Below are 70,211 nucleotides of genomic sequence, written 5' to 3' on the forward strand. Positions count from 1 at the left end.
TCTCTGGGTCAGTCCAGGACAGAGACCGTTATAGAGCATGTTAGCATGTTATAGAGCATGTTATAGAGCATGTCAGCATGTTATAGAGCATGTTAGCATGTTAGCATGTTATAGAGCATGTTAGCATGTTAAAAAGTTAGCCCGTTCCTAAACGTTAATTCAACAAAATAAAGTCGCCCTTGACACAAGACGAGTTTTGGCCCAGTGTTTGCTGGGTAATTTCCTACTGTGACGTCATAATTTACAAACAGGAAGTGAAATTATTAATCCTAAAAAATGTGCTCTTCTGGGAAAAATTTACATTTTTTACCAAAATTCTAAATATGTTTATCTCTTTAGTTCAAGGTCCGGCCTGTAGGGGGCGCTTTAAGGTCCGGCCTGTAGGGGGCGCTTTAAGGTCCGGCCTGTAGGGGGCGCTTTAAGGTCCGGCCTGTAGGGGGAGCTTTAAGGTCCGGCCTGTAGGGGGAGCTTTAAGGTCCGGCCTGTAGGGGGCGCTTTAAGGTCCCGCCTGTAGGGGGAGCTTTAAGGTCCCGCCTGTAGGGGGCGCTTTAAGGTCCGGCCTGGAGGGGGCGCTTTAAGGTCCGGCCTGGAGGGGGCGCTTTAAGGTCCAGCCTGTAGGGGGCGCTTTAAGGTCCGGCCTGTAGGGGGAGGTTTAAAGGTCCGGCCTGTAGGGGGAGCTTTAAGGTCCGGCCTGTAGGGGGAGCTTTAAGGTCCGGCCTGTAGGGGGCGCTTTAAGGTCCGGCCTGTAGGGGACGCTTTAAGGTCCCGCCTGTAGGGGGAGCTTTAAGGTCCGGCCTGTAGGGGGAGCTTTAAGGTCCCGCCTGTAGGGGGCGCTTTAAGGTCCGGCCTGTAGGGGGAGCTTTAAGGTCCGGCCTGTAGGGGGCGCTTTAAGGTCCGGCCTGTAGGGGGAGCTTTAAGGTCCGGCCTGTAGGGGGCGCTTTAAGGTCCGGCCTGTAGGGGGCGCTTTAAGGTCCCGCCTGTAGGGGGAGCTTTAAGGTCCGGCCTGTAGGGGGAGCTTTAAGGTCCCGCCTGTAGGGGGCGCTTTAAGGTCCGGCCTGTAGGGGGAGCTTTAAGGTCCGGCCTGTAGGGGGCGCTTTAAGGTCCCGCCTGTAGGGGGAGCTTTAAGGTCCGGCCTGTAGGGGGAGCTTTAAGGTCCGGCCTGTAGGGGGAGCTTTAAGGTCCGGCCTGTAGGGGGAGCTTTAAGGTCCGGCCTGTAGGGGGCGCTTTAAGGTCCGGCCTGTAGGGGGCGCTTTAAGGTCCGGCCTGTAGGGGGCGCTTTAAGGTCCCGCCTGTAGGGGGAGCTTTAAGGTCCCGCCTGTTTTTTTGATTGATTCCCGCAGTGTTTGGCTATAGTACAGACTATCTCCTTTCCTCCAATCTCCAAACTAACGGGAGGTGGGGCAAGACCGCGTCATCATCCCCCCTCACCCCCCCTCTCCACCCCCCTCCCCTTCCCCCCGGCTCCGCGCTGCGCTGCTGCAGGCTGTGTCTCCCTTCAAGCCCATTCCGGAGTTTTTCTGCTTCGATTTACGAGGAAACACGGTTCAAAGAGGCCCAAAACTTCATGAATGATATCGCACTCTTTAGTATTATCACAATGGTGAAGGTTTATGTGGCAGTTGATGCAGCAACTGGGAAAATAAACGGAGAGAAGTTCTATCTGATACCGAGAAACCAGGAAATAAGAGCGCGATGGACATAAGACTTATATATATATATATAAATATATAAAAGTCTTATGTCCATGTATATATCTGTTCTGCGCACGCTGTAGAATCAACACGTTTTGATTCAGTCTTAAAGTAGACTCTTTCTCACTCACTCCGCGCTGCTCCGCGGAGCAGACAGCTGTGGGGCACACACTACGTCACGGGTTGGGCGGGGGAGCCAGATGGCTCTTCACAAGGGTGGGGGCGAATATCAAACCAAGCCGTTTGCATTTCCGGGTTGGTGAGAGGGTCCAAGGTCTGGGTGATATTTCTGAACTATTATGTTAAGGGTGTTGCACAACACTTATTATTATCAATTATACACTTAGGATAGACTACGAAACGTGACAAAAAGCATGTTATGGCACCTTTAAGGTTAAATATCACTTTTCTGTCAAATATAGGCTATTGAATCTATTACTTAATTCATTTTACGTCATATTTATTAAGGACACAAGTGCAGAAAGATGCCTGAGGGCAAAAAAGGAAAAAAAAAATATATATTTTTTAATATTACTTGTACAAGCTTGGCGGGCCGGATTGAAAGGCCCTACGGGCCGGATGTGGCCCGCGGGCCGTAGTTTGCCCACCCCTGTTCTAACCTAAGAGAAGTACATTTGATTCATAGCTAAACTAAAGTGATCTATTCAGTTTTCTTGACCTTTGACCTCGTGACACATGTATTCATTTTAAAGGACATAAAAGACACAAACGACTCGAGCGTTTAAAACACACAATTTTATTCAGAATAGAGCGTTTCTCGGGCGCGAGCGGACGACGGCGTGAAACGGAGGACGGACGGCGAATCGACCAATCAGAACGGTGCCGTCGCCAGGCCCAGCGTTTGGCACGGTCACATGACCCGGTCACATGACCCAATCCACAACAAATACTCCAAACGTCCTCCAAACACACACAAAATGGTGGTCGCAGACATATTTACAAGGGGCCACGCTCAGTTTTCCCTGAGATCACCCAGAGTCCAGTTATAGACCGGGTTTAGTCCTGGTTGAGGTCTATCCCGGTCCTCATCGAGTGGAGAGACAAAAGAATGAGAAAATACTGACTTCTGCTCAACAAACGCACTCATTCTGTCGGACAGGAAGTAGCACCACTACTTCCTGTCCGAACAGGTTTTTGGCCTAAACATCGGGCAGTGGACGGCGAGCTGCGGGTGAACGTCACGGGCGACATGTGACACATTAACCGCGTCTAGAAAAGGAGGCATTTGTGTGTCAATGCTAACGCTAATGCTAATTTTGAGACGTGATGAACATTGAAAGGAAATAAATTAGAGACCGTAAGCTACACGTACAAACTGTGAGACGCCTTCACGTAAACGTTTGATCCGTCGTTCATTGTATAATCTACGTTTTGATAAAAGTTACCGTTAGCTGTGCGTCGCCGAGCTAGCTAGCGCGCTGGGCTATCTCTCTCTTGTAAACGTTTGTTAAAATACTGGCATCAACAACCGATTTGAGTCCAGTGTTCCCCAGGTCTTGGTCCAACAGTGAACCCGGCGATGCACTTGTGCTTAGAACCGGACTAGAACCGGACCAGAACCGGACTAGAACCGGACCAGAACCGGACTAGAACCGGACCAGAACCGGACAAGAACCGGACCAGAACCGGACTAGAACCGGACTAGAACCGGACCGGATCTGTGTGAAATGTGTGTAAATGTAAACCGTCGCGGTGCTAAACGACACGTAGTTCAGACTTTCAGACACATCGGGCCTGACGCTTCACATCGTAAAAGTCGTTAAAATAAAGAACACATTTGGAAAAACATTCAACTTGAAAATGTTAAACATAAATAAAAGGAAAAATTGAAATGAGGCAACAACAAAGAGCTGCTAGCACGGAGCTGGTTAGCCAATAGTTGTCAAAAGTATTGTCAATCAAACGTTAAATCGATACCGAAACTACAGTAGTATTGATACACGACGGTGCTGCAACACGTTATTATTCTGCTGAATGTCCCTCTTCTCTCTTTAACCCCGCTCTCGCTCTGTTCCTCGTCACAAAGTGGAGCACGTTTAGCTTCATTCAGTTTGATAAAGTCTTCTCCCCTCCGAGCCTCAGAAACACTCATCACGATCAGTACAACTGCGTCCTGAGACCAGGAAGCGAGCGTCCTGAGGACAGGAAGCGAGCGTCCTGAGGACAGGAAGCGAGCGCCCTGACAGGAAGTGAACGTCCTGAGACCAGGAAGCGAGCGTCCTGAGGCCAGGAAACGAGCGTCCTGAGACCAGGAAGCGAAAGTCCTGAGACCAGGGAGCGAAAGTCCTGAGACCAGGAAGCGAGCGTCCTGAGACCAGGAAGAGAGCGTCCTGAGGCCAGGAAGCGAGCGTCCTGAGGCCAGGAAGCGAGCGCCCTGAGACCAGGAAGCGAGCGTCCTGAGACCAGGAAGCGAACGTCCTGAGACCAGGAAGCGAGCGTCCTGAGACCAGGAAGCGAGCGCCCTGAGACCAGGAAGCGAGCGCCCTGAGACCAGGAAGCGAACGTCCTGAGACCAGGAAGAGAGCGTCCTGAGACCAGGAAGAGAGCGTCCTGAGACCAGGAAGAGAGCGTCCTGAGACCAGGAAGCGAGCGTCCTGAGGCCAGGAAGCGAGCGTCCTGAGACCAGGAAGCGAGCGCCCTGAGACCAGGAAGCGAGCGCCCTGACAGGAAGCGAGCGTCCTGAGGCCAGGAAACGAGCGTCCTGAGGCCAGGAAACGAGCGTCCTGAGACCAGGAAACGAGCGTCCTGAGACCAGGAAGCGAAAGTCCTGAGACCAGGAAGCGAAAGTCCTGAGACCAGGAAGCGAGCGTCCCGAGACCAGGAAGCGAGCGTCCCGAGACCAGGAAGCGAGCGTCCCGAGACCAGGAAGAGAGCGTCCCGAGGCCAGGAAGCGAGCGTCCTGAGACCAGGAAGCGAACGTCCTGAGACCAGGAAGCGAGTGTCCTGAGACCAGGAAGCGAGCGTCCTGAGACCAGGAAGCGAGCGTCCTGAGACAAAGAAGAGGGCGTCCTGAGGCCAGGAAGCGAAAGTCCTGAGACCAGGAAGCGAAAGTCCTGAGACCAGGAAGCGAGCGTCCTGAGACCAGGAAGAGAGCGTCCTGAGGCCAGGAAGCGAGCGTCCTGAGACCAGGAAGCGAGCGTCCTGAGGCCAGGAAGCGTGCGTCCTGAGACCAGGAAGCGAGCGTCCTGAGACCAGGAAGCGAGCGTCCTGAGACCAGGAAGCGAGCGTCCTGAGACCAGGAAGTGAACGTCCTGAGACCAGGAAGCGAGCGTCCTGAGGCCAGGAAACGAGCGTCCTGAGGCCAGGAAATGAGCGTCCTGAGACCAGGAAGCGAGCGTCCTGAGACCAAGAAGCGTGCGCCCTGAGACCAGGAAGCGAGCGTCCTGAGACCAGGAAGCGTGCGCCCTGACAGGAAGTGAACGTCCTGAGACCAGGAAGCGAGCGTCCTGAGACCAGGAAGCGAGCGTCCTGAGACCAGGAAGCGAGCGTCCTGAGACCAGGAAGCGTGCGCCCTGACAGGAAGTGAACGTCCTGAGACCAGGAAGCGAGCGGCCTGAGACCAGGAAGCGAGCGGCCTGAGACCAGGAAGCGAGCGGCCGGCTCCAGTCGCTTCAATTAAAACCATTTAGAGATCCAAATGTCGTTATGTTTTTAGTTCTAAATCACGAGATGCCAAAGTAAAAGGCACTCGAGCACGTTTAAAGATGTTTAAAGACGTTTAAAGACGTTTAAAGACGTTTAAAGACGTTTAAAGACGTTTAAAGACGTTTAAAGACATTTAAAGATGTTTAAAGATGTTTAAAGACGTTTAAAGACGTTTAAAGACGTTTAAAGACGTTTAAAGACGTTTAAAGACGTTTAAAGACGTTTAAAGACGTTTAAAGACGTTTAAAGACGTTTAAAGATGTTTAAAGACGTTTAAAGACGTTTAAAGACGTTTAAAGACGTTTAAAGACGTTTAAAGACGTTTAAAGACGTTTAAAGACGTTTAAAGACGTTTAAAGATGTTTAAAGACGTTTAAAGACGTTTAAAGACGTTTAAAGACGTTTAAAGACTGATGCAACACAAATAATTCATAATGTTTGTCATTTAAAGGTTGTTTCCACCTTCGCTTCTCGACCTCGACTGTTTGCCGAATGTCTCTTCCCTCTCCCTCCCCGTGTCACGCTACAGCTGTCCTGAGAAAAATCATAAAAAACTGAACAAAATAGTAACGAAACAAGTTACTAATTTGAACAAATATCGATCAAACAAATAAACGGTTTCTAGAATGATCTGGAGATGACAGAATGTATTCACCGCAATTTAAAACCTAATCGTTCTATTCTCAACTTTACTCATTCGTCGGTAAGAAAATCGATATCGCCCGTAAAAACACGACGAAAGAACGATTACTTTGTGTCGAAATGAAAGTCTTTAGAATTAAAAAACGCCATCGGCCAATCAGCACGTCCGAGCGATCCGGCTTATCCTGACCGTCTTTGACCTTTGACCTCCAAGCACCCACACAATGACATCATCAGGTGGTAATCCGTGACACTCGTCTTTTAAAGCCCGTGCGGCGTCAAGACTCGTGAGAACTTCTCTCACGCGCCGACGACCCCGAGTCCAAGGCGGAAGAGTCGTGTAAAACTCCTCGTGTAAAACTCGTCCCGGGACCTCGGCGTCTCGGCTCGGGCGGCAGTGGTGCTGGTTCCGATCCCCGTTCCCCCCGCCCGCTCGCCTCTCGGGCCCTTCACACGGCGAGCTTGGGCGTGCGCAGCTTCCACCGCCGCGAGCGCACTCTGAAGAAGAAGAAGAGCAGCATGAGGAAGAGGCAGGAGCCCACGTACAGCAGCAGACACAGGCTCATGTCCACGCTGTTGAAGCCCAGCGCCAGGGTTCGATTCCCCTGCTGCTCCCCGCTCGACGACAGCCTCTCCTCCTTCGAGTCCTTCACCTCCTTCTCCTCGCCATGACCCTCCAGTTTAGCCACAAAGTCCTTGCTAGCGTCCTCGTTCTCCTCTTTATCTCCTCGCTTCTTCGTTCGCTCCTCCTCCTTGTCCCCTACCTTCTTCTTCTCCTCGTTTCCTTCCTCCTCCTTCTTCTCCTCGTCCCCTTCCTTCTTCTTCTCGTCCCCTTCCTTCTTCTTCTCGTCCCCTTCCTTCTCGTCTCCTCGCTCCTTCTCTTTTGCCTTCTTCTTCTCGCTCTCGGCGGGCTCCAGAGCGTACTTCCTGGACAGATTGGCCTCTCCGAAGTGCTGGAGCAGGAACGTGAGCACCTCCTGCTGGTTGAAGGCGTGCAGGCCGCGGTTCTCCTCGTGGCAGGCGGCGCACAGGGTCGGGGGAGGCCACGCCCCTTTGGGAAACAGCGGGTCGTCGCTCAGAGAGCCTGGAACACAAGATCCACGGCGAGGTTAAGGCGCCACTGTGAGGAGGGTCCGCCCCTCCGAGCATCACAGACCCGCCCCCCCGACCATCACAGACCCGCCCCCGAGCGTTATAGACCCGCCCCCAGAGCGTTACAGACCCGCCCGCCCGAGCGTTACAGACCCGGTCCCCCCCGAGCGTTACAGACCCGGTCCCCCCCGACCGTCACAGACCCGGTCCCCCCCGACCGTCACAGACCCGCCCCCCCGACCGTCACAGACCCGCCCCCCCGACCGTCACAGACCCGCCCCCCGAGCGTTACAGACCCGCCCCCCGAGCGTTACAGACCCGCCCCCCGACCGTCACAGACCTGCCCCCCCGACCGTCACAGACCCGCCCCCCAAGCGTTACAGACCCGCCCCCCCGACCGTTACAGACCCGCCCCGAGCGTTACAGACCCGCCCCCTCCGAGCGTTACAGACCCGCCCCCCCGAGCGTTACAGACCCGCCCCCGAGCGTTACAGACCCGCCCCCGAGCGTTACAGACCCGCCCCCGAGCGTTACAGACCCGCCCCCGAGCGTTACAGACCCGCCCCCGAGCGTTACCTGTCAGCCTGTAGTTGACCTCGTTGTGCTGGTTCCAGAGCCACATCACTTCCTCGTCCGGGCTCTTGATTCCGGCCGCGCCCTCGGACAACGCGGCCTTCTCGAAGTTCTTGCCGCACTCCTCGCAGCCGAAGAACGTCCTGATGTAGCGGCGCATCACGTCCAGCACGGGCGCCGGCTCCGCCTCCAGCGCCGTGTGCCGCAGCGCCGAGGGAGCAGCACGTCTGTGCACCGACAGCACGTGGAACAGGGTCCAGAGGGCGCACGGGTACCCACGGAACCCGGGGGCACTGCCCTGGCAGCCCACCCAGCGCAACTCTGAGCCCAGGAACACGCCCGAGATCTGAGGGAGGGTAGAACCATCAAAAGTGTAGAACCATCAAAGAACCAACAAGAAAGAGGGTAGAACCATCAAAGAACCATTAAGAGAGAGAGAGGAGAACCATCAAGAGAGTGTAGAACCATCGAAGAACCATCAAGAAAGAGAGAGGGTAGAACAGGCTGCGAAATAGACGGGGGCCTCCTCGAAAAAAATCAAGATTTAACTAGTAATTTGTCCATATTTGGGGCATTTTCATCGCTTAAGTTTAGTATTGACAGACACGCCCACTTGGCACATCTTCTCGCTTCTCATTGGCCGAGCGGTCTCCGTGAGGTAATATCGATGAAAGCGGGCATCTGATTGGCCGCTGCGTTCGTGTCGCGTTCACGTGTCCTCGGAAATGCCCGGTCTAATTTTCGGGGCAATGTATATATGTTATAGTTTATTTTGTAGGCTGTGATTTTATATATTCCACAAGATCTCATTGTGTCAAATGCTGTAAACTGAATTTATTTTACATCTAAGAAACATGATTATATTAAATTAAACAGTTTTAAAGATCATGATCTCTGGTTTATATGATCAGTATTTGTGCTCTTCATATCAAATAACAGATAAAAGTACTTTAAATTGTTTTACATGATAATAACCAGCTTTAAAACAACACATTTATCTTGTTCTTATGACGCCGTGATGCTGCGCGCGCTTGTGGGCCCCTAACTTTGAAAATCTATTTCTCAGCCTGTAGAACCATATAAGAACCATCGAGAGGGTAGAACCATATAAGAACCATCAAGAGAGTGTAAAACCATCAAAGAACCATTAAGAGAGAGAGAGTAGAACCATCAAAGAACCATCAAGAAAGAGGGTAGAACCATCAAAGAACCATCAAGAGAGGGTAGAACCATCAAAGAACCATCAAGAGAGCTTTTACCTTCATCTTGTTGTCCACCAGGTCTAAAACGGCCTGGTACGGGATTTTCTCAAGAGGCAGACTCAGCAGCCAATCAGAGAGCGTCTCCATGAGCTTGACCACAGCGCCCCCTCCTGGATAAAGCTGCACAACATGAACCATGTCACGTTCAAGGACACATTTGACAGTATTTCTAGTTCTGGTCCTTTAAACTTCTTTTGACGTTCAGGATTTGGGTTAGCGCTCCACCTACTGGCAGCAGAGGGAACTACTATGGGGAAATAAAAGCTAGCTTGCCCCGACATGCTAATATAATTACGCTAAGGCTACAGCTAACCATTATTTTGCTTATCAATTAGTCCAGTAATTATGTAAGTCGGGGTTTACCCTTCATGTGAGTCGGGGTTTACCCTTCGTGAGAGTCGGGGTTTACCCTTCGTGAGAGTCGGGGTTTACCCTTCGTGAGAGTCGGGGTTTACCCTTCGTGAGAGTCGGGGTTTACTCTTCGTGTGAGTCTGGGTTTACTCTTCGTGCGAGTCGGGGTTTACCCTTCGTGTGAGTCGGGGTTTACTCTTCGTGAGAGTCGGGGTTTACCCTTCGTGAGAGTCGGGGTTTACTCTTCGTGTGAGTCTGGGTTTACTCTTCGTGCGAGTCGGGGTTTACCCTTCGTGTGAGTCGGGGTTTACTCTTCGTGAGAGTCGGGGTTTACTCTTCGTGTGAGTCTGGGTTTACCCTTCGTGTGAGTCGGGGTTTACCCTTCGTGTGAGTCGGGGTTTACCCTTCGTGAGAGTCGGGGTTTACTCTTCGTGCGAGTCGGGGTTTACCCTTCGTGTGAGTCGGGGTTTACCCTTCGTGAGAGTCGGGGTTTACTCTTCGTGCGAGTCGGGGTTTACCCTTCGTGTGAGTCGGCGTTTACTCTTCGTGCGAGTCGGGGTTTACTCTTCGTGCGAGTCGGGGTTTACTCTTCGTGCGAGTCGGGGTTTACCCTTCGTGTGAGTCGGGGTTTACCCTTCGTGTGAGTCGGGGTTTACTCTTCGTGCGAGTCGGGGTTTACCCTTCGTGTGAGTCGGGGTTTACCCTTCGTGTGAGTCGGGGTTTACCCTTCGTGTGAGTCGGGGTTTACTCTTCGTGCGAGTCGGGGTTTACCTTGGCGAGCAGAGTGACCAGGTCTTTGAAGGTGCGCAGCTCGTCTCCCTCCAGAGAGCTGTGTGAGGCCAGTTCCACCCTCAACAGGTAATGAAGAGCTGACTCCAGGTCAGCCGCGTACACCTGAGACCTGAGGACCAAGACCAGGACCAGGACCAGGACCAGGACCAGGACCAGGACCAGGACCAGGACCAGGACCAGGACCAGGACCGGGTTAGTCCAAAACTCAACATTTTGCTAAATAACTTGGGCAAATGCCACAAGATCAAATATTAACTTTTCACTTAATTAAAAATAAAACTAAATGTATTTATCTATGATATAAAATAATTTGATTCATTCTAGTTCCTGATCATAAAGTCTGTGGACAGAGTTCACACAGGACGGTTGCCATAGCGATTCACATGTTAAACACCTCTTCTGTAACAGGTTCTCAGTGTCTGGACAGTGGCACTGACCGGTTGAAGTCCCTCCAGGGCTGTGTGTGCAGTGAGGACAGCGCCCCCTTCTGTGGGTTCAGGACACTGCTGTTGGTGAGGCTCTTCCTCTGGACCCCGGGTAACGTCCTGAGGAGCGACGTGAAGAAGAACCGCAGCCTCTTCTCCCTGAGACGCCACAGCAAACCTTTACTCCAGATGCCCTTCCTCCAAACAGACACTGACCAAACATTCTACATTCTACACTGCCACCTGGAGGACAAAAGCGGCATGTTCACTGTGGGCTGTTTCCTCGTCTGCCACGCCCCCAAAGACCCCGTTTGTTCACAAATGTGTGACTGTGGTCAGGAGGGACCGGTGCACTAAGAAGATCACTCCAAGCCGTTTGTTTCAGGCCGTTAGCAGCTAATGCTAATGCTAGTGGCTATGCTAGTAAACGTTAGCCTACTGCGGACAGTTTTAAGATAAGATAAGAGATAAGATATTCCTTTATATTCCCACATGGGGAAATTTCATTGTTGCAACGCAACAAAGGAAAAGAACAGATCACTTATAGGAAGTTTGAAAAACACTTTCAGTAGAAGATCTACTATAAACAAAACCTCCCATTTCCCAACAAGGGATGGAGGGGAAAATAAATACATAAATAAATACCATTGCATGTGATCACGACAGTAATTGCACATGAATATGTGTCACGACGGCACATGGATTGCACATGTTCAGGACTAACAGTGTTTGTTATAAAGTCCGACAGCAGCAGAAGGAAAGACTGTGAAACGTCTCCTTCACACAGCGAGGGTGGATCAGTCTCTGAAGCTGCTCTCCAGAGTGGACAGAGTGTCCTGCAGAGGACAGATTGTGTCCTGCAGGGGACAGAGTGAGTGTCCTGCAGGGGACAGAGTGTCCTGCAGGGGGCGACACTCATGGTCAAGTATGGATGTGAATCTAGCCAGGACCCTTCTGTCCCCCACCTCCTGCACCGAGTCCAGAGGACAGCCCAGGACGGAGCTTTGTCCAGGTCCTTGTATGAGTCACTCTCTCAATGTCCCGTCCCTGGATGTTCACTGGTGAGGGGGGCGTGGCCTGTCCCGTCCCTGGATGTTCACTGGTGAGGGGGGCGTGGCCTCTGTGGAAGTCCACCACCATCTCCTTGGTCTTCCCCGCGTTGATGAGGAGGAGGTTCCACAAAGTCCTGCGCCAGTCCTCTGTCCTCCACATCATCGTCGTCCGTGATGAGTCCGATGATGGCAGAGTGGTCAGAGAACTTCTGCAGGACACAGCTGTCCGTGTCATGTCTGAAGTCTGCAGTGTAAAGGGTGAAGAGAAAGGGCGCGAGGACAGTGCCCTGGGGCGCCCCCACACTGCAGGGCCCCCACACTGCAGGGCCCCCACACTGCAGGTCCCTCACACTGCAGGTCCCTCACACTGCAGTTCCTCCACACTGCAGGGCCCCCACACTGCAGGGCCCCCACACTGCAGGTCCCCCACACTGCAGGGCCCCCACACTGCAGGTCCCTCACACTGCAGTTCCTCCACACTGCAGGGCCCCCACACTGCAGGGCCCCCACACTGCAGGTCCCCCACACTGCAGGGCCCCCACACTGCAGGTCCCCCACACTGCAGGGCCCCCACACTGCAGGGCCCCCACACTGCAGGGCCCCCACACTGCAGGGCCCCCACACTGCAGGGCCCCCACACTGCAGGTCCGAGTGTCAGACACACAGTCCTGTGCTCTCACAAACTGGGGTCGGTCAGTGAGGTCGTCCAGGATCCACTCTGCAGGTCATACTCCACACCAGCCGTCTCCAGCTTGTCCCTCAGGAGCTGATGGTGTTGAAGGCGCTGGAAAGATGAAAGAACAGGATCCTCACAGAGCTGCCAGGCTTCTCCAGGTGAGAGAGAGAGCGGTGCAGCAGGAGATGACGGCGTCCTCCACTCCGATGCCAGGACGTATGCAAACTGCAGCGGGTCCATGGCTGAGCTCAGGGTGGAGCGGAGGTGGTCCAGGACCAGCTCCAGTGTCTTCATCAGGACGTGAGAGCCACCGGCCTGAAGCTGTTGAGGTCTTTGGGGCGCGGTGTCTTAGGCACAGGTACCAGACAGGAGGTCTTCAGACCTGTGGTACCAGACAGGAGGTCTTCAGACCTGTGGTACCAGACAGGAGGTCTTCAGACCTGTGGTACCAGACAGGAGGTCTTCAGACCTGTGGTACCAGACAGGAGGTCTTCAGACCTGTGGTACCAGACAGGAGGTCTTCAGACCTGTGGTACCACCCTGAGCTTCAGGCTCATGTTGCTCCATAACTCCACACAGTTCATCTGCAGGACTTAAGGAGCCTGGGGTCAGACACAAAGTCCGTGCTCTTGAAACTAAGCTTTGAGGGCGTGTGTCTGTGGGAGGAGCCTCAGACCGGGCTGTGGGAGGAGCCTCGGGTCCAGTCATCGCCGTGGGTAACTCACGTGTGCAGCGTGCGGTGGGAGCCGTCGGGCTGCAGCAGGTGGACCGCGGGCAGCTCCGTGATGCCCAGCGTGTCCAGCAGGGGGCGATCTGAACTCACAGCTCTGTGCACCACCAGACCAGAGTACGGCAGGAGGTCCAGCATCACCTGAGACACAAGCAGGGGTCAGTGAGCAGGGGTCAACCACGCTCAGAGGGTCTAAAGCAGGACTAAAGCAGAACTAAAGCAGAACTAAAGCAGAACTAAAGCAGGAGTAAAGCAGAACTAAAGCAGGAGTAAAGCAGAACTAAAGCAGGACTAAAGCAGGACTAAAGCTGGACTAAAGCAGGACTAAAGCCGGACTAAAGCAGGTCTAAAGCAGGACTAAAGCAGGTCTAAAGCAGGACTAAAGCTGGACTAAAGCCGGACTAAAGCAGGCCTAAAGCAGAACTAAAGCAGGACTAAAGCAGAACTAAAGCAGAACTAAAGCAGAACTAAAGCTGGACTAAAGCAGGACTAAAGCAGGACTAAACCAGGATTAAAGCAGGACTAAAGCTGGACTAAAGCAGGACTAAAGCAGGACTAAACCAGGATTAAAGCAGGACTAAACCAGGATTAAAGCAGGCCTAAAGCAGGTCTAAAGCAGGTCTAAAGCAGGTCTAAAGCAGGACTAAAGCAGGACTAAACCAGGATTAAAGCAGGACTAAAGCAGGTATAAAGCAGGACTAAAGCAGGTCTAAAGCAGGTCTAAAGCAGGTCTAAAGCAGGTCTAAAGCAGGCCTAAAGCAGAACTAAAGCAGGACTAAACCAGGATTAAAGCAGGACTAAAGCAGGTCTAAAGCAGGTCTAAAGCAGGACTAAAGCAGGACTAAACCAGGATTAAAGCAGGACTAAACCAGGATTAAAGCAGGACTAAAGCAGGTCTAAAGCAGGACTAAAGCTGGACTAAACCAGGATTAAAGCAGGACTAAACCAGGATTAAAGCAGGACTAAAGCAGGTCTAAAGCAGGACTAAAGCTGGACTAAAGCAGGACTAAAGCAGGACTAAACCAGGATTAAAGCAGGACTAAAGCAGGTCTAAAGCAGGACTAAAGCTGGACTAAAGCAGGACTAAAGCAGGACTAAAGCCGGACTAAAGCCGGACTGACTTCTCGGCCGGTGTAGGACTGAGGGTCTTCGATGATGAGGGCAGTGTAGTGGTCAGACTTCTTTCCCAGCAACGGGAGCAGCTCCACAGAACTAAGCAAAAACATGAAGAAAAAAAAAGGTTTATTCAGAACGATACAGTCTTAGAACGTAAGAGCCCGTTAAGAGCCCGTTAAGAGCCCGTTTAGGCCCCGTTTAGGCCCCGTTTAGGCCTTGTTAGTACCTGTAGGGCCGGAGTTCTGGGCACTGGTCAGGGCGCTCGGTTCTGGTGTGGTTCTGCAGGATGTTCACCATGAGCTGCCTCACTGACGGGATCTCTCTGTCGCCCCCTACAGGACAAACACTGTCAGAACCTTTTCTAGAACTTTATTGTTATAAAATATTTACAAATGCAGAAGTATTTGGACATTGAGCAAAGTTTTGTTCATTAATCTGTGTTTTAAAAGCATGTTTATTCATAACCAATCAGACAAAGGTTTCAGGAGTTACACGTCTTTAAAATGAAGCTCTTCTGTAACAAACAGAGGCTAAAAAAAACAATCATAAATCTGCCAAAAGCGTCTGGATTGAGATTTAAGACTTGGTTTGTCACTTTGGAGCTCCTGAAATGAAGCGGTTCATCCTCAGACCCCCCTCAGACCCTCACCTCTGTAGATGGTCCCGCGCTCGGCCGCTCCCCCGTGAGCTTTGAAATACTGTGGACAGAAACATGACACGTGTTAAACTAACGCCCGCGATGTGGATGTGGCTGTGATTATCAGAGATCTGAAATCTCTTCACACAATAATGTTATTAAAACAAACACGTTCAAGTCTTTGAGCACGAGTCACAATAAACGTCAGATTAAATCAAGGTTAAATTTAGACTGAAAAGGGAAAATCAGGAATAAAAATCTGACTTTTTCCATTTTGAGGTTTTAGACCTGGGCCGAGACACAGACACAGATTTCTGCTGCTGACAATAACTAATGATATTTATCTTCTATAATCCATAACGAGGGCCACAGGTTAAGTTTCACAAATCAACCTTTCACTTCTTCATAAACATCATAATTAACAGAAATTGAGGATTAGCGCAGAATATTCCTACTTGGTTTTATTGCGGTACTTTTGCGATACATTGTGAAAGTAGAAAATATTCACTGTAAAAATGCATTTAAAGTCCATGAAAAGTTTCTGTTGTTTTTATAATTCTGACTTAGTTTAATGGAGTAGAACCTGTGGTCAACGTTTATCACAGTTTTACTTCTGTTTAGTGTCAGTTTGTGAAGAAATCTTTGAGAAAAAAAACAAATGTTTAAAAAGACAGGAAGTGGAGCTGAATCCTTCTGTGATGTCATCAGTGTGCGACACAGAGACAGTTTAAACCATGGTTGGACTAAATAAATGTGTTTTATGGTCTTATTGTGTCAGATCAGAACTGTTGTGTCATTTATGTGGAGTTTGGCTCTTGTTTACAGTCTGGTTGCTATGGTAACAGCTGTGGAATCACCTCTGTGTCATATCTGTGCTCACGTCCAACCAGGAAGTACAATTATAAACTTTACAACGGTTCGAATTGGGACAAACTGGGAAAATGTTGAGTCAAATCTGAAATAGAATTGTGTTTGAGTCAAATGTGTCGTTTGACCCGTGTCTGACGTTTCACCTTGAATGTCGGGTAGAACTTGATGCCATATTCCCTGCAGAGGTCAAAGTTCTCCTCCAGCGCGCAGTCGAACACGGCCACGGCGATCGCCCCCTGCCAGTCTGAGGAACACCAGGAAACACCATGTGAGCGCCGCTTCACAAAGCCACGCCCACTCAGAACCATCGTTTAGACCTGATGTCGTTACACTTCATGTTCATGATTAAAACGTCCAATAAATGTAGATGAATGTTGTGTTTTTCCCCCTCACAGCGACGGGTGGAGCGCTCCCACGGAATTAAAGATAAGAGTGATAAAGAGTGATATAACGGGACCAGATTTAGAACAGGATTTTCCACTGCAACATCCCGTGGTCGTGTTAAACGTGTTTTTCTCGACTTTGTTCCCGGTTCAGTTCCAGTTCAGATCTGGTTTGATATTCAGTCGATAAACGTGTTATTGAGGTGTAATTATCACTTTATAGTATCGTTTTGGCCCAAGTTTAGTCCCGTTTTGGCCCAAGTTTAGTCCCGTTTTGGCCCAAGTTTAGTCCCGTTTTGGCCCAAGTTTAGTCCCATTTTGGCCCAAGTTTAGTCCCGTTTTGGCCCAAGTTTAGTCCCGTTTTGGCCCAAGTTTAGTCCCGTTTTGGCCCAAGTTTAGTCCCGTTTTGGCCCAAGTTTAGTCCCGTTTTGGCCCAAGTATAGTCCCGTTTTGGCCCAAGTTTAGTCCCGTTTTGGCCCAAGTTTAGTCCCGTTTTGGCCCAAGTTTAGTCCCGTATTGGCCCAAGTTTAGTCTAGTTTCGGCTTCACTTTGGCCCAAGTTTAGTCCCGTTTTGGCCCAAGTTTAGTCCCGTATTGGCCCAAGTTTAGTCCCGTTTTGGCCCAAGTTTAGTCCCGTTTTGGCCCAAGTTTAGTCCCGTTTCGACCTCATTTTGGCCCAAGTTTAGTCCCGTATTGGCCCAAGTTTAGTCCAGTTTCGGCTTCACTTTGGCCCAAGTTTAGTCCAGTTTCGGCTTCACTTTGGCCCAAGTTTAGTCCCGTTTCGGCCTCACTCTGGCCCAAGTTTAGTCCTGATCCTGATGAAGTCTAGACTCTTTGTTGTTGCTTTTTTGTAGTTTTTGATTAATATTCAGGCAAAGAGAAAAGGCTCTGGGACCATCTGCCAGGGGACTCCACCACCTGCTGCCCCCATCCCCGACACCCGAGACAAGGACCGACGGCCCCCCGACCCCCGACCCTGTCCAAGACCCTGGCCCAAACCCTATTTGTTACTTCTTGCGATTATATTGTGACCTGAATAATTATGATTCCTGAGTAAACTAATAATCGTGACGTGCCAAGGGCGTTCATACATAACTTTTACTGTAAAGTGTTCAATAAATACACCTTTTTAAATTTAATTGACACAAATATATCATAGTAAACAACAATGACACACATTAGGGGAAGAAGTTGTTGTTGTTGTTGTTGTTGTTGTTGTTGTTGTTGTTGTTGTTGTTGTTGTTGTTGTTGTTGTTGTTGTTGTTGTTGTTGTTGTTGTTGTTGTTGCTTCACTGCTTTATTAGAACATGCTAACATATTTCCATAAAAGCTAAATCAATGACAATAAAACAACAAAAACTACAAATACGTGAAAACATCCAGCGTTCAACAAAATAAAGTGTTTTAATCGCTCGCTGCTCACGTGACTGTGGCTCTTGTTGCCTGGAGACACGAGCTAACAGTTAGCATTTTAGCTCGAGGCGGCTAACAGATGCTAACTCGAGACTTTTATCACGTTTTATGACTTTTTACACAGTCTGCTCGCGGACACTGACGCCGAAATGACCGTGACCACGTCCCCGGTCAGAGAAATCACTCACGGCGACGAAACGAACGCGTTGAATCGACATAAACAGTAACAGCTGTTTGCACGTATCAAAATATCAAACACGACCCGAACAAAACAGCTTTAACTTCTGGTTTATAGCCTGTGTGGACAAATAAATACACGAAATGAAACGACGAATTGAAGAAGTCGTCAACAGGAAGTAAATACATTTGTCTTTATGTCGCTTCAACAACTATTTTGAAAACTACATGGGTTCAAAGTTAAAATTCACTATATTTTCAAGGGAGTCTGGCAAAGCTCAGGTGTTTGTGTCGCGTGTGGGAAAATGGAACTTAATCCTTAAACAAAGATTTGAATTATCTCATTGATTCTGTTGAATAAATCAGTTAAAAAAACACAAGTTTCCATAGCTCAGAATACAAAAGAAAAATCAGAATAGGAGATAAATCAGTTTTTTATAACATTAATTTAACTTTTTTTTTTTGCTGCTTTTACCTTAAGATTTTGTATTTATTTAACCATTCACTAATTTTGAATAATTGTTCTTGTTTCATATTTTTGTGACACGTCAGTATGTTATTGAACCTTTTATTCTTTCTATTGACAATTTCGCGAATAATAATAAAAATAATAAAACGTCACCAAAAAAGTTGACATTTAATTAAACTATTTATTCTCGTTTTCAAGCCCAAATTAAGCTCGGTTCCCCCGCGGCCCCGGCAGAGTCCCGACCTCCCTCCGGTGCTCGCCCCGGTGCTCCCCCCGGTGTTCCCCCCGGTGTCTCCCCGGTGTTCCCCCCGGTGTTCCCCGCGGTGCCCACCTCTCACGTCCCGGGCCAGCGCCTTCCACGTGCCGGAGTACTGGATGCAGTGTCCGCACCAGGACGAGTAGAACTGGACGAGCCACGCGCCGGGCGAGTCGGTGAGCGTGGCCCGGAGCGTGTCCCGGCTCAGCAGCACCAGCGGATCCTGCTCCGTGTAGAGGCGGGCGGCGGCGCACTCGCAGCGGGGCAGGAGGAGCAGGAGCGCCGCGGAGTGGAGCCAGAGCCACCGCCACGAGCACCGCGCCGGCATCACTCGCGCTGCTGCCATCCGCGCACAGGCGAACACAAGGCGGCTGTGAGAGGCGGCGAGCTCCGGGGGCTCCGCCAGAGCTCCGGTGGCGGCGAGAGGCGGGGCGGGAGGAGGCGAGAGGGACCGCGGAGTGCGCTTCCGTACGGTCACGGCGGCGGCCATCTTGGAACTGTATGCTATAAACGAGGCTAATCTAACGAGGCTAACCTAATGAGGCTAACCTAACGAGGCTAACTAACGAGGCTAACCTAACGAGGCTAACTAACGAGGCTAACTAACGAGGCTAACCTAATGAGGCTAACCTAACGAGGCTAACTAACGAGGCTAACCTAACGAGGCTAACCTAACGAGGCTAACTAACGAGGCTAACCTAATGAGGCTAACCTAACGAGGCTAACTAACGAGGCTAACCTAACGAGGCTAACCTAACGTGGCTAACTATGAAGGTTATTTTATGATTTTATTACGATTTTTTTTTTGACATCGATTTTCTTTTTTTTGACATCAAATCTAGTAAAAACATTCATTGTAAATTATAAATACGATTACATTAAAAAAAAAAAAAAAATCAATGTAAAAAAAAAACATACACTGTCAAAAAATATGAAATTTGATGTCAAAAAACATTCAACGTCAAAACAAAAAAATCGTAATAAAAACACAAAATAACCTTCATACTAACAGGTGAACAAGCTAACAGGCTAACCCACAGGAAACAGACCAGAAGAAACACAATATTCACTGATTAAAATGTCATGGTATATTTTTACTCTTAATATTAGAAATAATATTAACCCTATATTATGTTAAAAAAAAAATAAAGCATAGTTGTATTTTGTAAGTATATAGATTCAAAAACACAAATACATGTTTTAATAAGAAAGACAGCAGCAGTATAATTAAATCAAAATGTGCAAAAACAATAAAGTGTAAAAGTATTTTTTCATTAATAAAACAATTTATTGGCATGTTTTTATTTGCTTAAAAACATGTATTTGGAAAGTATCAGTTTAAAATATGAATAATTGTTTGTCAAAAACAGTTAATCGCTGAATAAATGAATAATCGTTAGTTTCACCCTTCAGCAGGAGAATGCACCCGGTATGAAAGTGCAATGTACGGCCTTATTATTACTATAGATATTATTATTATAGATTTAATTATGTTTCCGAGTCAAGAAACAGCCACGGATAATGATTCAGAGTTATTAAGTATCTCTGTATAAATATATTTGTTTCATTATTAACGCATAAAACATTAAACACAGAAACAATGTAAAGTGCTGTAAACAAAGACAACAATGAACATAAGTTGATGTTTTTCATGACACTAAAATAACACATTTCATTTGTTGTGTTTTATTGATGTTTCTGTGTGAAATGAGTTGATTTAAATGATATAAATGTGTGACTGACTCAAGAGGCAGAAGGGGGCGTGTCTAGTGTTCTCTTAACGGTGACGTCAGCGTTAGACAGAGATCGGGGTGAGAACAGACCGCTCACTCCGCTGGAAACTAAAAGTAACAGTTTTGTGTTTTTTATGTGTATCTAACGTGCCAAAGTGTAGTAATATATGTAGTGATAGAATATAAGAGTCAATCTGTTTCCATAGTAACGATGACGTCAGGGGTGTGTTGAGTGACGTGGACTAGCGGCCGCTCCTGGTACTGCGCGGTACCAGGAGCTCGTGGACGTGACGAGCCGCACGAGCCGCACGAGCCGCACGCGACACGTAAGTTCTGTTTATGTCGTTTTCACACGTCATTCACTGTGACGTATAAACTAGAATAAATATGAAGCATAAAACTGAAGCTGTGTCACGCCTGGACGTGGTCTGCGCCGTTGCCATGACGATGAGATCAAACAGCACCGACATTCCACGACTCGAAAGATACAGAATAAAACACGACAAAATATATAAAGCTGCTTGGTAGCCGTGCGTCTACGAGTGGCAGCTCGTAGACGCACGGCGTAGACTTTTTAACACCAAAGCAATGGAAGGAGTACTTTTACGGACTACGACAGAGTCTGAGGACAAAGCACTGGAAGTCAAAGCACTGGAAGAAGAACTTTTAGGACTACGACAAAGTCTAAGGAATAAAGTCTGGCGGTAATGCAACACTCGGATGTCAACCGCCATAAAACAACAACAACAACAACAACAATATAATATCTACAACATGAAGTTTGAAAGAGGAAAAGACACACGTGTGTGAAAGTTATGATGATGAAGTTATGATGAAGAGTTATGATGATAAAGTTATGATGATGAAGTTATGATGAAGAGTTATCATGATGAGGAATAAAGTCTGGCGGTAATGCAACACTTGGATGCCAACCGCCATAAAACAACAACAACAACAACAACAACATGATGAAGTTATGATGAAAAAGTTGTGATGAAAAAGTTATGATGATGAAGTTATGATGGAAAAATTGTGATGATGAAGTTATGATGGAAAAATTGTGATGATGAAGTTATGATGAAGAGTTATGATGAAGAGTTATCATGATGAAGTTATGATGATGAAGTTATGATGATGAAGTTATGATGAAGAGTTATGATGAAGAGTTATCATGATGAAGTTATGATGAAGAGTTATCATGATGAAGTTATCATGATGAAGTTATGATGATGAAGTTATGATGATGAAGTTATGATGATGAAGTTATGATGATGAAGTTATGATGAAGAGTTATGATGAAGAGTTATCATGATGAAGTTATGATGATGAAGTTATGATGATGAAGTTATGATGAAGAGTTATGATGAAGAGTTATCATGATAAAGTTATGATGAAGAGTTATCATGATGAAGTTATCATGATGAAGTTATGATGAAAAAGTTGTGATGAAAAAGTTATGATGAAGAGTTATGATGATGAAGTTATGATGGAAAAATTGTGATGATGAAGTTATGATGAAGAGTTATGATGAAGAGTTATCATGATGAAGTTATGATGATGAAGTTATGATGATGAAGTTATGATGAAGAGTTATGATGAAGAGTTATCATGATGAAGTTATGATGAAGAGTTATCATGATGAAGTTATCATGATGAAGTTATGATGATGAAGTTATGATGATGAAGTTATGATGAAGAGTTATGATGAAGAGTTATCATGATAAAGTTATGATGAAGAGTTATCATGATGAAGTTATCATGATGAAGTTATGATGAAAAAGTTGTGATGAAAAAGTTATGATGAAGAGTTATGATGATGAAGTTATGATGAAAAAGTTGTGATGATGAAGTTATGATGGAAAAATTGTGATGATGAAGTTATGATGAAGAGTTATGATGATGAAGTTATGATGAAGAGTTATGATGAAGAGTTATCATGATGAAGTTATGATGAAAAAGTTGTGATGAAAAAGTTATGATGAAGAGTTATGATGATGAAGTTATGTCGGTGTAATCCCTCATTCGTCCAGGCGTGTTCCATAGTAGAAAAAGCTTCAGTTGTTTCATCTGGACTCAGTTAGAAAAAATAGACGTTTCGACTCTCATCCAAGAGTCATTGTCAATAACAGAATTTAGGTCGGGAACTCCGATATTAATACTGTTCTGTGGTAAGACCCGCCCATTGGGAGGAGCCTTCCTGAAGTAGAAAGAGTTGTTTGTTTCAACAGAAACTCCCCCTTGTATCTACCGAGCCTATTCAGAATCTTAATGGGCTATTAGAATCCTCTTTGTCTTTGTGAGACCCTGGCTCAACCACCCTGAGGACCTGATTAGCATCTAAATGTCCTGGTCCTGGTCCTCTACTTCTCCAGGGGTTCAGTAACCCATTATAAATAACAGGAAGATTAAACCTTAGCCCTCCATTTCTGTTCACCTGCATCCCGACCTCTGATGCAGTAGCAGCAGTGAGGATCAGACTGCAGGAAGACACCACCCTACAGGACAGGACCAAACTGACACCTGAACACATATGTAAACTGTTGGACATCTGTCTGAACACCACTTACTTTCAATTCCGGGGACAATTTTACAGACAGATTCATGGCTGTGCCATGGGCTCGCCCGTCTCTCCCATAGTGGCCAACCTGTACATGGAGCACTTTGAGAAGAAGGCACTGGCCTCATTCTCAGGCATAGCCCCAAAACTGTGGCTTCGCTATGTCGATGATACTTTTGTAACAATCAAGAAACAAGAGCTGGAAACCTTCTCTGATCACATCAATGCTGTGGACCCACATATCAGGTTTACAAGAGAAGACGCTAAGGAGAACCGCTTGGCCTTTCTTGATTGTTCCACGATCAGAGGAGAGGACGGGAAACTCCAAATAGAAGTATATAGGAAACCTACACACACGGACCAGTATCTGCTCTTTGGTTCCAACCACCCACTACAGCACAAGCTGGGGGTGATCAGAACCTTACAACACAGAGCTCAAGGTGTGCCCACCAGCTCAGAGGGCAAGAAGAAAGAGGAAAAACATGTCCGAAATGCCCTCTCAGCCTGTGGTTACCCCGCTTGGGCCCTCAACAGAGTGAAGAGAACCAAGAAGCAGGACAAAAGGGAAACTGAACAGAGAAGGAAGGGTGTCTCTATTCCTTATGTGTCTGGCCTGTCGGAAAAACTGCAAAGAATTTTTAGACAACACGAAGTCCCTGTTTATTTTAAACCAGGAAACACTTTAAGACAAAAACTGGTTCACCCTAAGGACAAGTTGCCGACTCAAAAACAGAGCAATGTAGTTTATTCGATCCAATGCAGTGAAGAAAGCTGTAAAGAACGTTACATAGGTGAGACGAAACAGCCTCTACACAAGAGGCTTTATCAGCACAGAAGAAATACAAGTTCAGGACCACAGAGTGCCGTGCATCTCCATCTTGAAGCCTCTAATCACTCGTTTGAAGACGGTGAGGTGAAGGTTTTAAGCAGGAGAAAAGATGGTTTGAAAGAGGAGTCAAGGAAGCTATTTTTGTTAAAAAAGAAAGACCTTCTTTAAACAGAAATGGAGGGCTCAGAGTTAATCTTCCTGTTATCTATAATGGGTTACTGAACCCCTGGAAAGGTAAAGGACATTCAGATGTTAATCAGGTCCTCAGGGTGGTTGAGCCAGGGTCTCACAAAGACAAAGAGGTTTCTAATAGCCCATTAAGATTCTGAATAGGCTCGGTAGATACAAGGGGGAGTTTCTGTTGAAACAAACAACTCTTTCTACTTCAGGAAGGCTCCGCCCAATGGGCGGGTCTTACCACAGAACAGTATTAATATCGGAGTTCTCGACCTAAATTCTGTTATTGACAATGACTCTTGGATGAAGTCGAAACGTCTATTTTTTTCTAACTGAGTCCAGATGAAACAACTGAAGCTTTTTCTACTATGATGAAGTTATGATGATGAAGTTATGATGATGAAGTTATGATGATGAAGTTATGATGATAAGTTATGATTATTACAGTCACTTCATCAACATGACACAGTGACATGAGCTAAAGTGACACAAATGAAGAATATTCCATGATTTGACCAGAGGAAACTAGAGAAAGTCGTGTTTTTATGACGTGCAAAACAATGAAAATAATGAAATAGAATCTGTCACTTATATAAATGTAAAGGTTTCAAATTGTCTTAAGGTTTATTCCATCACAATGTAATAAATAAGTTTTATTTTGTGTTGAAATTGTCAATAAATTATTTCAAACCTTCAGGAGTTTGAACATTCTGCTCCTGAAGATGTCGTTTGTCATTTAATCAAGTCTTTTCAATCCTGAGCTCAGATGAAATGTGTTTGTATAGTTGCCGTAGCAACCTCAGCTCTGTCTAATGATCATTTGTCTAATGATGATTTCATATGAATTAAATCACTAGAAGCTGCAACGGCACGAAACAAACACTATTTATAATGATGTTTATTTAATTGAAGGTAAAACACATCAGTACAAGCCCAGTGCAGCTTTTCACCTGCAACACAACAACAACAACAACAAACAACACCAACACAACACCACCAACACAACAACAACAACAACTCAACAACAACAACAACAACAACTCAACAACAACAACAACAACTCAACAACAACAACAACAACAACTCAACAACAACAACAACAACAAACAACACCAACACAACACCACCAACACAACAACAACAACTCAACACCACCAACACAACAACAACAACAACTCAACAACAACTCAACAACAACAACAACAACAAACAACACCAACACAACACCACCAACACAACAACAACAACAACAAACAACACCAACACAACACCACCAACACAACAACAACAACAACAACAACTCAACAACAACAACAACAACAACTCAACAACAACAACAACAACAAACAACACCAACACAACACCACCAACACAACAACAACAACTCAACACCACCAACACAACAACAACAACAACAACAACTCAACAACAACAACTCAACAACAACAACAACAACAAACAACACCAACACAACACCACCAACACAACAACAACAACAACAAACAACAACAACACAACACCACCACCAACACAACAACAACAACAACTCAACAACAACAACAACAACAACAACAACTCAACAACAACAACAACAACTCAACAACTACACCACAACAACTACACCACAACAACAACACCACAACAACACCACCAACACAACAACAACACCACAACAACACCACCAACACAACAACAACAACGCAACACAACAACAACAACACCACCACCAACACCACCAACACAACAACAACAACACAACAACAACACCACAACAACACCACCAACACAAAAAAACACCAACACAACAACAACAACAACACCACAACAACAACAACACCAACAGAACAACAACACAACAACACCAACACTCTTCTTCTACGTTTCATGGTTCACCTCCAGGCGTTACATCAGCGCCCCCTGCTGGACTTGTGATTCTTGGAGTTACTTTCGTTGTCGTTGAAACGATCTCTTGCTTAGCAACCATAACCGTGACGTCATAAAAGCAAAGATTCTAGAACGTTCTCATCTGAAGTCCTCGTCCATGAGACGGTCACTCTGAGGACTACGACAAAGTCTGAGGAATAAAGTCTGGCGGTAATGCAACACTTGGATGCCAACCGCCATAAAACAACAACAACAACAACAACAACTCTGTAGACACAACCGCCGAGAGACGCCAAAGAAGAAGAAGAAGAAGAAGAAGAAGAAGAAGAAGAAGAAGAAGAAGAAGAAGAAGAAGAAGAAGAAGAAGAAGAAGAAGAAGAAGAAGAAGAAGAAGAAGAAGAAGAAGAAGAAGAAGAAGAAGAAGAAGAAGAAGAAGAAGAAGAAGAAGAAGAAGAAGAAGAAGAAGAAGAAGAAGAAGAAGAAGAAGAAGAAGAAGAAGAAGAAGAAGAAGAAGAAGAAGAAGAAGAAGAGTCCAGCTCACACATCTGGGTCTTTGCTGACCGATCGGGTGAGAAGCTCTTTCCTCTGGACACTCGGGACACTCTGGACACACACTCTGGACACACACTCTGGACACTCACTCGGGACTCTCTGGACACACTGGACACTCGGGACACACTCTGGACACTCTGGACACACACTCAGGACACTCTGGACACACACTCAGGACACTCGCGACACTCTGGACACTCTGGACACACACTCAGGACACTCGGGACACTGGACACACACTCAGGACACTCTGGACACACACTCTGGACACTCGGGACACACACTCAGGACACTCTGGACACACACTCAGGACACTCTGGACACACACTCAGGACACTCGCGACACTCTGGACACTCTGGACACACACTCAGGACACTCGGGACACTGGACACACACTCAGGACACTCTGGACACACACTCTGGACACTCGGGACACACACTCAGGACACTCTGGACACACACTCAGGACACTCTGGACACACACTCAGGACACTCGCGACACTCTGGACACACACTCAGGACACTCGGGACACTGGACACACACTCAGGACACTCTGGACACACACTCAGGACACTCGGGACACACACTCAGGACACTCTGGACACTCTGGACACACACTCAGGACACTCGGGACACTGGACACACACTCAGGACACTCTGGACACACACTCAGGACACTCGGGACACTGGACACACACTCTGGACACTCTGGACACACACTCAGGACACTCTGGACACACACTCAGGACACTCTGGACACTCGGGACACTCTGGACACACACTCAGGACACACACTCAGGACACTCGGGACACTCTGGACACACACTCAGGACACTCTGGACACTCGGGACACTCTGGACACACACTCAGGACACTCTGGACACACACTCTGGACACACACTCAGGACACTCGGGACACTCTGGACACACACTCAGGACACTCGCGACACTCTGGACACTCTGGACACACACTCAGGACACTCGGGACACTGGACACACACTCAGGACACTCTGGACACACACTCTGGACACTCGGGACACACACTCAGGACACTCTGGACACACACTCAGGACACTCTGGACACACACTCAGGACACTCGCGACACTCTGGACACTCTGGACACACACTCAGGACACTCGGGACACTGGACACACACTCAGGACACTCTGGACACACACTCTGGACACTCGGGACACACACTCAGGACACTCTGGACACACACTCAGGACACTCTGGACACACACTCAGGACACTCGCGACACTCTGGACACTCTGGACACACACTCAGGACACTCGGGACACTGGACACACACTCAGGACACTCTGGACACACACTCAGGACACTCGGGACACTGGACACACACTCAGGACACTCTGGACACACACTCAGGACACTCGGGACACTGGACACACACTCTGGACACTCTGGACACACACTCAGGACACTCTGGACACACACTCAGGACACTCTGGACACTCGGGACACTCTGGACACACACTCAGGACACACACTCAGGACACTCGGGACACTCTGGACACACACTCAGGACACTCTGGACACTCGGGACACTCTGGACACACACTCAGGACACTCTGGACACACACTCTGGACACACACTCAGGACACTCGGGACACTCTGGACACACACTCGGGACACTCTGGACACACACTCAGGACACTCTGGACACACACTCTGGACACACACTCAGGACACTCGGGACACTCTGGACACACACTCAGGACACTCTGGACACACACTCAGGACACTCTGGACACACACTCTGGACACACACTCAGGACACTCTGGACACACACTCAGGACACACACTCAGTACACTCGGGACACTGTGGACACACACTCAGGACATTCTGGACACACACTCTGGACACCCGGGACACTCAGGACACTCTGGACACACACTCAGGACACTCTGGACACACACTCTGGACACCCGGGACACAAACTTCACCGATTGGATCAGCTGTTGTCACCTCTCTCCGCCCACAGGTCACATCAGGCCCGTTGCCATGACGTCGTCTCCGCGGGTGGGCGTGTTCCGAGACACCATGCAGATCAATACTTGCATCGCCAAGGTGAGACTCCGCCCACAACATCACCAATGTATAGTCAAGTCTCCTGCCTCCTTGTGTCCTTGCCTCCTTGTCCCCTCGGCATCTTGTATCCTTGGCCTCTTGTCTCCTTTGTCCTTACCTCCTTGTCTTCTCTCTCTTTACCTCCTTGTCTTCTCTCTCCTTGCCTTGTTGCCTCCTCGTTGCCCCGGTGACAGGTTCTTGTAGGAAAGCCCAGAACCAGAGGCTTCTCGGTTCCAGCACCGGACTTCACCTTTGGCGTGTGCAGCGGCGTGATGGAGGGAGGCGTGGCCCAGGGTAAGACAAATGGACTTTACGCAGTAAAATGTGACGTGAAAGTAGCTTCTGTTGTTGCTGCAACTGTGCTAGCTTAGCTTTAGTTTGTATGTGTCATGGAATTAGACATACACCGATGCTATTCCGTAACACATAGAGAACACATTTCAACCTAGAATATGAAACGACACAGAAACATCAGACATTTGTGTGGCATGCATGGGAGAAAACGCGGGGACTGTGTCAGCCAGGCCGTTGTAAGGAGCCTGGCTGACCCTCCTGCGTCTCACACCGTTTTTTCCCATGCTGGTTGGTTTTATTAGATATTCTGGAATAGGCGGGTCACATTTCTCATTGGTCAGCTTCACATCAAGGCACTTGGTATTTTTCCGTAGAGATAAAGCCTGCAAGGGGGGTGCAACTCCCCCCCCCCCCCCCCGGGGCAACATTCTTTGGCCCATCTTTATGATACCTTCACAAACAAATGCAGTTTGTCACACACCCGTTCTTCTCTTAGACTAATGATGCAGATAAAATATCACTATTATGCAGATAAAATACATCACAGAAATATACTCATATATTCACATTTTATCACAGTATGCTAGCTACAGGGGGAGATAAAGGACACTTCAACTCAACACAGCAATACATTCAGTTTATCTGTGACGACTGTAGCGTGACGGACGTGAGCGTGACGACTGTAGCGGCTCGTTCTCGTGTGTGTTTAACGCTCTCACTGTGATGTCCTCTGTAGAGACAAAGGGACACGTGTCCAGATGGACTGATGATGTCGTTTTACGTCCGGGAAGTGTCAGTTTGTGAAGACATTTTTTTTAAAAAGGTGTTTTATGGTCTTATTGTGTGTCAGATCAGAACTGTTGTGTCATTTATGTGGAGTGTGGCTCTTGTTTACAGTCTGGTTGCTATGGTAACACATCTGCTGCTCATGTCCAACCAGGAAGTGACATCATGAATTCCATCAAAAGTGTCAAACTGGGGGAAATAGGCAAAATAGTAAAAAGTGAAATCTTAAATACAGTTGTGTTCAGTGGGTTTAGTGAGTCGTGGGTCAGACCCGTCACGTGCCCTTTAAAGAGGTTCTGTTTGACCCGGTTCTGTTTGACCCGGTTCTGTTTGACCCGGTTCTGGTTGACCGGGTTCTGTCTGACCGGGTTCTGTCTGCCCCGGTTCTGTTTGACCCGGTTCTGTTTTACCCGGTTCTGTTTGACCCGGTTCTGTCTGACCGGGTTCTGTCTGCCCCGGTTCTGTTTGACCCGGTTCTGTCTGACCGGGTTCTGTCTGACCCGGTTCTGTTTGACCCGGTTCTGTTTGACCCGGTTCTGTTTGACCCGGTTCTGGTTGACCGGGTTCTGTCTGACCGGGTTCTGTCTGCCCCGGTTCTGTTTGACCCGGTTCTGTTTGACCCGGTTCTGTTTGACCCGGTTCTGTCTGACCGGGTTCTGTCTGCCCCGGTTCTGTTTGACCCGGTTCTGTCTGACCGGGTTCTGTCTGCCCCGGTTCTGTTTGACCCGGTTCTGTTTGACCGGGTTCTGTCTGACCCGCTTCTGTCTGACCCGGTTCTGTTTGACCCGCTTCTGTCTGACCCGTCAGTGCTGTCCGAGTGGAACGTGGCCCCTCAGCGCGTGCACTCGGCCTTCGGCCCGCCCCCGGTGGACTACGTGACCCTGAACCGAGAGGCGGTGAAGTCCGGGATCGTCACGGCCAAAGAACTGAACCGGTACCGAGCCCAGACCCCGATCCGGGTCCAGCCAAACACGGGGAAGAAGACCCAGCGCCAGCCGGTCGGGGGGCAGGGGAGGCGGCTCCCGGTGCCGGACATCATCCACGGCGTCGTGAGCAAGTGAGAAGGAACTGGAAATATGAATAATTTATTCACAAAAACACCTCGTTTACTCATCGTCACATGATCAAACAATGAACATATTTGGAACGTTTCAGACCCGGAACGTCCAGAAATGACCAGAAGCACTTATTTTGTAATTACTGTACGAGTCAAATAAAACACAAACACAAAGAAAGAAAAGCTTCTAAATAATCAGCTAAAACAAAGTGTCTGAAACATTCCGTGGTTTGATGGTTCTGTTCCAGAGAAGACTCGGCCCTGGACCGGGTCCTGGCCCACGAGTTCGGCCATCGCTGGGTCCAAGACCAACTGAAGAAGGACAAACTCGAGAAGCAGAGACGGTGCACAGCACGGGTCAGAACCAGGACCGGACCAGGACCAGGACCAGGACCAGGACCAGGACCAAGACCAAGACCAAGACCAGGACCAGGACCAGGACCAGGACCAGGACCAAGACCAGGACCAGGACCAGGACCAGGACTGACCCAGGTCTGTGTGTTCCAGGTCAAACTCCGGACCATCGCTGACACCAGGACCAGTCTCCTGCGGAAGACCCAGAGCCTCCCTCAGCTCCAGACCCAGGACTTACCCAGGACCAGCAGATACAGCCAGGTACCGCCCACCACACGCTATCCACCAATCAGAGCACACTGTCACCACCCACGCACCAATCACAGAGAGATCACTATATGTAGTAAAGTTCTGAGAATTCTAGACGCAGAACTTTGTAGAAGGTTCAGACTTCCAAACAACCTCTTATTCTAATGATCAAACGTTTTATCTTCTCAACCTGGTAAGACGAGAGCCACTGTGAGCCACGAGAGCCACTGTGAGCCACTGTGAGCCACTGTGAGCCACGAGAGCCACTGTGAGCCACTGTGAGCCACTGTGAGCCACGAGAGCCACTGTGAGCCACGAGAGCCACTGTGAGCCACTGTGAGCCACTGTGAGCCACTGTGAGCCACGAGAGCCACTGTGAGCCACTGTGAGCCACGAAAGCCACTGTGAGCCACGAGAGCCACTGTGAGCCACGAGAGCCACTGTGAGCCACGAGAGCCACTGTGAGCCACTGTGAGCCACGAGAGCCACTGTGAGCCACTGTGAGCCACTGTGAGCCACGAGAGCCACTGTGAGCCACTGTGAGCCACTGTGAGCCACGAGAGCCACTGTGAGCCACTGTGAGCCACTGTGAGCCACTGTGAGCCACGAGAGCCACTGTGAGCCACTGTGAGCCACGAGAGCCACGTGAGCCACTGTGAGCCACGAGAGCCACTGTGAGCCACTGTGAGCCACTGTGAGCCACGAGAGCCACTGTGAGCCACTGTGAGCCACTGTGAGCCACGAGAGCCACTGTGAGCCACGAGAGCCACTGTGAGCCACGAGAGCCACTGTGAGCCACGAGAGCCACTGTGAGCCACTGTGAGCCACTGTGAGCCACTGTGAGCCACGAGAGCCACTGTGAGCCACTGTGAGCCACTGTGAGCCACGAGAGCCACTGTGAGCCACTGTGAGCCACTGTGAGCCACGAGAGCCACTGTGAGCCACTGTGAGCCACTGTGAGCCACGAAAGCCACTGTGAGCCACGAGAGCCACTGTGAGCCACGAGAGCCACTGTGAGCCACTGTGAGCCACTGTGAGCCACTGTAGCCACTGTGAGCCACTGTAGCCACTGTGAGCCACGAGAGCCACTGTGAGCCACTGTGAGCCACGAGAGCCACTGTGAGCCACGAGAGCCACTGTGAGCCACTGTGAGCCACGAGAGCCACTGTGAGCCACGAGAGCCACGAGAGCCACTGTGAGCCACGAGAGCCACGAGAGCCACTGTGAGCCACGAGAGCTGTGCGAGGCAGAAGGTCTTTGAACCTGGTCTGACGCTGTGGTCCTCTTCTGCAGGTGGGACCGTCCCTGGAGACGTTCCGAGACCCTGAGTCCAGGACCCGGGCCATGATGGCCCTGGAGAGAGAGGCCGCCTCCCGGAGAGGGCGGGGCCAGGGGGTCTACAACCTGGACTAAACCTGGATCAAAACCAAAATAAAGTCATGAGTCCAGAGCCCGTGTTTTAGATCGGTTTGTATCGCCTGAAGGAACGTCTGAGATCCACTCCAGATCCACTCCAGATCCACTCCAGATCCACTCCAGATCCACACCAGATCCACTCCAGATCCACTCCAGATCCACTCCAGATCCACACCAGATCCACTCCAGATCCACACCAGATCCACACCAGATCCACTCCAGATCCACACCAGATCCACACCAGTTCTTGGACACTCTGGACACACTCGGGACACTCTGGACGGACACACACTCGGGACACACACACTCGGGACACACACTCGGGACACACACTCGGGACACACACACTCGGGATACACACACTCGGGACACACACACTCGGGACACACACTCGGGACACACACTTGGGACACACACACTCTGGACACACACTTGGGACACACACACTCTGGACACACACTTAGGACACACACTTGGGACACACACACTCTGGACACACTTGGGACACACACACTCTGGACACACTTGGGACACACACACTCTGGACACACTTGGGACACACACTCCGGACACACTTGGGACACACACACTCCGGACACACTTGGGACACACACACTCTGGACACACTTGGGACACACACACTCTGGACACACACTTGGGACACACACTTGGGACACACACACTCGGGACACACACACTCGGGACACACACTCGGGACACACACTTGGGACACACACTTGGGACACACACACTCTGGACACACACTTGGGACACACACACTCTGGACACACACTCTGGACACACTTGGGACACACACACTCTGGACACACTTGGGACACACACACTCTGGACACACTTGGGACACACACACTCCGGACACACTTGGGACACACACTTGGGACACACACACTCTGGACACACTTGGGACACACACACTCTGGACACACTTGGGACACACACACTCCGGACACACTTGGGACACACACACTCCGGACACACTTGGGACACACACTTGGGACACACACACTCTGGACACACTTGGGACACACACTCCGGACACACTTGGGACACACACACTCCGGACACACTTGGGACACACACACTCCGGACACACTTGGGACACACACTTGGGACACACACACTCTGGACACACTTGGGACACACACTGGGGACACCGATGATGAACAGGTCAGATCTGGTGTCAGAGGGAGAACATGCAACATCACAGGCTTCAAATACTTTCCTCACTGTTTATTAGTTTATGTCATTAGAACAAAAGAACACGTTACATTGAGATGGACTTTGTAAAAAAACACAAAAAATACCAGAATATTTTTCACGTCAACAAAAATATTTATTTTAAAAAGCCATTTACAGTATTTTTCAGACTCTTTTCCACACAAATTATTCACTAATTCCTTAAATTAATGGATTGATCAGAACTAGTCAAGGTCTAAACCAAGTCAGGTCTGGTCTTGAGTCTTGGACAGGTTCTTCTTGGTCTTGGGCTGAAGTCCTGAGGAGAACTCTGACCGGAGCAGGTCTGAGTCTCTGTGTCCAGTCCATCTGAAAACAACACGCACAGGCCTTACATTAAAGTATACAGGAGGGGTGGGGTCTGGGCCAGGAGGGGCGGGGTCTGGGCCAGGGCCAGGAGGGGCGGGGTCTCTCACCTCTTCTTGGCTCCCTGCTCCTTGTTCTTCTTGTCCGGCCTTTTCTTCCCGCCCTTTGCGTTGCCGAGCCCCCGGGGCGCGTCCCTCAGCCCGAAGCTCTTGGCGGTGTGTCCCAGGTGCAGGTGACGGATGTGGAAGATGTGCTTGAGGTGTGAAGGGTACGAGGTGTAGGCCCGGAGGAAGGACTGCAGCGCTGCGGGACGTCCACACTCTCAATATATGCAGTGTTTTCATAGCTCTATACTTCTGTTAGCATTAGCATTAGCGTTAGCGGTACCTCTCTTGGCGGCGCTGAGCCTCTCTGGGTCCGAGTGGACAAAGTTCTCGAAGTCGGTCTGTAGGACAGTGGCTCGCTCCTTGATCTCCTGCTCACGAGCTTTGTCTGAACTCTGAGAAGGAAAACACGAGTCAGAACACGACCCAAGACGAGGACGAAGAAGAAGACGAAGAAGTACTCGAGTCACGTTTGGACCAGAGCGGATCAGTCTAGAGCGCTTTGGCCCGAATATGGTAATAGTAGCAGTAGCGGTAGCAGCTGGTGGTACCGGCCCCGCCCTCGGCACCGCTTCTCCTGCAGTAGTAGTAGCAGTAGCATACCTGGCTGTGGTAGCGGCCCCGCCCCTCCTGCAGTAGTAGTAGCAGTAGCATACCTGGCTGTGGTAGCGGCCCCGTCCCTCCTGCAGTAGTAGTAGCAGTAGCATACCTGGCTGTGGTAGCGGCCCCGCCCCTCCTGCAGTAGTAGTAGCAGTAGCATACCTGGCTGTGGTAGCGGCCCCGCCCCTCCTGCAGTAGTAGTAGCAGTAGCATACCTGGCTGTGGTAGCGGCCCCGCCCCTCCTGCAGTAGTAGTAGCAGTAGCATACCTGGCTGTGGTAGCGGCCCCGCCCCTCCTGCAGTAGTAGTAGCAGTAGCATACCTGGCTGTGGTAGCGGCCCCGCCCCTCCTGCAGTAGTAGTAGCAGTAGCATACCTGGCTGTGGTAGCGGCCCCGCCCCTCCTGCAGTAGTAGTAGCAGTAGCATACCTGGCTGTGGTAGCGGCCCCGCCCCTCCTGCAGCAGTAGTAGCAGTAGCATACCTGGCTGTGGTAGCGGCCCCGCCCCTCCTGCAGCAGTAGTAGCAGTAGCATACCTGGCTGTGGTAGCGGCCCCGCCCCTCCTGCAGTAGTAGTAGCAGTAGCATACCTGGCTGTGGTAGCGGCCCCGCCCCTCCTGCAGCAGTAGTAGCAGTAGCATACCTGGCTGTGGTAGCGGCCCCGCCCCTCCTGCAGCAGTAGTAGCAGTAGCATACCTGGCTGTGGTAGCGGCCCCGCCCTCGGCACCGCTCCTCCTGCAGCAGCACCGACAGCAGCTCTGTGAGTTGGAGCGGCTCCAGGTCCAAGCGGTGCTTGTTGAGTTCTGAGATGAAGCCGGTCTCGTGGGGCCCCAGCAGCAGCAGACTGTTCCCGCTGTGCCCGGCCCGCGCCGTCCGACCCGCTCTGTGCACGTACTCCGCCACCGAGACCGGGGGCGTGAACTGTGGGCGGGACCTCCACATTATTAAACACGTTCAGCTCTCATTATGATTATTTATGACTTTATCCCTTGAAATGTGGTTTTAATGCATTTTCCCTGTTGTGTTTGGATACTTTATGTGCAAATTAAGCTCTACAAATAAACTTGCCTTGTCGAAAATGTCTTTTGCACTTACCCCCTAGCCCCGCCCACAACCCTTGTATTGTGGAAGTTTGAATAAGCAGACAAAAAGGTACGTTTTAGTCTCTTCTTTATTCATCAATCAACCTGTGCAACAAGAATCAATTTAAATACCTTCACCCCTCCTACTTCCTTCACCCTTTCACAATAAAATACGTTGTGTGTGAGACATACAGGTTCGCCATAGACGTGGAGACACGGGCTTATCACTGTGAAGAGGCGGGGCTTATCACAGTGAAGAGGCGGGGCTTATCACAGTGAAGAGGCGGGGCTTATCACTTCTGGAATTTTGAGTGGATGGAGCCGTTTCTCAGCCGTTTTAGATCAATATTGTGTTTTATAACGAACAAACTGTAAAATGATGATTTAGTTCAACACCGAGCACCAGAAAAAGCACAAAATGTCTTTAATTAAACATGTTGGACCCTGACGGACAAGTGAAGATGCTCAGAATGTGTTTGCACCTGAACGATCCACGACACCTGAGGCAGGTCGAGCCCTCGCGCCGCTACGTCCTGAAACACAAGAAACGTGAGCGTCACCAGCAGCAGCAGGAAGTGCAGACAATGGATCCAGGTCAAGTGAACACCAAACAGGAAGTGCAGACAATGGATCCAGGTCAAGTGAACACCAAACAGGAAGTGCAGACAATGGCCATGAATCGGGTCAAAGTACATCACTGTGAACGTCAAACAATGAGTTCAGTTCAATCTCAAAGAAAAGGCCTTTTTTTCTGACATCGATACATTTTGACCCAGAAAGTTTGACGTAATAAAGCTGGAAAAGGTGAAAGAAAGAAAGAAAATAAAGGATTTCAAAAGATTGTAGTGGACAATCGTGAAGTTTATCAGTGGCTTTTTAGAGGAACCGCTGTATTTTAAAACGACTCGTTCAACCTTTAACCTTTTCTCTTGCATTTTTGCCCTCGCCACACGAGTCCGCCCCGTCCCGCTCCAATTCGCTCACAAAAACCTACTCGTTTACGTGAGATTTACATGAAGCTCGGAGGAAGATCAGATTCCCGTGTGAACCAGGTCAGTGCGAGCAGAGGGCGTGGCTTACCGTGCACAGCAGAACTCCAGAGCGAGCCGAGGAGAAGCGTCCAAACACCTCCACGCGCTCCTGCAACGCAAAGCGCACTAATGATACACAGCACAGGAAGTAGCACCAGAAGAAGCCACGGGCGTAATTTTGCCTCTTTTTCTTGTTTTTTCCACATGTCTCAAGAGCATCGGTGCCAGATTTAAGAAACAAACATAAAAAATATCACAAGAAAGTTGCACCAGAAAAAGCGCTAAGACGTGCGTAATTTTGCCTCTTTTTACCGTATTTTCCAGACTATAAGTCGCACTAGCCAAAAAAATGCATAATAGAGAAGAAAAAACATGTATAAGTCGCACTGGAGAATGAAATGCAGTTTCAAGTGTGAAAATAACAAATAATATCACATATAAGTCGCTCCGGAGTATAAGTAAATAAGTATAAATATAAATATAAGTCGCACCCCGGCCAAAACTATGAAAAAAGGGGCGACTTCGGAAAATACGGTATTGTTTATGGCTCAAGAGCGTTGGTGCCTGATTTAAGAGACAAAAATAGAAAAAAAAAATATAAATAGCACAAGAAAGTTGCACCAGAAGAAGTGCTAAGACGTGCGTAATTTTGCCTCTTTTTCTTGTTTTTTGTGCAGTGCAGGACCAGAGAAAATACAAAAAAAGAGGATACATTTGAAAACAAAATAAGAGAAATAAGGCCTCCTGGGAAAAGAAAAGTTAAAGCCGCACAAGAGTCCCATTAAGTCCAGATTTGTTCAGATTTGTCCCTGTCCAAGCCGAGTGCGTGTGTGATGTGTTTGTCAGTTACGGTGTCGTTCAGTCGTCGCTGTTTGTGTCATCCATTTCTTTCCAGCCGACACTAGTACGTTCCAAATGTATCCATCTGTGTCCACGGCAGGAGTCTCCAGGCCCAAATACATAGTTCTGAAGTCGAGCAGGACGCCGGTGTAAGATGTGCCTATTTTTGTATCACATATCGAACACATCGCCTAAAATTTGACGAAAACTTCCCACAAACAAAGGCAAATGCCCAAACCGCAATGACGAAGCAGAGGCTCTGATTGGCCAGGAGGCTTCAGGCGAAGCAGAGGCTCTGATTGGCCAGGAGGCGTCAGATTTGGTCCAGACGAGTTTAACGAGATTGTCAGTTTTACACGGCTCGCTGAGAGGTCGAGGAGAACGAACCTTAAGAAGGAGGAGGAGAAGAAGGAGAAGGAGGAGAAAATTGTCCCCTTGACTCGCTGAGAGGTCGAGGTCAGAGAGAACGAGCCTCAACAAGGATTTAAGTATCGATTAAACTCGCAATTCTTTTTTAGTTGAATGGATTGGTCATTAGCTTGCTACAGATGAAGTTCGCTGTGATTGGCCTGTTCTGGAGTCTGTATTGTCCAGATAATAATGATTCATTATTCAAATCAGATCATGTCAAAAATCCATTATTTGTTGCGATGAACTGCAACACGTTTCCACCAGATGAAGCGCGAGCTGAAAGAGCTGAAAGAGCGGACGTGGAAATTGGTTAGCGGCGGGGTAACGGGGCGGCCGCGCACCTCCTGCTTCATGTTGCCGTGGAGACGCAGGAAACTCAGCGTCTGATTGGCCGACGGCTTGTTCAGGACGAAGGTCAGGAGCCGGTGGAGGAACTCGACCACCTCGCAGCTGGACACGAACACCACCATCTTACCGCCGCTCGCCTGGAGAAAAGCACGCCACACGAGTCACACGGGGCCGTCACGCCGCGGCGCCACGCCCCCGTGTGTCTCTCCCGCGTCGTCGCACCTGACACTTGTCCAGGATGAGCGCGGCGAGGCAGACGAGCCGCACTTTGCTGGGGACGATCACGGCGAACTGCTTCAGCCCCTCGGGGACGCTGAAGCTCTCCGGTGGGACGGCCGCACCCGACGGGCTCTGCGGCCGGGCCGGGGCGTCGGGCGGGGCGGGGCCGGCGTCGGACACCTGGACCGTGACGGGATCGTTCAGGCAGACGTCGGCCAAACGCGTGACTCCTGCGGGAGAGACACAGAAGGTGAAGGACCCAAGTGATGGCAAGAACAGTCCGTTAACAGTTAATTCATGTTTTAAAGACATTATTCATGTTAAATATGCAATAAAAACATGCTCAATCTCATTAGCGCTCGTTCAACACCGACACACAATGTTTGTCTACCGTATTTTCCGGAGTATAAGTCGCACCAGCCAAAAGATTTATAACAGAGAAGAAAAAAACATACATAAGTCGCACTGGAGTATGAAATGCAGTTGCAAGTGTGAAAATAACAAATATAAATATGAGTATAAGTCGCACCCCGGCCAAAACTATGAAAAAAGGTGCAACTTGTAGTTCGGGAAATACGGTAATTGCCACTTGTTTTGGGCTTTTCTCCAAAGACTTGTCATTTATTGCGCTCTGAAAATCTGGCAACCCTCTTTTTCTAACTCCAGTGTCTTGCTCAAGGGCATAACAGCGATATGGGACTCCAGTCTGTTTCCTAGAGCTTTGACACTTTACCTAATGTGGTGGTTTGTCTAAAAATCTGTTCTAAAACGTTACTGAATTGTACTTTTTACTCTTGAAGTCGATCTGAGCGAGTTACAAAAAGACATTTAGTAATTCCAGTGTGTGTGAGGGGCGTGGCTAAAGCTAGTGTGTGTGTGAGGGGCGTGGCTAAAGCTAGTGTGTGTGTGAGGGGCGTGGCTAAAGCTAGTGTGTGTGTGAGGGGCGTGGCTAAAGCTAGCGTGCACAGGAACAGTTTTGCCTCATTTCTTTGACTTCTCTCAAAGCCTCCACGTTTGAACCTCTCTTTATGTCATGCTAATGCTAATGCTAATGCTAACGTAAGACGCATTATGACCTGGAAATATCAGATTGTGGCTCAAAGCGAGTGTCGTGCAGCGATAGAACTAGAAGCAACAAAAACGTGACAAAAAGCGACAAAAAACGTGACAAAAGTGGGACTAGTAGCAACAAAATATGACTAAATGAAAAGATTTGACAGAAACGAGACTGTAATATTTTGGGTCATGTCAGACGCATTATGAGCTGGAAATATCAGATTGTGGCTCTTGACAAAGCGAGTGCTGTGCGGCCATAAACAGGAAACGGCTGTTGCTAACGCGCTTTGCTAGCTTTGTGTTGCTAAGGCTCCACATAGTCGTTAGCATCAGTGGAAACACGGCGCTTTAGCACAAGATCAAGTCAAGAGTTATGAGACAAACGGTTCTTTTGCGTTCTCTCTGGTCCAATCATCTGGCAGTGATGAAGAGCTTGGGTGACCAGACGTCCCCTTTTCCCCGGACATGTCCTCCTCGCTCTGCTCACATCTGACTCACTTTTCTTTTACAACAGAAGATGCCACTAACCGGATTCTTCTTCTTCTTCTTCTTCTTATATTCAGAAAAGTAAAGAGGTTTACTGATTTACTCGAGTATAAACCCAGGCGCGCTCGTTGTACCTTGGGAGATCGTGGCCGAGAGGAGGACGTTCTGTCGCTTGGATCCAGATGAGTTTAAAGAGTTCAGGACCACGGTCAGGTCCTTCTCGAACCCCAGGTCCAGCGTGCTGCAGCAAAACAACAATCAACACCGACAACAACACGTGAAAGTAAAGACCCTAAAGGAGAAAGTAAAGACCCTAAAGGTGAAAGTAAAGACCCTAAAGGAGAAAGTAAAGACCCTAAAGGTGAAAGTAAAGACCCTAAAGGTGAAAGTAAAGACCCTAAAGGTGACAGTAAAGACCCTAAAGGTGAAAGTATAGACGCTAAAGGAGAAAGTAAAGACCCTAAAAGGAGAAAGTAAAGACCCTAAAAGGAGAAAGTAAAGACCCTAAAGGAGAAAGTAAAGATCCTAAAAGGTGAAAGTATAGACCCTAAAGGAGAAAGTAAAGATCCTAAAGGAGAAAGTAAAGACCCTAAAGGTGAAAGTAAAGACCCTAAAGGAGAAAGTGAAGATCCTAAAGGTGAAAGTAAAGATCCTAAAGGTGAAAGTATAGACCCTAAAGGAGAAAGTAAAGATCCTAAAGGAGAAAGTAAAGACCCTAAATGTGAAAGTAAAGACCCTAAAGGTGAAAGTAAAGACCCTAAAGGTGAAAGTAAAGACCCTAAAAGTGACAGTAAAGACCCTAAAGGTGAAAGTATAGACGCTAAAGGAGAAAGTAAAGACCATAAAGGTGAAAGTAAAGACCCTAAAAGGTGAAAGTAAAGACCCTAAAGGAGAAAGTAAAGACCCTAAAGGTGAAAGTAAAGACCCTAAAGGTGACAGTAAAGACCCTAAAGGTGAAAGTATAGACGCTAAAGGAGAAAGTAAAGACCCTAAAAGGTGAAGTAAAGACCCTAAAGGAGAAAGTAAAGATCCTAAAAGGAGAAAGTAAAGATCCTAAAAGGAGAAAGTAAAGACCCTAAAGGTGAAAGTAAAGACCCTAAAGGAGAAAGTAAAGATCCTAAAGGTGAAAGTATAGACCCTAAAGGAGAAAGTAAAGATCCTAAAAGGAGAAAGTAAAGACCCTAAATGTGAAAGTAAAGACCCTAAAGGTGAAAGTAAAGACCCTAAAGGAGAAAGTGAAGATCCTAAAGGTGAAAGTAAAGACCCTAAAGGAGAAAGTGAAGATCCTAAAAGGTGAAAGTAAAGACCCTAAAGGTGCCTCACCGGTCGGCCTCGTCCAGCACCAGCCAGCAGAGGGCGCTGAAGGCCAGGCTCAGAGTGTTCTGGATGTGGTCCACCAAACGCCCGGGAGTGGCCACCAGGATGTTCACGCCTTTACGCAACCTGAGGACACACGGACGGGTCAGCTCTGTCCGCTTGACCAGTCAAAATGTAAACGTGAGGGTCAGACCTGGCCTTCTCCGCCTTCCTCTTCTCTCCTCCAATCAGCACGCCAGGAACGATCCACATGAACGGCTGCACACAAGTATGAACACGCTGTAGGTGAACACGCTGTAGGTGAACACGCGCAGTAGGTGAACACGCGCAGTAGGTGAACACGCGCAGTAGGTGAACACGCGCTGTAGGTGAACACGCGCTGTAGGTGAACGCGCTGTAGGTGAACACACGCTGTAGGTGAACGCGCGCTGTAGGTGAACGCGCGCTGTAGGTGAACGCGCGCTGTAGGTGAACGCGCTGTAGGTGAACGCGCGCTGTAGGTGAACGCGCGCTGTAGGTGAACGCGCGCTGTAGGTGAACGCGCGCTGTAGGTGAACGTTCGCTGTAGGTGAACGCGCGCTGTAGGTGAACGCGCGCTGTAGGTGAACGCGCGCTGTAGGTGAACGCGCGCTGTAGGTGAACGCGCGCTGTAGGTGAACCCGCGCTGTAGGTGAACGCGCGCTGTAGGTGAACGCGCTGTGTAGGTGAACGCGCTGTAGGTGAACACGCTGTAGGCGAACACGCGCTGTAGGTGAACACGCTGTAGGCGAACACGCGCTGTAGGTGAACACGCTGTAGGTGAACACGCGCTGTAGGTGAACACAAGCTGTAGGTGAACACACGCTGTAGGTGAACACACGCTGTAGGTGAACACACTGTAGGTGAACACGCGCTGTAGGTGAACACACTGTAGGTGAACACGCGCTGTAGGTGAACACACGCTGTAGGTGAACACGCTGTAGGTGAACACATGCTGTAGGTGAACACACGCTGTAGGTGAACACGCTGTAGGTGAACACACGCTGTAGGTGAACACGCTGTAGGTGAACGCGCTGTAGGTGAACACACGCTGTAGGTGAACACACGCTGTAGGTGAACACACGCTGTAGGTGAACACGCTGTAGGTGAACGCGCTGTAGGTGAACACGCTGTAGGTGAACACGCTGTAGGTGAACGCGCTGTAGGTGAACACGCTGTAGGTGAACACGCTGTAGGTGAACGCGCTGTAGGTGAACACACGCTGTAGGTGAACACACGCTGTAGGTGAACACACGCTGTAGGTGAACACACGCTGTAGGTGAACACGCGCTGTAGGTGAACACGCGCTGTAGGTGAACGCGCTGTAGGTGAACACACGCTGTAGGTGAACACACGCTGTAGGTGAACACACGCTGTAGGTGAACACGCTGTAGGTGAACGCGCTGTAGGTGAACGCGCTGTAGGTGAACACGCTGTAGGTGAACACGCTGTAGGTGAACGCGCTGTAGGTGAACACGCTGTAGGTGAACACGCTGTAGGGCTGTAGGTGAACACGCTGTAGGTGAACACGCTGTAGGTGAACACACACTGTAGGTGAACACGCTGTAGGTGAACACACTGTAGGTGAACACGCTGTAGGTGAACACGCTGTAGGTGAACACACTGTAGGTGAACACGCTGAAGGTGAACACGCTGTAGGGCTGTAGGTGAACACGCTGTAGGTGAACACACTGTAGGTGAACACGCTGTAGGTGAACACGCTGTAGGTGAACACACTGTAGGTGAACACACTGTAGGTGAACACGCTGAAGGTGAACACGCTGTAGGGCTGTAGGTGAACACGCTGTAGGTGAACACGCTGTAGGGCTGTAGGTGAACACGCTGTAGGTGAACACGCTGTAGGGCTGTAGGTGAACACGCTGTAGGTGAACACGCTGTAGGTGAACACGCTGTAGGTGAACACGCTGTAGGGCTGTAGGTGAACACGCTGTAGGTGAACACGCTGTAGGTGAACACGCTGTAGGTGAACACACACTGTAGGTGAACACGCTGTAGGTGAACACGCTGTAGGTGAACACGCTGTAGGTGAACACACAAAAGGATCTGCTCTCACCTTTAGAAGCTTCTGTAAAGTCTGGAAGGTCTGAAGAGCCAACTGCAACAGAAGAAGCATCATGATTTAAAGTTTAAGTGTTCTTCAGCAGAAGGTTCAGATCAACGGTTTGAATAATATAATCATGAAGAACAGGACTGAATATTGTCTTGTTCCACTTTATCACTGCTGACCACCAGAGGGCAGTAGTGATGAGAGTCACCTCCTGTTACCACCAGTTTAAATGGAAATGTATGAATAAGCTGTTCATTCACATCTGTAACACATAATGACGACTTTATGACTGTGTGTGATTGATGTTTGGAACGATCTCCAGTGACGCTCTGGTCAGGACCACCTGAGTGGGAGGGGCTTCTCTTAACGGTGCAGGTGAATGACTGCTCAGAATCAGGCCGTGTGTGTGTGTGTGTTTTGTGGTTTAGTGTGCGTTACCTCTCTGGTGGGGACCAGGATCAGAGCCAATGGGCCGTGAGACCTTTGGACTTTGGGCTGAAGAGACTGAAGACTCTGCACCAGAGGAACGGCATAGGACAGAGTCTTTCCTGCAGGACAACAGCAATGTTTACAGTCCTACAGGGTCTATTCATACTGCAACCAGTCTGACAGTAGTCCTGCTCCAGCCCCCTGCTCCAGTCAGCCCGCGTCCAGCCCCCCTGCTCCAGTCAGCCCTGGTCCAGCCCCCCTGCTCCAGTCAGCCCTGGTCCAGCCCCCCTGCTCCAGTCAGCCCGCGTCCAGCCCCCCACTCCAGCCCCCTGGTCCAGTCCACCCTGGTCCAGTCCACTCTTAGTCCAGTCCCCCCTTTGTCCAGTCCCCCCTTTGTCCAGTCCCCCCTTTGTCCAGTCCCCCCTTTGTCCAGTCCCCCCTTTGTCCAGTCCCCCCATAGTCCAGTCCCCCCTTAGTCCAGTCCCCCCTTAGTCCAGTCCCCCCTTAGTCCAGTCCCCCCTTAGTCCAGTCCCCCCTTAGTCCAGTCCCCCCTTAGTCCAGTCCCCTCTTAGTCCAGTCCCCCCATAGTCCAGTCCCCCCATAGTCCAGTCCCCCCTTAGTCCAGTCCCCCCCTGCTCCAGCCCCCCCTGCTCCAGCCCCCCCTGCTCCAGCCCCCCCTGCTCCAGCCCCCCCAGGCCCCTGTGTGAGGGCGTGGCTGAAGCCTCAGGTACGCCCCCGGCCCCTGTGAGGGCGTGGCTGAAGCCTCAGGTACGCCCCCGGCCCCTGTGAGGGCGTGGCTGAAGCCTCAGGTACGCCCCCGGCCCCTGTGTAGGGCGTGGCTGAAGCCTCACTGTGTCCTGGTATTGACCTGATCCTGTCTGGGACCTGACCACAGCGTCTCGCCCGGCCATCAGCACCGGGATGGTCTTCTGCTGCACACTGAGGGAACAGGAAGTGAGGTCACAGGAGATTAGGAAGTCCACACAAACATGCAGTGGGTTCAGATTGTACAAGGCGTGGTTCTGACCTGGTCATCGTGGAAACATTCAGGACTTTATTCAGCGTCGCCACCTGAAACGGCCAATCGCAGCAGAGGTGTGTTTACATCAGCCAACAGGGGGCAGAAGGGCGTTTGAATCAGCCAATCAGAGCAGAGGAAGTATTTTACCAGATGTGGATGAAGGTCCAGATCCTCAAAGGAAGAACTACTGAAAACCTCCTCCTTCACCTGAGACACCGAGGATCTGAAGAGACAAGAAGGAAGAAGGTCAGAGGGTTTCTGACCTCTGCAGGACGGGCCTTAAAAGTATCTGACCTCTGCAGGACGGGCCTTCAAAGTATCTGACCTCTGCATGACGGGCCTTCAAAGAATCTGACCTCTGCTGGACAGGCCTTCAGAGTATGTGACCTCTGCAGGACGGGCCTTCAGAGTATGTGACCTCTGCAGGATGGGCCTTCAAAGTATCTGACCTCTGCAAGTGACCTCTGCAGGACAGGCCTTCAAAGTATCTGACCTCTGCAGGACGGGCCTTCAAAGTGTCTGACCTCTGCAGGACGGGCCTTCAAAGTATCTGACCTCTGCAGGACGGGCCTTTAAAGTATCTGACCTCTGCAGGACAGGCCTTCAAAGTATCTGACCTCTGCGTGACGGCCTTTAAAGTATTTGACCTCTGCAGAACAGACCTTCAAAGTATCTGACCTCTGCAGGACAGGCCTTCAAAGTATCTGACCTCTGCATGACGGCGCTTCAAAGAATCTGACCTCTGCATGACGGGGCTTCAAAGTATCTGACCTCTGCAGGACGGGCCTTCAAAGTGTCTGAACTCTGCAGGACGGGCCTTCAAAGTATCTGACCTCTGCATGACGGGGCTTCAAAGTATCTGACCTCTGCAGGACTGGCCTTCAAAGTATGTGACCTCTGCAGGACGGGCCTTCAAAGAATCTGACCTCTGCTGGACAGGCCTTCAGAGTATCTGACCTCTGCAGGACGGGCCTTCAGAGTATGTGACCTCTGCAGGATGGGCCTTCAAAGTATCTGACCTCTGCAAGTGACCTCTGCAGGACGGGCCTTCAAAGTGTCTGACCTCTGCAGGACGGGCCTTCAAAGTATCTGACCTCTGCAGGACGGGCCTTCAAAGTATCTGACCTCTGCAGGACGGGCCTTTAAAGTATCTGACCTCTGCAGGACAGGCCTTCAAAGTATCTGACCTCTGCGTGACGGCCTTTAAAGTATCTGACCTCTGCAGAACAGGCCTTCAAAGTATCTGACCTCTGCATGATGGGGCTTCAAAGTATCTGACCTCTGCATGACGGCGCTTCAAAGAATCTGACCTCTGCATGACGGGGCTTCAAAGTATCTGACCTCTGCAGGACGGGCCTTCAAAGTGTCTGACCTCTGCAGGACGGGCCTTCAAAGTATCTGACCTCTGCATGATGGGGCTTCAAAGTATCTGACCTCTGCAGGACTGGCCTTCAAAGTATGTGACCTCTGCAGGACGGGCCTTCAAAGAATCTGACCTCTGCTGGACAGGCCTTCAGAGTATCTGACCTCTGCAGGACGGGCCTTCAGAGTATGTGACCTCTGCAGGATGGGCCTTCAAAGTATCTGACCTCTGCAAGTGACCTCTGCAGGACGGGCCTTCAAAGTATCTGACCTCTGCAGGACGGGCCTTTAAAGTATCTGACCTCTGCAGGACAGGCCTTCAAAGTATCTGACCTCTGCGTGACGGCCTTTAAAGTATCTGACCTCTGCAGAACAGGCCTTCAAAGTATCTGACCTCTGCATGATGGGGCTTCAAAGTATCTGACCTCTGCATGACGGCGCTTCAAAGAATCTGACCTCTGCATGACGGGGCTTCAAAGTATCTGACCTCTGCAGGACGGGCCTTCAAAGTGTCTGACCTCTGCAGGACGGGCCTTCAAAGTATCTGACCTCTGCAGGACGGGCCTTCAAAGTGTCTGACCTCTGCAGGACGGGCCTTCAAAGTATCTGACCTCTGCAGGACGGGCCTTTAAAGTATCTGACCTCTGCAGGACAGGCCTTCAAAGTATCTGACCTCTGCGTGACGGCCTTTAAAGTATTTGACCTCTGCAGAACAGACCTTCAAAGTATCTGACCTCTGCAGGACAGGCCTTCAAAGTATCTGACCTCTGCATGACGGCGCTTCAAAGAATCTGACCTCTGCATGACGGGGCTTCAAAGTATCTGACCTCTGCAGGACGGGCCTTCAAAGTGTCTGACCTCTGCAGGACGGGCCTTCAAAGTATCTGACCTCTGCATGATGGGGCTTCAAAGTATCTGACCTCTGCAGGACTGGCCTTCAAAGTATGTGACCTCTGCAGGACGGGCCTTCAAAGAATCTGACCTCTGCTGGACAGGCCTTCAGAGTATCTGACCTCTGCAGGACGGGCCTTCAGAGTATGTGACCTCTGCAGGATGGGCCTTCAAAGTATCTGACCTCTGCAAGTGACCTCTGCAGGACGGGCCTTCAAAGTGTCTGACCTCTGCAGGACGGGCCTTCAAAGTATCTGACCTCTGCAGGACGGGCCTTTAAAGTATCTGACCTCTGCAGGACAGGCCTTCAAAGTATCTGACCTCTGCGTGACGGCCTTTAAAGTATCTGACCTCTGCAGAACAGGCCTTCAAAGTATCTGACCTCTGCATGATGGGGCTTCAAAGTATCTGACCTCTGCATGACGGCGCTTCAAAGAATCTGACCTCTGCATGACGGGCCTTCAAAGTATCTGACCTCTGCATGATGGGGCTTCAAAGTATCTGACCTCTGCAGGACTGGCCTTCAAAGTATGTGACCTCTGCTGGACAGGCCTTCAGAGTATCTGACCTCTGCAGGACGGGCCTTCAGAGTATGTGACCTCTGCAGGATGGGCCTTCAAAGTATCTGACCTCTGCAAGTGACCTCTGCAGGACGGGCCTTCAAAGTGTCTGACCTCTGCAGGACGGGCCTTCAAAGTATCTGACCTCTGCAGGACGGGCCTTTAAAGTATCTGACCTCTGCAGGACAGGCCTTCAAAGTATCTGACCTCTGCGTGACGGCCTTTAAAGTATCTGACCTCTGCAGAACAGGCCTTCAAAGTATCTGACCTCTGCATGATGGGGCTTCAAAGTATCTGACCTCTGCATGACGGCGCTTCAAAGAATCTGACCTCTGCATGACGGGGCTTCAAAGTATCTGACCTCTGCAGGACGGGCCTTCAAAGTGTCTGACCTCTGCAGGACGGGCCTTCAAAGTATCTGACCTCTGCAGGACGGGCCTTCAAAGTGTCTGACCTCTGCAGGACGGGCCTTCAAAGTATCTGACCTCTGCATGATGGGCCTTAAAAGTATCTGACCTCTGCAGGACGGGCCTTAAAAGTATCTGACCTCTGCAGGACGGGGCTTCAAAGTATCTGACCTCTGCATGACCGGGATGTCGGGGTTGTGTTTGAACAGAGACGACGTCCTGAAGGAGGCGTGGCTCGCGTCCTCGTCGGCTCTTTTCTCCTTCACTCTCCTCCTCTTCTTCTCTTTAACCGGCTCATCCTCGCCTCCCCCACCCTCAGCACCATCTCCTCCTTCCTGCTCCTCCTCCTCCTTCTTCTTCTTCTTCTTCCTCTTCTGTGGTTTTGTGGCATCGCTGTCCTCAGGGGGCGGGGCCTGAACAGTCACATGACATATTTCAAGAGACAGTAAGCGATGTCACGATATCAAATGTTAGCGTTTTCGACTAAAATGTCTGGTCATGATTTACGGACTTTAAAATGTGTATGTGCCATTTTAGACATCGGGTGACCTCTGACCTGAGCGGGAGGAAGTTCAGGGGTGACTTCCTGTGGGCGGATAAGGGGCGGGGCCGCTTCTTGTTGGAGACGCCGTTGCTTTTTCTAAAAACACACAAACGCATCGTGGGAAGCACAAATCCACAACATTAACTATTATGGAACAATATTATGTCAAACTGACACATTAACAGTTTAAATTCATCAAAACGACACGTTAAACGACACTTTTGACTAAAACACAGTTATATTTCAGATTCGACTCAACATTTTGCCCGTTTGTCCCAGTTTGATCCGTTTGTGTAAAGTTTATAATTGTACTTCCTGGTTGGACGTAAGCACAGCTATGACATAGAGGTGATTCCACTGCTGTTACCATAGCAACCAGACTGTAAACAAGAGCCACACGCCACATAAACGACACAACAGTTCTGATCTGACACACAATAAGACCATAAAACACCTCTATTTAGTCCAACCATGGTTTTAACTGTCTCTGTGTCGCACACTGATGACATCACAGAGGGATTCAGCTCCACTTCCTGTCATTTTAAACTCTGATTTTTCAAACTTTCTTCACAAACTGCAGCTTAACTGAAGTAAAACTGTGATAAATATTGACCACAGCTTCTACACCACCAAATTAAGTCAGAATTATAAAAAACAGCAGAACCTTCATGTGGACTTTAAGTTTCCAGCTTTAAAACGACTATAAATGGCTGAGGTTTTGATACAACATTTCTATTTTTTTTCTCTTTTAACAAAACTGAAGCTTTGTCTTTTAAAGAGTCCATTTTACAAACATTTTATTCTGTCAAAGTGTTGGGCAGATCAAGGATGATGGAGCCTACAGCGCCCTCTGCTGGGAAGGAGAGCTATTATTCATTATATTATTTAAATGAATAACTATTCATTGCACTGTTTCTGCCAATTTAACCTGTAAAATGTTTGTAAGACTAAATCTATTTACAGTTTATCAGTAAATTCTTCATTTTGTGTGACACATTTTGCCGTTCTTCTTCTTCATTGTCGTGTGTCGCACCAGAAAACACTGAAACAAGCTCCACGTTTATGACTTTTCTTCACTGAAAATGGCAATAAACAGTTTGTTTGTGATTGGAGGTGCAGTGCTGCCCCCTGCTGTCCTGCACACGCCATGTCCACCATCAACATGTTATTCATATACGATCATCCATACGTCACAAAACCAGGACACAATAAAGTGATAAACGATATATTGTCTCTGCCATGATTATTATAAATATCCATTTCTTTTGACAAGTTCGATCACAGTTTATTCTTACTTTTAAACCACCTTTGACGTCTCAGTTTGAGTATTTTATGCAATATAAACCTGACGTGGAAAACAACTACAAGCCGAATTTGATGAAAGTCTGTGAAAACGATGCTAAAAACAATAGCTGTCAGAATTAATTGTCAGAAAACAATAGCTTTCTGACAATTAATGTGATTTAAATGAGATTTGAGGTTTATTGATTATTTAAAGGTCTTCATCAGGTTCAAATCTGAAACATCTGAGGAGGATTCACCTTTGACAGAAAAATGAACTAATCCCATCATGACTTTCAGAGCATTTTTATGTAGAAATGTCAATCTGCAATATTGTAATCTAAAATAATTTAATATAATAATAATAATAATCCTAAAAACAACTCATTATCTAAATAAAACGCCTAATATTTAGCACTTTCTCATCTTATTTTAATCGTATCATTCGTGGATCATTTAGTGAAGCGAGAGTGGATAAAGTACATTCATGTCACTTTTGGCTGTTTGATAAATGCATTTGCTTCAGAGGTTTTGACCAGAGTGAGAGCGACTGACCCGTGTCCACTTGTCCTGGGCTGATCCTGACCTCTTCCTCTGAGTCCTGACCCAGGCCTGGTCTGAGAGCGGCTCAGTGGAAATGTTCAGACAAAGACCGTCCTCTGGAGACATCTGAAAGTACAGCCTTTATCTCTGCTTCTTTTACAGTGGATGTACATAGAAAAATACTACTACTAGTAGTAGTAGTAGTAGTAGTAGTAGTAGTAGTAGCAAAAGTAGTAGTAGCAGTAGTAGTACTAGTAATTATAGTACTAGTGGCTGTAGTACTGTAGTACTAGTGGCTGTAGTACTGAAGTACTAGTGGCTGTAGTACTGAAGTACTAGTGGTTTTGGTACTAGTGGTTGTAGTAGTAACAATAGTACTAGTGGTTGTAGTACTAGTGACTGTAGTACTAGTGGTTGTAGTAGTAACAATAGTACTAGTGGTTGTAGTACTAGTGACTGTAGTACTAGTGGTTGTAGTAGTAACAATAGTACTAGTGGTTGTAGTACTAGTGACTGTAGTACTAGTGGTTGTAGTAGTAACAATAGTACTAGTGGTTGTAGTACACAATAATATATTTACCTTCTCGCGGGTTTCACGCGCGTGCGTGTTGGCTGCAGGTCACGTGTCCTCGCGCTCACAAACGCATTATAATAAAGTCATAATCGACATAAACAGATGATAATACGCGCCGTGTTAAACATCCACGAGAGGAACTCACGTGGAGACACTTCCGCATACGTCAGACAGTCCCCGCCCAGTCCCCCGCCTCGCGCACTGACGTCACTCTCTGTGGGAACGACCATGGATTTATTATATTACATTATATTACATTACATTATATTACATTATATTACATTATATTACATTATATTACATTATATTATCGGAATTAATTCAAATAAATGAAAATAAAGTGTTTACACGGCACGTAACGGTCTGAACACGTGACTGTGATTATCACTCTGGAACTCTCTTTTTGTCTTCATTTATTTGAACAAGAATAAGAGTGAATGGAACAGGAAGTGGAGCTCCGCGGTTTTAAGGCAACCGGAACCAGCTTCACGAGAAGGTCCTGAATGTGGATAATGATTAATGTCTAATCCTGATCTTGTATGTTTTATTTAACATGATTCACTGTTTATGAGGAAAGTTATGTACTTATTTGTGCTTTATTATGTATTTACTTACTTATTTACCCATAAACTTATATTGACTTACTTACTTATGTTTATTTTATTATGTATTTATTTACTGTTTTTGCCTAATCCAAAATCGCAGAAATGTAATTCTCTCGTAGAAGAAAATAAACAAAAAACAAAAAAACAAAAAAACAAAAACTTAGAAACATTTAAATGGTTTAATAATGTGACATGATTTATGTTGGATGTGTTTTATTTGCAGTAAACATGAGAAATGTTTGTGGAGTTATCGTAACATTCTGAGGTCCAAGACAAACAAGACTCAACAGCGTCTGTGAGCCAGAGCGTTTGTGAGGGTTTAGATTGAAAACAACATCCACGCACATTATTGATCCATTATTGATCCATTATTGATCCATTATTGATCACACATCGTGAGTATGTTATCTATCCTTTGGTAGAGAAAAGTAACCGGCATTTCTACTTTGGAATTATTGCTTATTCTTGTCGTTATTAAGACTGAATTGTTTATGTTTAATTATTCACTGAAAACTTGTCATATTTGCTTCACTTTAGAATTTTAAAGGAGTTATAATGTTCATGACTCTTACTTAGAACTTACCTAGAGCGTGAATTGTGTTTAATCTGCTTTTAGATAACGTCGCTGTTATGTTTTCTGTGTAAATATGTGTGACCTATGACCTCCTGTCACGTGGTCTTGACATTTCACCTTGGATCTGTTTTACTTTAGAGTTAGGCCAGCGCCACGCCCCTTTTAGACGACCAATCAACCCGCAGAGAAAGTAACCAGTCGTTTCTTTGATCTGCGAGTGTAAACATGCTGTAGGTTTCATCCATGGCTCTATGACTTTAACCACGTGCAATACTGACTTTAACCATGTGCAATACTGACTTTAACCATGTGCAATACTGACTTTAACCACGTGCAATACTGACTTTAACCATGTGCAATACTGACTTTAACCATGTGCAATACTGACTTTAACCACGTGCAATACTGACTTTAACCATGTGCAATACTGACTTTAACCATGTGCAATACTGACTTTACCCATGTGCAATACTGACTTTAACCACGTGCAATACTGACTTTAACCATGTGCAATACTGACTTTAACCATGTGCAATACTGACTTTAACCATGTGCAATACTGACTTTAACCATGTGCAATACTGACTTTAACCATGTGCTATACTGACTTTAACCATGTGCAATACTGACTTTAACCATGTGCAATACTGACTTTAACCACGTGCAATACTGACTTTAACCATGTGCTATACTGACTTTAACCATGTGCTATACTGACTTTAACCACGTGCAATACTGACTTTAACCATGTGCTATACTGACTTTAACCACGTGCAATACTGACTTTAAACATGTGCAATACTGAATTTAACCATGTGCTATACTGACTTTAACCATGTGCAATACTGACTTTAATCATGTGCTATACTGACTTTAACCATGTGCAATACTGACTTTAACCACGTGCAATACTGACTTTAACCATGTGCAATACTGACTTTAACCATGTGCTATACTGACTTTAACCATGTGCTATACTGACTTTAACCATGTGCAATACTGACTTTAACCATGTGCAATACTGACTTTAATCATGTGCAATACTGACTTTACCCATGTGCTATACTGACTTTAACCATGTGCAATACTGACTTTAATCATGTGCTATACTGACTTTAACCATGTGCAATACTGACTTTACCCATGTGCAATACTGATTTTAATCATGTGCTATACTGACTTTAACCATGTGCAATACTGACTTTAACCATGTGCTATACTGACTTTAACCATGTGCAATACTGACTTTGCCCATGTGCAATACTGACTTTAACCATGTGCAATACTGACTTTAACCATGTGCTATACTGACTTTAACCATGTGCAATACTGACTTTGCCCATGTGCAATACTGACTTTAACCACGTGCAATACTGACTTTAACCATGTGCTATACTGACTTTAACCATGTGCTATACTGACTTTAAACATGTGCAATACTGAATTTAACCATGTGCAATACTGACTTTAACCATGTGCAATACCGACTTTACCCATGTGCAATACTGACTTTAACCACGTGCAATACTGACTTTAACCATGTGCAATACTGACTTTAACCATGTGCAATACTGACTTTAACCATGTGCTATACTGACTTTAACCATGTGCAATACTGACTTTAACCATGTGCAATACTGACTTTACCCATGTGCAATACTGACTTTACCCATGTGCAATACTGACTTTAACCATGTGCAATACTGACTTTAACCATGTGCAATACTGACTTTAACCACGTGCAATACTGACTTTAACCATGTGCAATACTGACTTTAACCATGTGCAATACTGACTTTAACCATGTGCTATACTGACTTTAACCACGTGCAATACTGACTTTGCCCATGTGCAATACTGACTTTACCCATGTGCAATACTGACTTTAACCACGTGCAATACTGACTTTAACCATGTGCAATACTGACTTTAACCACGTGCAATACTGACTTTAACCACGTGCAATACTGACTTTAACCATGTGCAATACTGACTTTAACCATGTGCAATACTGACTTTAACCATGTGAAATAATGACTTTAACCATGTGCAATACTGACTTTAACCACATGCAATACTGACTTTAACCATGTGCTATACTGACTTTTACCATGTGCAATACTGACTTTAACCATGTGCAATACTGATTTTAACCACGTGCAATACTGTAACATTCATGTGCAATTACTGTCATACTTTTACGCAATAATGTCATATTCATGTCCATAGAACTGCTGTAAATAAGAGTGTTTACTTTACCACTGTGATTAGTATTATTTTGTCCTATGTTAGCTTATTTTTATCTTTTTATTTTTCTATTTTGCTTTCTTCTCTCTATTTCCTATTAAGAATATGAGAGGTTCTGTCCATAGGAGTTTTGTTTATAAGAGTTTTTTCTATTAAGAGTGTTATCTGTTCCTTTCTTCTGTATCTACTTGTGTTGCAACACCAAAATTTCCCCATGTGTGGAAAAATAAAGGCTTATCTCAGGCATGTCCAAACTAGGGCCCGGGGGCCAAATGCGGCCCTCAGACCAATTTTAGTTGGCCCTCCAGCTTCCTGCTATGTCGGCCCAATCACCAAAAAGCAGTACTTTTTATTGGGAAATTGGGAAAATTCAGGCATGGATGTTAAACCAACCCAATATTAATATTCTAGGTATAATTAAAGGTGTGGAGGCTCATCGCAATTATATCAAATGCAAAATTTTCGAATGATTCACTTTGTCATTCAACAAATTCGACATTGTCAAGTTGTTTGTGGCCCTCTGCCCCGTTTAAGTTTATAAATGCGGCCCTTGGTGCAGGAGGTGGGGGACAGGAGGGTCCTGGCTAAATTCACATCTATGCTGTACCATGAGTGTCGCCCCCTGCAGGACACTCTGTCCGCTCTGGAGAGCAGCTTCAGTGAGAGACTGATCCACCCTCGCTGTGTGAAGGAAAGGTTCCGTAGGTTTTTCCTTCCTGCTGCTGTCAGACTTTATAACAAACACTGTTAGTCCTGAACACTCGCAATACTGACCTAACCTAATACTGATGTGCAATTCTGTCATATGTGCAATTGCTGTTGCAATTCATGTGCAATTCATGTGCAATTACTGTGAAATTCATGTGCAATCTATGTGCTGTCGTGACACATATTCATGTGCAATTACTGTCGTGATCACATGCAATGGTATTTATGTATTTATTTATTTGTCTATGGGAGTTTTTATTTATTTATAGGAGATCTTCTACTGAAAGTGTTTTTCAGACTTCCTATAAGTGATCTGTTCTTCTGTATCTACCTCTGTATCTTCCTGCGTTGCACCAATGAAATTTCCCCATGTGGGACAATAAAGGAATATATTATCTTATCTCATCTTGTCTGAGCGCGCGCCGTCTGCTGGCGAACACGCGTCAGCGCAAACGGCGGGCTCTGATTGTCACGTGCTTCGCTCCCGGTGCGCGGATTCTCGGGTGATTGACAGCCGTGCGCGTGGGGGCGGGGCTCTCGCAGGGGCCCGCGCGCGGCTCAGGTTACGTGGTGGGCGTGGCCTGCCGCTGCTGCCGTCTGCGTGCGTGCTGACGCATGGACCGCAGGTAAACAACCGTCCCGTCTTTAACTGCACTTTATTCCGATTTTTCCGCCGTTTCTCGCGTAACGCGCCTCGTCCGCGGTCGCCGGAGGAGCCCGCGCGGCGGTATGCGCGCGCACTCGGAGTGTCAGCTGACGTACGCCGCGTGTGGCACATGTTTTAGCCGTTAGCATGCTAGCGTTAGCCCGTTTTAAAAAGTTCACAGCTGCGTGAGGCGCGTGGCCCCAGCGCTCCCGGCCCTCCTCCTCCTGCTGTGACGTCACGTAAAGTTTCTGCCGAAGTAAACACGGCTCACGGCGCATGCGCGGTCTTGTAAGAGTTAAAGAGTTTTATTTATGGCGCAAGATCATAGACATTAAATATCAGATATTTACGGTCGAAGAGCTCAATTTAAAGAGATAAATAGAACAGGAAAAATGCTTTAAAACCAAAAACAGGCCAGGTTTAAATACTAAACAGAATAACACATTGTATCTTAACATTCTCGAAAGCAAATATGACATTGTGTTGTGCTCTGATAATGTGTAAAGTAAAATAATAATTAATTGAGATTTAAACTTGTTTTAACTTGAAATCTTTTCCCAGCAAAATAATCCTATTCAAAAACGTTTTGTCGCTGGGTCTGTCAGTGTTTATCATTATTTATCCTGATGCACCTCAAAGGTAAACTCACTAAACGTATATTTATCAGCCGCCCTGTTCAGTAGCTACACAACAGGCTAATTATAGAGTTTAGCCTAATGTTAAACTAATAACTATCACACAGATGTAAAAACTGTGACTAATTGTGGTTAATCGTTTTCTCTCATGATCGTAACGCTCTGACCGTGTGACGCTCTGACCCGTGTGACGCTCTGACCCGTGTGACCCTTTGACCCGTGTGACGCTCTGACCCGTGTGACGCTCTGACCGTGTGACTCTCTGACCCGTGTGACCCTTTGACCCGTGTGACGCGCTGACCCGTGTGACGCTCTGACCGTGTGACTCTCTGACCCGTGTGACGCTCTGACCGTGTGACTCTCTGACCCGTGTGACGCTCTGACCCGTGTGACCCTTTGACCCGTGTGACCCTTTGACCCGTGTGACGCTCTGACCCGTGTGACGCTCTGACCCGTGTGACCCTTTGACCCGTGTGACGCTCTGACCCGTGTGACGCTCTGACCGTGTGACTCTCTGACCCGTGTGACGCTCTGACCCGTGTGACCCTTTGACCCGTGTGACCCTTTGACCCGTGTGACGCTCTGACCCGTGTGACGCTCTGACCCGTGTGACCCTTTGACCCGTGTGACGCTCTGACCCGTGTGACGCTTTGACCGTGTGACTCTCTGATCCGTGTGACGCTCTGACCCGTGTGACGCTCTGACCCGTGTGACCCTTTGACCCGTGTGACGCTCTGACCCGTGTGACCCTTTGACCCGTGTGACCCTTTGACCCGTGTGACGCTCTGACCCGTGTGACGCTCTGACCCGTGTGACCCTTTGACCCGTGTGACCCTTTGACCCGTGTGACGCTCTGACCCGTGTGACGCTCTGACCCGTGTGACCCTTTGACCCGTGCGACGCTCTGACCCGTGCGACGCTCTGACCCGTGCGACGCTCTGACCCGTGTGACCCTATGACCCGTGTGACGCTCTGACCCGTGTGACGCTCTGACCCGTGCGACGCTCTGACCCGTGCGACGCTCTGACCCGTGCGACCTTTGACCCGTGTGACGCTCTCATGATTGTGACCTTTGACCCCTGGCGTGCGGGGTGTGGCGTGTTTGTGTGGGCTCCAGGTGTTAGCCATGTCCCGGGAGCCTGTTGTCCTGGACCTGTCGCTGCTGGAAGGGTTGGATCTAAAGGAGGCGGAGCTCGTCAGGACCGCCCTGTCGCAGCAGCTCAACTCAGGTCTCACACAAACACAAACCCTGTCTTCACAGCGCCCCCTACAGTCGGACCATTGAACTGCAACGCACTTCAGATAAATATATTTGAATTTAGCTAAAATTATAGAAATGTTATCACAGAAAAGCACATTTTTTAGGTTTATAATTTCACTTCCTGTTTGTAATCGGTGACATCACACTAGGAAATTACCCAGCAAACACTGGGCCAAAACTCATCTATTGTCACAATTTTTTTATTCGGCAAATAAAAATATATGAAGGCGACTTTATTTTGTTGAATTAATGTTTAAAGAGTCAAAAAAGTTAAATAATAAGCAATAATAAATAAACTTTGACTGGAATGAGTGTCCCTGCTGTGATGTCACTTCCTGTCATTTTCTACAGATTTTTTTTACGTTTTCTCCACAAACACCTGCTCAATTGGTGTAAAACTATCATTTATATGTACAACAGGTATAAATACACAAAATACAGTCAACGTTAGACAATCGTAAAAACCTGTCATGGGCCCTTTAAATGTCTTGGTCGAGGTTCAAGTGTTGCGCAAAACAAAATGGACCATAAAATGAACTGAATTATATTTTCCCGTCTTTTTTTCAGCTCGTTTCCACAGTTTTAATTATAAGATAAGATAAGATAATCCTTTATTGTCCACACATGGGGAAATTTCATAATATTCTAGCCGACACACTTGATAGTTTGCATTTTTTCATTTGCATTTTTTTCAACAATTGTGATATGAGAATTTTTTTAGACACTTTTACATGTATCAAAATCACAAAATACATTTTTGGGGCAAATCACTCAGTTCTGTTTTCACACATTTAAGCCCAAGTTGACCATATTCACCGTGATACTGACCACTGTGTCGGGCCAATTCAGCAGGAAGCCTGAGGCCCAACAAAAAATTGGTCTGAGGGCCGCATTTTGCCCCCGGGCCACATTTTGCACCGCCCTAATCTAGAATAAAACACCAACAGGTTCATTCAATCAACAACGACTTTTAATGAGACTTGGACGTCACTTAAACGTTGTTGATGGACCAAAACCACCTTCAGTGACCAGTGATAATGTCTCTGACCTGAAGCAGAAAGGTGCTGTTTTCACATGCAGTTCCTCTTTCAGACAGAGGAGGCGCTGCAGTGATAATGTCTCTGACCTGAAGCAGAGAGGTGCTGTTTTCACCTGCAGTTCCTCTTTCAGACAGAGGAGGCGCTGCAGTGATAATGTCTCTGACCTGAAGCAGAGAGGTGCTGTTTTCACCTGCAGTTCCTCTTTCAGACAGAGGAGGCGCTGCAGTGATAATGTCTCTGACCTGAAGCAGAGGTGCTGTTTTCACACGCAGTTCCTCTTTCAGACAGAGGAGGCGCTGTCCTGACATCGCTAGTGGACTTTTACCTGGAGACGTCATCTTCTCAGGCCGTCTCGCTACTGTCCACCGCCAGAGAGCAGCTGCACAAGGTAAACCCCACCTGTGTCCCTCAGCCAATCAGAGAAGAGCTTGAAAGAGGAAACGCCTTTCCTAACCGGCCAATCACAGAGCACGGTTCAAAAACACTGAACGCTGCAAAGTAATAACAATGATGCAATTAAAACATTACATATGAGAATAAAAAAGAATTTCAATATGACGATTGCAATATTTGATACTAGTAGTAGGAGTAGTAGTGTAGTAGTAGTAGTAGTAGTAGGCGTAGGAGTAGCAGTAGTTATGACGTGGTCCTGAGCGTTTGTGCTAGTTTCAGCGCTAATGGCTAACGTTAATAAATAGAAAACATGTGGCGTGGTTTTTCATTGCGATGTTTGGAGGCTAATGCTAACCCTCACACCTGTCCTGTTTCTGAAGGCGCTGCTGGAGAAGCTGAACGATGCTCTGAGCAAATCTGCGACGCGATTGGCCGCTCTGACACTGCTAGGTCACCTGACCAGGAAGCAGCCTCCGTGGGTGCACCTGGTGACACGCTGCCCCCTCCTGGCCTCCCTGCTGCGCTGCCTCAAGGTCAGTGTCCGCAGCGTCCGGCCCAAAAACGCTTCAACTGCATTCTGACCCGAGCTTCATTCACTTCCTCTTCCTGCCTGAAGGAGGAAGGAGCATTGTGTGTCAAGGTTTTCACGATGTTCTAATGTTGACTTTATTTAGTGTATTTATACCTGTTGTGCATATAAATGATAGTTTTACACCGATCGAGCAGGAATGTGTGACATCACACCAGGGACGCTCACACAGGAAGTGACATCACACCAGGGACGCTCACACAGGAAGTGACGTCACACCAGGGACGCTCACACAGGAAGTGACATCACATCAGGGACACTCGTACAGGAAGTGACATCACACCAGGGACACTCACACAGGAAGTGACCTCACACCAGGGACGCTCACACAAGAAGTGACGTCACACCAGGGACACTCGTACAGGAAGTGACATCACACCAGGGACGCTCACACAGGAAGTGACATCACACCACGGACACTCACAAAGGAAGTGACATCAAACCAGGGACGCTCACACAGGAAGTGATATCACACCAGGGACACTCATACAGGAAGTGACATCACACCAGGGACACTCGTACAGGAAGTGACATCACACCAGGGACACTGATACAGGAAGTGACATCACACCAGGGACACTCATACAGGAAGTGACGTCACACCAGGGACGCTCACACAGGAAGTGACGTCACACCAGGGACGCTCACACAGGAAGTGACATCACATCAGGGACACTCGTACAGGAAGTGACATCACACCAGGGACACTCACACAGGAAGTGACCTCACACCAGGGACGCTCACACAAGAAGTGACGTCACACCAGGGACACTCGTACAGGAAGTGACATCACACCAGGGACACTCATACAGGAAGTGACATCACACCAGGGACGCTCACACTGGAAGTGACATCACACCACGGACACTCACAAAGGAAGTGACATCAAACCAGGGACGCTCACACAGGAAGTGACATCACACCAGGGACACTCATACAGGAAGTGACATCACACCAGGGACACTCGTACAGGAAGTGACATCACACCAGGGACACTGATACAGGAAGTGACATCACACCAGGGACACTCATACAGGAAGTGACGTCACACCAGGGCCGCTCACACAGGAAGTGACGTCACACCAGGGCCGCTCACACAGGAAGTGACATCACACCAGGGACGCTCACACAGGAAGTGACATCACACCAGGGAGCGAATATTTTTTTCGTACTTTAGTTCGGACAATCTGGTCTCCTCCCAGGAGATCGCAGCGCCACAGAACCTGAACACCTGAATTAACTGAATAGAGAATGACAATAGACATGCTAGCCAGTGTTTGACCATAAAATAAATAACCCTGAACCTAAACCTAACCCCTAAACCTAACCCTAACCCCAAACCTAACCATAACCCCAAACCTAACCCCTAAACCTAACCCCTAACCCCAAACCTAACCATAACCCCAAACCTAACCATAATCCCAAACCTAACCATAACCCCAAACCTAACCCCTAAACCTGAACCTAAACCTAACACCTAAACCTAACCCCAAACCTAACCATAACCCCAAACCTAACCCCTAAACCTGAACCTAAACCTAACACCTAAACCTAACCCCAAACCTAACCATAACCCCAAACCTAACCCTAACCCCAAACCTAACCATAACCCCAAACCTAACCCCTAAACCTGAACCTAAACCTAACCCCAAACCTAACCATAACCCCAAACCTAACCATAACCCCAAACCTAACCCTAACCCCAAACCTAACCATAACCCCAAACCTAACCCTAACCCCAAACCTAACCCCTAAACCTGAACCTAAACCTAACCCTAACCCCTAAACCTAACCCCAAACCTAACCATAACCCCAAACCTAACCTCTAACCCTTAACCCCTAAACCCAACCTCTAACCCCTAACCCCAAGTTTTTGTACTAGTTAGGAGATGAAGGGGGGGAAAAAATTAAACTACAAATTACAGGTGGGAGCGGGAGTCGAACTCGAGATCTCGAGGGTCCTAGACCGTGTCTGTAACCACTGGGCCAACAAAGGTGAAATTTCACTCTGCGAGACGATAAATTGACTCACATGTGACCTGGGCCGCCAATGGGAGTAGACCAGATTTTAGGTCAACGCCCACCTAGAAGCTGCTCGCCTTCTGATTGGCTGAGTTAAGTACGAAAAAAATATTCGCCACCAGCGACACTCGTACAGGAAGTGACATCACACCAGGGACGCTCATTCCAGTCATAGTTTATGCAGAATTTACACAAAGAAACAAGTTTTTTGACTCTTTAAACATGAATTCAACAAAATAAACTCATATATTTTTATTTGTCAAGTCTAAAAAAAGCGTTTTGGCCCAGTGTTTGCTGGGTAATTTCCTAGTGTGATGTCATCAATTACAAACAGGAAGGAAAATTATAAATCTAAAAAAGAACACAGTTTTTCATGTATAAAACCATCGACTCTCGTCCTAAATTACACTTTAATCATGATTTTGCAGCAAAGATGAACGACGGTCCTCAGAGAAGTAAAGCGTTGCCGTGGTAACATTTCTTGTGCATTTCTGCTCCTCTCAGACGGATGGCGACGCCGTGGTCCTGTCCATCGGCGTCTTGGTGCTGGTCACGCTCTTACCCATGATCCCTCAGTGCGGGAAGCAGCCGGTGTACGACTTCTTCGACGTGTTCGGGCGGCTGGCCTCGTGGAGCCTCAGGAACCCAGGTAATGCCCTCGCTCCACCCTCGCTCCGCCCTCGCTCCACCCTCAGCCCTCGCTCCACCCTCACTTTGTTTCCCTGACTGACCGTCCTGTCCCTGTGTTCTCCAGCTCTGGCGCCGGCGCTGCAGCTGCTCCACCTGCAGGGGGCGCTGTACTCGCTCTTCCACAGACTGTACGGCATGTTCCCTGTGAACTTCCTGTCCTACCTGCGCCTGCACTACAGCATGAAGGAGAACGCCGACACCTTCCACCGCGTTGTCAAGGTCTGATCACGTCGATCAACGTCTTTTACACCTGATCAATCGTCTCTAATGAACCTTTGTTTCTTTGTTGAAGCCGATGTTGGATCACGTCAGAGTCCATCCAGAACTAGTCACTGGAACTCAGGACCAAGAACTGGACCCGAGCAGGTACCCGCCCAGCTCCTCTGTACCCGCCCAGCTCCCCTGTTCCCGCTCAGTGCCCGCTCCCCTGCGCCCGCTCGGCTCCCCTGCGCCCCCCTGTACCCGCCCGGCTCCCCTGCACCCACTCAGTGCCCGCTCCCCTGCGACCGCTCGGCTCCCCTGCGCCCTCTCAGTGCCCGCTCCCCTGCGCCCGCTCGGCTCCCCTGCGCCCCCCTGTACCCGCCCGGCTCCCCTGTACCCACTCAGTGCCCGCTCCCCTGCGACCGCTCGGCTCCCCTGCGCCCTCTCAGTGCCCGCTCCCCTGCGCCCGCTTGGCTCCCCTGTACCCGCCGTACCCACTCAGCTCCCCTGTACCCACCCGGGCCCACGAGCTGCCCTCACTGTGGGTGCTTCTACAGGTGGAGGCGTTTCGAGGTCCATGACATTGTGATGGAATGTTCTCGTCTGTCTCTGGATCCTCTGGAGGCGTCCAGTGAAGACCTGCTGTACTGCTCCTCCTCTCTGCCTCCTCTGCCTCTTCTGCCTCTCACTGAAGGGGAGAGCAGCCCCGGCCCACACGCTTCACTGCAGGTAACCACGCCCACATTAAGCTTCTCTCCTCCTCTCTCCTTCTCTCTCCTCCTCTCTCCTCCTCTCTCCTCCTCTCTCCTCCTCTCTCCTTCTCTCCTCATCATCTCATTCATGTGTTTTCCTTGTCTTGTGGGATGCTCTCTCTCTCTCTCTCTCTCTCTCTCTCTCTCTCTCTCTCTCTCTCTCTCTCTCTCTCTCTCTCTCTCTCTCGCTCTCGCGCTCGCTCGCTCTCTCTCTCTCGCTCGCTCGCTCTCTGTTCTCAGGCTGTTGACGTGGCCTGGAGCCCCTCCTCCCACTGTGGCCTGGCGACACCTCCTCCGGAAAGACACGCCCCCTCCACACCGGGCCACACCCCTTCCACTCCAGACCCCGCCCCATCCACACCAGACCCCGCCCCCTCAACACCCGGACCTGCTCCCTCGACGCCAGACCCCGCCTCCTCCGCGCCTGGCCCCGCAGTTTTCATGCTAGGCCCCGCCCCCTCAACACGAGGTAACATCACACGTCCTTCTTTTTACGTTCTCTTATGCTCGAGGATCAATGTTCATCCAATTCATTAAACTCTGCTTCTCTGCAGGCTTGACATGCCCCTCCCAGGCTCCGCCCCCTGAGCGCTCACCTGTCTCCGGAAACCTCCAGGTGAAACCAACCTGTCATTCCCCTGTTTGAGTCGTGCCAGTCCTTTGGCTTGAATATATTTTCATGATTTGTCAGTTGTAGTTTATTTAAAGGACACGTGTTCTGCTGAATGTCCTTCTTCTCTCTTTAACCCTGTTCTCACTCTGTTCCTCGTCACAAACTCAGCTGGAGCTCCCTCCGAGCTCTGAGAATCCTCTGCTGTTTTTAACTTCATAAATCATCTCCAGACTCGTTATGTCTTCATCACGATCAGGACAACTGTGTGTTGAGACCAGGAAGTGAGAGACCGGGAAGTGAGAGACCAGGTAGTGAGAGACCCGGAAGTGAGAGACCCGGAAGTGAGAGACCCGGAAGTGAGAGACCCGGAAGTGAGAGACCAGGTAGTGAGAGACCAGGTAGTGAGAGACCCGGAAGTGAGAGACCAGGTAGTGAGAGACCCGGAAGTGAGAGACCCGGAAGTGAGAGACCCGGAAGTGAGAGACCCGGAAGTGAGAGACCCGGAAGTGAGAGACCCGGAAGTGAGAGACCCGGAAGTGAGAGACCCGGAAGTGAGAGACCCGGAAGTGAGAGACCAGGTAGTGAGAGACCCGGAAGTGAGAGACCCGGAAGTGAGAGACCGGGAAGTGAGAGACCGGGACGTGAGAGACCGGGACGTGAGAGACCGGGAAGTGAGAGACCAGGAAGTGAGAGACCCGGAAGTGAGAGACCCGGAAGTGAGAGACCCGGAAGTGAGAGACCCGGAAGTGAGAGACCAGGTAGTGAGAGACCAGGAAGTGAGAGACCCGGAAGTGAGAGACCCGGAAGTGAGAGACCCGGAAGTGAGAGACCCGGAAGTGAGAGACCCGGAAGTGAGAGACCAGGTAGTGAGAGACCCGGAAGTGAGAGACCCGGAAGTGAGAGACCAGGTAGTGAGAGACCAGGTAGTGAGAGACCAGGTAGTGAGAGACCAGGTAGTGAGAGACCCGGAAGTGAGAGACCCGGAAGTGAGAGACCCGGAAGTGAGAGACCCGGAAGTGAGAGACCGGGACGTGAGAGACCCGGAAGTGAGAGACCCGGAAGTGAGAGACCCGGAAGTCAGAGACCCGGAAGTCAGAGACCCGGAAGTCAGAGACCCGGAAGTCAGAGACCAGGAAGTCCGGACGATAGTTTGTTTATTTTAATCATGTGTAATTCCCTCTGCAGCCTGTAGATGGACCTCCTGTTCCATAAATGAAGCTGAACAGTACATTTTGTGGCTCAATATTTTTTGTTTGTACTTTTTATTTGCAATATAGGGAAGATAAGTGTTATTTGTATTTATTGTTTTGCAGTACAGGCTGTAGAGGGTTGAAAAAGTCACGTAAAAGGCTAATTATATCTGTTCCTTTTGCGTTGTCTTTTCACATACGGCACATTTAAGACTCAAATCTGGGAATCTCACCCACTTCACACCGTTAAAACCATCTCATATCTGTCCCTGCAGCCAATCACGGCGCCGGGTGAACGGAGCGACGACGCCCGCAGTCAGAATAACGTCCATTCGGAATCGCCTGTGAAGCTCCGCCCTGCGATTCACGCTGACCGCTCTGCTCCTGACCGCTCGTACGAAGCGCTGTTTGAACTGGCGTTGCCTCGGGCGGCGCCGCTGTTCGTTGCCAAAAAAACAAAGGTCAGTGGGAAAGAGGCGCCGGGGCAATCAGGACGAGCAGTGATTGACCAATAACATCTAAAAAGTCACAGCTATATTTATATTTATATCCTTAAGCCCGTTTTCAGCACAAACTAAAAAAACATTGATAAAAACATTGTACATTAAAGGCGCAATGGACGATTTTTTGGCGATTTGAGAACTCGGGTTGAAGTGCACATGCCACTCCCCCGTGCGCATGCCACTCCCCCGTGCACTTGCCACTCCCCCGTGCTCATGCCACTCCCCCGTGCTCATGCCACTCCCCCGTGCGCATGCCACTCCCCCGTGCTCATGCCACTCCCCCGTGCACTTGCCACTCCCCCGTGCGCATGCCACTCCCCCGTGCTCATGCCACTCCCCCGTGCACTTGCCACTCCCCCGTGCACATGCCACTCCCCCGTGCACTTGCCACTCCCCCGTGCGCATGCCACTCCCCCGTGCACTTGCCACTCCCCCGTGCGCTTGCCACTCCCCCGTGCTCATGCCACTCCCCCGTGCACTTGCCACTCCCCCGTGTGGACTGATACAACACACACGTGCGTTTGTTTATTAGCTCTGATCACATCATCTCTCGTCTCCTTTAGATTTCCGTCTCTTCTGAGCTCGAACTGTCTTTCTCCGTCTTCATTTTGCCCCGTACACTGAGGGAACTATATTATGATAGATCAATGCGCTTAGACACGCGGAAATGTGGGACGAGCCACACGCGGCTGCAGGTGAGCGATAGGTGCGTTTTATGATTGACACGTGGTAGGACTAATGGACAGTCCACGCCACGAGGAAATAAGACTCAGATTTGGGCCAAATAAATCGTCCAGTCAAACTTTAAATATCTTGGGGAAAATAGTTGGAAAAAGAGTGCAGCCTCATGTAGACACGCCCCCTTCTGCACAGTGTTTTCATTGGTCCTGATCATTTAGTCATTAACAACAATTACAACTGACAAGAGTTTACCTTTTCAATGAACTGCACAGTACCTGAACCCGAACTCACGTGTGCTCTTTGTGGCCTGCAGGAGGCGCTACAGAGAGCAGAGCTGGACCACAGTCCAGTGTCTCCTCTGGAACTGTTGGACCAACTGAAGCCCGTCCAAGACCTGCTGATCCTCCAGGGAGACCACGCCCACCGGCAACTCCTCCGGTCAGTCCAGAGCATGTGCAGAGGAGAAGAGAAGCTCTAACTGAGCATGTGCAGAGGAGAAGAGAAGCTCTAACTGAGCATGTGCAGAGGAGAAGAGAAGCTCTAACTTTATCCAGCTGAAATATTATTGTTCTTTTCCCAAATATATAAATGTACAAGGAAATGTACACGAGACAAATATTGTATATTTGCTTCTACATGATAATGATTCTGGTGCGTGTGATGAATGACCCAGTGTGTGTTTCAGGTCGGCCTTGAACAAGTGTCCTGACCGCACTTCCTCAGGTAACGCCACAACCACCAGGAGCTGATTTATCTGTACTTCAACCTCTAACTGTGACTGTGCTCCAGGCCCCGGGCCCTTGGCGCCCTCGATAGCGCCCCCTGCAGTCACAGTGGAGGAGCTGAGTATTGAGCTGCTGCTGGTACAAAATCAGCTCCAGTTCGAGCGGTTTAAGAGGCAACAACACGCCATGAGGAACCGGAGACTGCTGAGGAGGGTCATCCAGACCACGGCGCTGGAGGAGCAGGTCAACGCGATGGTCAGCTCCAACCACAACGCACGTTAAGACAACGCATTAAAGCTTTTTATCAGGTTATGATCGTGTTCCCTCGTCAGAAACGCACCAGAGGCTTGTAAGACGAGGTAACTTGGTTTACTCCTGGTTTGATACGAACTCAGAACCTGCTCCAGACCAGGTTAAGGTCATGAGTAGGAAAAGAAGGCTTGTCCAATCATAGAGCTGAATGCACACTGAGTTATAAAGAGGAAATTATGTTTAAATAAGCTACACTTAAGCGCCTAACCCTACAGAAAGCTAGAAAATCAAACTGGTCAGTGATAGAGAAGCAGATTAAGCAACATTCACAGGAACTAAACAGCTGAAGAACTGTCCCAGAGTGCCCCCTGTACTTAGATCCTGACAAGTTCTGACTTTGATGCTATGCTCTCCCTGTCCTGTAGAGGGCGCAGCTGGGCGTACTGGAGGCGGAGTTGCACTTTCTCAAAGACAGTCTGGAGGTCGAGCAGCAGCGTTTCTCTGAGCTCAAGCTTCAGTCAGAGAGAACCACGTCCCAGCTGCAGGCTCGCATCCAGGACCTAAGCTCCAGCCAGCAGGGGGCGTTGCAGGACAAGGCCCGACTCCAGGTAACATCCTGAGTGCATTTCAAAGTGCTCTTATCTGTATTTGAGTGACATGAAGGGTAGAAACAAGTGACCGGTGATAGAAATCCATACGGCGTGTCCAGTTCGTTTTTTATCTGAGAACTTGACTAATGCTGATGATCTTTTTATTTTGTCATTGTCCGGTATAAAACAATGAAATGCAGTATATGTTTATGTGTAGTTTGTGTTAGCCGCTGTAGCTTCAAAGTTTTAGTGCTAATGCTTTTTTATTAGTGTTTTTCTCCTGTTTGCAGAGCGAGCTGCTGCAGTGTCAGACGCGGCTGAAGGAGCAGGAGGCGGAGCTTCAGAGAGCCAATCACAAGGCTTATAACGCCCAGCACCAGTTGTCACAACTGTCAATCAAAGTCAGAGCTCATCATATGACATGCATAAGACTTTACCTGTGTGAAAGCTGTGTTTGTCAGACTGTCAGGGCAAGGGGGGTGATGGGGGAGACTGTCAGGGCGAGGGGGGTGATGGGGGAGACTGTCAGGGCGAGGGGGGTGATGGGGGAGTCTGTCAGGGCGAGGGGGGTGATGGGGGAGACTGTCAGGGCAAGGGGGGTGATGGAGGAATCTGTCAGGGAGAGGGGGGGTGATGGAGGAGTCTGTCAGGGCGAGGGGGGGTGATGGGGGAGTCTGTCAGGGCCAGGGGGGTGATGGGGTAGACTGTCAGGGCAAGGGGGGTGATGGGGGAGACTGTCAGGGCGAGGGGGGTGATGGGGGAGACTGTCAGGGCGAGGGGGGTGATGGGGGAGTCTGTCAGGGCGAGGGGGGTGATGGGGGAGACTGTCAGGGCAAGGGGGGTGATGGAGGAATCTGTCAGGGAGAGGGGGGGTGATGGAGGAGTCTGTCAGGGCGAGGGGGGGTGATGGGGGAGTCTGTCAGGGCGAGGGGGGTGATGGGGTAGACTGTCAGGGCAAGGGGGGTGATGGGGGAGACTGTCAGGGCGAGGGGGGTGATGGGGGAGTCTGTCAGGGCAAGGGGGGGTGATGGAGGAGTCTGTCAGGGAGAGGGGGGGTGATGGAGGAGTCTGTCAGGGCGAGGGGGGGTGATGGGGGAGTCTGTCAGGGCAAGGGGGGGTGATGGGGTAGACTGTCAGGGCGACGAGGGGGCGATGGGGGAGTCTGCCTGTCAGGGTGATGGGGGAGACTGTCAGGGCGAGGGGGGGTGATGGGGGAGTCTGTCAGGGCGATGGGGGAGACTGTCAGGGCGAGGGGGGGTGATGGGGGAGTCTGTCAGGGCGATGGGGGAGACTGTCAGGGCGAGGGGGGGTGGTGGGCGAGACTGTCAGGGCGATGGGGGTTCGACGGGGGAGTCTGTCAGCAGTTTGTGTACAGGGAGAAGAGCAGGGGAGACCGTACACAGCCCTGTGGAGCTCCTGTGCTGATGGCTGTGTTTGTACCTGTGCAGGTGAGCAGTGGAGAGGAGCTGCAGCAGTACCTCCTCTTCATGAATCAACAGCTGCTCCTGCTCCGAGAGTCCAACCGAACCCTGAGCCGCGCCCTGAACGCCACAGGGAGCAGCTCTCACACGGTAAAGCGCCCCCTACAGGACACACACATACACTACTTTAAAGACGTGCTTTGTGTTCTACTACAACATGAGGGACTAGTTTACGTTCTACAGCTTAAAGGAAACGGCCCATTGACTTTAACACATTCTGTGAGGGAAGGTGCAGCTCGTGACATCACCTCGTGACGTCACGTCAGCTTGTGACGTCACCTTGTGACGTCACCTTGTGACGTCACCTTGTGACGTCACAAGGTGACGTCAGCTTCTCTCTGAAGACTTTGATCTTTTCATTTATGGCTGAATTCTAAAAGGGAACGTTCTGATTAAAGGTGTTCTGTGAGTGGAACAGCCTGTGATTCATTGAGTGAATGAAGGTCTGTTTTAAATCACTTTTGTTTGTTGTGTCTCTAACTGTTTCATACTCATGTGACCAACAGGAGGCGGTGCTGCTGCAGGGGATTGTGGGTAATGAAGTCCAGCATCTGAAGGAGCGTGAGGTACAGCTAAATCAGGCCTTGGATTCATCCAATCACAGAGCAGCGGAACTCGAGACGCAACTGGCCCTCAAAGAAGAGCTGATCCTGGAGCAGAAGAAGATCCTGGAGGACTGCAAGGCCCTCAGCAGGTGGGCAGGGCTTTAGACCGGCTTTAGACCGGGTTTAGACCGGTTTTAGACCAGGTTTAGACCGGGTTTAGACCTGGTTTAGACCTGGTTTAGACCAGGGTTTAGACCG

At 48.8% G+C, this 70,211-nt stretch overlaps 4 protein-coding genes across 4 annotated transcripts in view; 2 read left to right on the top strand and 2 right to left on the bottom strand.

The window, feature by feature from the left end:
• Nucleotides 1-6,435: 6,435 nt before the first annotated feature.
• On the bottom strand, nt 6,436-18,663 carry qsox2 (quiescin Q6 sulfhydryl oxidase 2). Its single transcript, XM_072433417.1, has 11 exons — nt 18,348-18,663; nt 15,719-15,819; nt 14,718-14,766; nt 14,295-14,400; nt 14,074-14,164; nt 12,948-13,093; nt 10,507-10,653; nt 10,049-10,178; nt 8,924-9,046; nt 7,668-8,010; nt 6,436-7,083 (listed from the first exon to the last, which is right to left on the bottom strand). Exons 1-11 carry the CDS (start codon nt 18,616-18,618, stop codon nt 6,449-6,451), a joined length of 2,142 nt encoding a protein of 713 aa, XP_072289518.1. The 5' UTR covers nt 18,619-18,663; the 3' UTR covers nt 6,436-6,448.
• Nucleotides 18,664-20,281: 1,618 nt separating this feature from the next.
• On the top strand, nt 20,282-32,293 carry cfap77 (cilia and flagella associated protein 77). Its single transcript, XM_072433109.1, has 7 exons — nt 20,282-20,331; nt 28,018-28,103; nt 28,298-28,397; nt 29,991-30,240; nt 30,489-30,597; nt 30,748-30,855; nt 32,137-32,293. The coding sequence occupies exons 2-7, from the start codon at nt 28,038-28,040 to the stop codon at nt 32,254-32,256; spliced, it is 753 nt and encodes a 250-aa protein (XP_072289210.1). The 5' UTR covers nt 20,282-20,331; nt 28,018-28,037; the 3' UTR covers nt 32,257-32,293.
• Nucleotides 32,294-33,606: 1,313 nt separating this feature from the next.
• Nucleotides 33,607-51,146, bottom strand: ddx31 (DEAD (Asp-Glu-Ala-Asp) box polypeptide 31). Its single transcript, XM_072433108.1, has 20 exons — nt 51,017-51,146; nt 50,449-50,562; nt 48,625-48,708; nt 48,240-48,481; nt 44,996-45,071; nt 44,855-44,898; nt 44,696-44,766; nt 43,837-43,946; nt 43,405-43,446; nt 41,506-41,570; nt 41,319-41,438; nt 40,130-40,236; nt 38,457-38,683; nt 38,228-38,371; nt 36,685-36,744; nt 36,087-36,137; nt 35,219-35,443; nt 34,210-34,321; nt 33,933-34,125; nt 33,607-33,825 (listed from the first exon to the last, which is right to left on the bottom strand). Exons 2-20 carry the CDS (start codon nt 50,560-50,562, stop codon nt 33,723-33,725), a joined length of 2,190 nt encoding a protein of 729 aa, XP_072289209.1. The 5' UTR covers nt 51,017-51,146; the 3' UTR covers nt 33,607-33,722.
• Nucleotides 51,147-55,702: 4,556 nt separating this feature from the next.
• Nucleotides 55,703-70,211, top strand: part of tsc1a (TSC complex subunit 1a) — an 18,921-nt gene continuing 4,412 nt past the window's right edge. Inside the window, exons 1-18 of the mRNA XM_072432672.1 lie at nt 55,703-55,770; nt 57,543-57,654; nt 59,011-59,114; nt 59,500-59,652; nt 62,235-62,379; nt 62,485-62,639; nt 62,713-62,786; nt 63,179-63,350; nt 63,614-63,842; nt 63,928-63,989; nt 65,452-65,637; nt 66,674-66,798; nt 67,046-67,083; nt 67,150-67,340; nt 67,763-67,945; nt 68,218-68,328; nt 69,376-69,498; nt 69,915-70,102. Of these exons, the coding sequence (XP_072288773.1) occupies nt 57,552-57,654; nt 59,011-59,114; nt 59,500-59,652; nt 62,235-62,379; nt 62,485-62,639; nt 62,713-62,786; nt 63,179-63,350; nt 63,614-63,842; nt 63,928-63,989; nt 65,452-65,637; nt 66,674-66,798; nt 67,046-67,083; nt 67,150-67,340; nt 67,763-67,945; nt 68,218-68,328; nt 69,376-69,498; nt 69,915-70,102 (2,342 nt within the window). The 5' untranslated portion in view covers nt 55,703-55,770; nt 57,543-57,551. The remainder of the gene's footprint in view (nt 55,771-57,542; nt 57,655-59,010; nt 59,115-59,499; nt 59,653-62,234; nt 62,380-62,484; nt 62,640-62,712; nt 62,787-63,178; nt 63,351-63,613; nt 63,843-63,927; nt 63,990-65,451; nt 65,638-66,673; nt 66,799-67,045; nt 67,084-67,149; nt 67,341-67,762; nt 67,946-68,217; nt 68,329-69,375; nt 69,499-69,914; nt 70,103-70,211) is intronic.

This window comes from Eucyclogobius newberryi, unplaced genomic scaffold (genome assembly GCF_026437365.1).
Source record: "Eucyclogobius newberryi isolate DKJ021-1_F unplaced genomic scaffold, fEucNew1.0.hap1 SCAF_6, whole genome shotgun sequence".
Classification (NCBI taxonomy): Eukaryota; Metazoa; Chordata; class Actinopteri; order Gobiiformes; family Gobiidae; genus Eucyclogobius; species Eucyclogobius newberryi.

What these genes read in the sequence shown, in the direction of transcription:
- qsox2 (XM_072433417.1), bottom strand. Translation starts at nt 18,618, where the DNA reads ATGGCAGCAGCGCGAGTGATGCCGGCGCGGTGCTCGTGGCGGTGGCTC. An exon ending in CCAGAACTCCGGCCCTACAG is followed by an intron (nt 14,165 to 14,294) that starts GTACTAACAAGG and finishes GTTTTTGCTTAG; the next exon opens with TTCTGTGGAGCTGCTCCCGT. An exon ending in TGGTCACTCTGCTCGCCAAG is followed by an intron (nt 9,047 to 10,048) that starts GTAAACCCCGAC and finishes CATGTTGTGCAG; the next exon opens with CTTTATCCAGGAGGGGGCGC.
- cfap77 (XM_072433109.1), top strand. Translation starts at nt 28,038, where the DNA reads ATGACGTCGTCTCCGCGGGTGGGCGTGTTCCGAGACACCATGCAGATC. An exon ending in TCAATACTTGCATCGCCAAG is followed by an intron (nt 28,104 to 28,297) that starts GTGAGACTCCGC and finishes CCCCGGTGACAG; the next exon opens with GTTCTTGTAGGAAAGCCCAG. An exon ending in GGAGGGAGGCGTGGCCCAGG is followed by an intron (nt 28,398 to 29,990) that starts GTAAGACAAATG and finishes CTGACCCGTCAG; the next exon opens with TGCTGTCCGAGTGGAACGTG.
- ddx31 (XM_072433108.1), bottom strand. Translation starts at nt 50,562, where the DNA reads ATGTCTCCAGAGGACGGTCTTTGTCTGAACATTTCCACTGAGCCGCTC. An exon ending in TCATCCTGGACAAGTGTCAG is followed by an intron (nt 38,372 to 38,456) that starts GTGCGACGACGC and finishes GCTTTTCTCCAG; the next exon opens with GCGAGCGGCGGTAAGATGGT. An exon ending in CTGGAGTTCTGCTGTGCACG is followed by an intron (nt 36,138 to 36,684) that starts GTAAGCCACGCC and finishes CTTGTGTTTCAG; the next exon opens with GACGTAGCGGCGCGAGGGCT.